The following is a 72,089-nucleotide window of genomic DNA, read 5'->3' on the forward strand; positions in this document are numbered from 1 at the left end:
AAGTTATGGTAGGAGAACCAAGTTAAGCTGATTTGAATGGTGAAGATACAATGGGTGATCAGGATTAGCAAGTTTAAATTCTATGCTCAACTGAGTTGGTTTCTTCAAGTTGCTTTCATCTCCCATGGTTGGATTCTATCGGTCGGGTGCAAAGCCAAAGCAGACAATAGAGAGAGGCCCAAAGCATTGAATCTGTTAAGTGAACCAATAACCCCACTTTTATGAGAAGGAACAATCTCTCTGAAAATCCCATTAGCCTTCCTAGATTCTAACATTTGGGATTCGTGATAGATGTTCCAGCGATAAAGTTGTTTAATGCGGGTCATGTGGTTCTCAAGTGGAAAATGTCGAATCTTACGCTGGAATTGAGGAATGGATCGACATCATTGATTGCAACAGTGTCATCCTCGGAGTCGGAGGCTAGATTACTAGGAAAGAATCGTGATAGCGCCTGTCATGCCTGACCTGAGTTCGTTCCCCGATAATGGCACCATAGTGATTTATGTGTTGGTCGAGATGTTCTCGATGGTATCGTCAAAGAAGTCAAAAGCGGCGACAAGGCCTGCTGCGTAGCCAAAAGTAGCGACGAAGCCTACCATGGAGTCGGAAGCGGCGACGGGGTTTGCCGTGGAGCTAGAAGTGGAGATAGGGCCTACCGTGATGACAGATTTGATGAGCTTCAGAGAAAGGGATCATAGTCCCTCTCGTCAGAGAATGGTGATGCCATGGATCTATCTTCTATGTATGACAAAGGGAGAAGGACGACGATGTCCAAAACCAACTCTGATACCATGAGAAAACAATATTTTTTATATTGATTATGTAACAAGGTTACATATTTATAAAAGATACATATACAATTACTCTTGTAAATCATATCCAAATGAAATCCTACAATCTTTACAAAATAATTTTCCTATTCTACATATTTTCTTTCCAACAATCTCAAAATAATTTTTACTTTCCTATCTTTAACAGAGTGGAATCCATAGGTAGATAGATGCCTCGTTAAAATCGTGTGGTTTCATACCCTCGTAGGATGATCAAAGCTTTTGCAAAGGGAAGAAGAAAATGGTTATTTTGGAAAAAGAAACAAACTCAAGCAAAGATGATGCTTATTGGAATACAAGCTTAGAATAGTCTTGGGAAGAAGGGATTTTGGAAGAAGAAGAGATTAATGAAAGAATGTGGATAAGAGAACGATACCAAAGAAGAAACGATGACTCAACAAGAATAAACGAAAGGGAGGTCAATATTTGGGAAGAAAGAAGAGATAAATGGAAGAGAGTGGCTGAGAGAAACGATACCAAAGCAAAGTCGCAAGAAGAAAGGACGGGTGGAAGAGAGGGGAGAGAGGGAGAATCTCCAGTTTTAAAAAGCTTTTTAAGATTTTGGTTATTAGAATATCGATACAATCCAAATAAACTTGTTTCTATAAAGTGTTTTTTTTTTTTCATTTGATTTTTTCTATAAAGTGCATATTTTTTCAAAAGGTACTTTTTTCTGCCAAAAAAAGGTTTTGCCATACCCGCAGCTTCGAATATTTTCTCAAGTAAAGACGATTGAACGACATATGAGTGTAATGCCGAATCGTGTCAGAGATGGGCCAATATCCTTATCTAATATGTGAAAATAATACAAGATAATATGCTGGGTCATACCCTTGATGTGTATCAGAAATTGAATACGCCCAGTTCTGCTTACAACCCCCTAAGCATATCAAGCATCGTATCTCCAATCAGTAACGGACAATGCCTAAATAGCAACATTAACAATTTTACAAGAAAACTTTTTTTTAAAAAAAAAATTATAAAAAGGTCAAAATAAAATTAAAAAACAACATCATTAATATCTACAGGACAATGTTCTTGAAAGGTGACGATGCATATACTCCCTTTGCAAATGAATGCCTACATATGCATACCATTAAAGGCTCATAATAGTAAAAAAACTAATTTGATAGCATCATTTGAGCTGTGCTCAAAGTAGTTTGATGGTAGCGAGTAAAAACCAATTTCATGAATAGATTCTGTTCATCAAGCCAATATGCTAGCAGCCAGAAAGTTTATATATCACAAACATAGAAAAGGCCACTCCGCTGGCCACTAACAAATCATTCCATAACACATAAATAGAACAGTCATGTAGACCAATAGTGGGTCCCTGTCTAATCTTTTGGTACCTTTGCAAACAATAAACAGCACAAATAACTGATCAATAAGAAGAATCTAGGGAAATTTTCTTGCCCTCACTGAAGACTTTTTGCAGTAATAAATAAACTTTATCTTGCTACAAACACATGAAATTCATTCAAAATTCACAGTTTAACAACCATTAACTTTTTATAAACTTGTATATAAATAATGATTTTCAAGCCCCATTTTTACTAATAATCTCTTTTGTGTTCTTCTGTGGGTGCTTAAGAGATGAATTAAATACAAACAAGAATCTAATAAAACCAGTCAGTCGGGTTTCCAAGGGATTGTCTTTTCTCAGCTATAACATTGTTGCGGCTTCCATCGGAAGAAAAAATATTTCAACTAGTTCTGTTCCGAATGCATATGTTAAAATCACTTGCAAGATCAAAATATTCTAGGTGAACATAGATTGTGTTATGGAGTACAGAGATTTCTAAGGTCCTCCTCTTTAGCAAAAGAGGTTGGTATGAGCCTTGATGCATAAGGATAAAGGTCCTTGTACGAATTCCTTATGGTCCCTTCAGCTACTCCAGTGGCTAGTGAAATATCTGCAACAACAACATGAAAACTCAAAAACCTTCTCAAACAATAAAAACATAACTAGAGCACCAACTCTTTCTCCTATTTCTAGTTAATGATGTAAGCACATTGTGAGTGTCAATCTCCAAATGTACAAAACAAAGTACAACTGCATGCCTGTTATCAAGTAAATACAGAACAAATTTGTAGCAACGAAGCAGCACTACCATCATCGGTAACAGACTTCAAAATCAGATCACTACTAATATTGTTAGAAACACCTTTTGCTGTCCATAGTGAGCCAAGTCAATAGAGGGTCTTTTCCTGTTAGTGCTTTATAGGATGTGTGTATAGGAGAACAGATTAATACCGTTACTACTAAATAATAATAAATTAATAACATAAATAATCATGTAAAAAAGGTATTCTTTTGCTACCTCTAAGAAGCTTCTTCTCTTCTGACAACTGGGTAATCATGTAAATAACTGCTGCTGCTATGGATATAGGGCTCCTCCTGAAAAAAGTAATTAAAAAATTTGTCATGAAAAGAAAGAAAGAAAGTAAAGAAAGAAGACAAAAATCTGAGAATATAACAGTAACAGTATTGATTGAAGTCGATCCTTGTAGAATTGGTAAAATTCAAAAAGAAAGTTGCTCTTGCCTAATCTTAAAAAGGCAGAATATTCAAGTTAGTAACTAAAAGATTGGGCAAATTCAATTTACAGACATCACTCTGTGCAATTCAGAAGAAAAGACTAATAACATGCATTAAGTATCCAGTTAATACACAGAGCACCTGCAAGTAAAAAGCTCATGCCACTTGCTTGGGCATGCCAACTAGTAAATCCATAAATAATAAATAAAAATAATAATAATTAAATAAAAAGTATATATAGCGAGAGAGAGAGAGAGAGAGAGACTCAAAGTCTAGAAAAGGTTGGCAGCAGCAACCTGTTTCCCTCTTTAAAAAATCGCCCTATTAACTAGATGCCAATCACTCCAATATACTTGTAACAATATCATTTTTCCATTTTTTTATTCAAAAAAAAAAAAGTAGTAATACTGAGGACATAGGATAGAAAAAAAAATAGTCAATCAAATCTAGAAGAAACACTTCCATCTTCAAAAATTGATGCAACATGAAATTTTTCTTAAATCATTAATTACAAATTCAATAATTTACATATTTATAAAAAGAATATAGGCATACACAATCTCCTTCAAAAGAAATAACATTAATAAATAGAAATGAACAGTAAAGAGATGCAGTCTTTGTCTCTTTTCAGCAGGGAGAGCCTTAATTCATAGCCCAAAATCTTATATAATTAAGTGCTAAGGCTTGTTTCATTTTGACCAAATCATTGCCAAGTAGCATATGATAACATATAGTGAAAATTAGTATCTGTATTTGTTTCTATTTACAAGAGAAATTAATAAAGAATTAGATAGCTGAAAGTGAACATTAAGCAAAATAAAAGTCAATATCAATCATTTACAAAAAGATAAACTGAAACAAAAAATAACCTTCAAAATTGTATCAAGCAATTTAAAATATGGAAATTCGTATAGAATAAAAGAGAGCGAGATAAATAAAGTTAAAGCAATTAAAAGAATGGACGTAATGAACCCCATCAGGAGCAAATGTGACCTTCAGGTCATGATTTTAGCATGTTCCTCAAAAGAAAGTTAAAACAAAATGGTTGCCCGGACTAAAAGGAACTCAGTGGTACCTTATATCAAGCTCTTCCGACTTCTGAACAGCTTCTTGGGCTGCCTTCACTGCTTGATTTGTCATACCAAGATGGGAACAAAATCTTCGCTGCAACATCGGGTCGAGGACACAACCAGAGAGCCATTAGAAACGCAACTTCCAAAATGGCATGTAAAATTACAAAAAAATGATAATACATACCAGAAAATCACCAGCATGTATGGTTCCCATCTCCATGGATTGACCCATCTCTAGCTCCAACTGTTTCACGATGTACTCTTTTGCCCGGCCAATTTCCTTTTTGGTGGCTCCATTGGCAACAGAGCAAATTTCTATTTGAAAGTCACAAATTCAAGCAGGGAAGCTCATACTATACTGAAAGATAAATGAAAAAGCATCCAGATGTTGATTAAGGCTTAAGCTGTACCCTTTACTGTGCGGGGTTTGTCTTCTTGCCGACAAGCAATATAAATACAAGCAGCCAAGATGGCATCCTGATTTCTACCTCGGATAGACTTTAGATCTTCCACTTTTTTGTAAATCTCATTTGCTCGATCCTGAAAAAGCAATTCCAAATCACTAAAACACTTGGATAAAATATGAAGGAAGCATAATTCCGCTTGTCTTAAATATTTTTATACATTTTCAACGTGTACTTTTATAAAATTTCAAATATTTTCAAAAGTAGATTCAACTGAATGAAAAGAATATTTCAAAACCTTTTTGGAAAAATTTATCATCTTTGGTATCATCTTAGTGGTGACTCAAGCTACGGCCACCGATCCGTTGTCAATAAAGTAAACAACTGGAAAGTGTTCAACTACATTTCTCTCTAAGTTCTATTCAAGAAGCACTTGCATGCAATTCCAAAATTAGAGAAGTATTTTGCGACAATATTCCAAGCTATGTGCAAAATCTAACTCCTGCCGCAACCAACTAACCACAATCTGGGGAAAGTATCATCAACAAATTTTCCAATCATCCACATTTGAAGTACTCAGTATTGACTAGAATTCCTCTTATAGGAAAAGGAAAGCACTTCACCATCAGATTAAAAATATGTAAAAGAGATAAGAAAACCAACTATTTGTTCAAGGAAGAATCCCACTGTACACAAGTCAGCATAGTGAATAATCCAACTTATTTCAGTCAAGGCACTCTAAATAAGTACATCACCCATTAAATCAACCACTATCCTTTAACAAGTCAACTTAAGAATTAGAAGATGACCAGCTGCAAACGATGACAGATATATGGGCTGGAATATTTAGGTCAGTAAATCCTAATGACAAATACATTATAAATTGAATATGAGTATAAGGAGTTTATTCCTTTCTAGGAAAACTGCTGCACACCACTTGACATGCTGATACAGAATACAGAAGAGAATTTTAATAAGAAAAGAGTCGACAAAAATAATATTTCAGTATCCCAGTATTCCAATTGAATGACTTGAGTTCAGTCAGAAGCTGAGACAACCGAAACAAAGATTTACAACTGAAATTTGCCCTTATTTCTCTTTCAAGTGGTGAGAAAACAATTGAAGAAGGTAAACCTCATAATGGAGCTAGCAAATGACAGAGTAGAAAGGAGGATTGTTCAAATAGCAAACCTCAACATAGTTCGAAACAAACTCCGATTATAATAATATATTCTTTGCCATGAAACAAATGAATAAGCAATTGCTCAGAATAACTTAACGGCAAGAAAGTTGTATTCCAGATAGAAATCGTCTGAAAAATGCTAACATGGAATGACTATTTTCTTCGTAAGTTACTATTGGAGAAACAGATGTTGCCTTAGAATGCATATTTATTACACCAGTTGATGCATTTTACCTTTATTGTAGCAACCAGTCCCAACCTGGATAGCAAATGATGTAGTCAATATATTTCCATACTTCAATTTAAAGAACAAAGCAATAGAAACACTTGCAAAGAATATAATGGATCAATATGATCAAACATGCAATGAGAGATATACTAGAAGATCAAAACAAGTATATAAAAGAGCAAACCTATCAGCCATTGTGGCTATCTTGCGAAATGCAACAATCAGAGATCGGTCGGGATTGGAACCACGGTTCTGCCAACGCCCAAGAGAGGACGAAAGAAAATCGCCCTGAGCTCCATTGGGCATGGATATGACAGTAGACAGACCACCATCAGTTAAGAGAGGATTAGAGGGTCCACCAACACGAACAGGATCATTGTCACCTGACTCATTAGCAAAGGTCCTCCACTCAGAAGTCTCATCAATGGAATGGGCCTCTAGGACCAATCCACATTCTGTGCACACTGTGTCACCTGCAGAGTGGTCAAAAGCTACTTCTGTACTCTTCTTGCAGTCAAAGCAATACGCATCTGCCATGGATCACAACAACTGTTCTTCTACTTTCCGTCTCTTGTTCTGTTTTCACGCTTGTTCAATTCTTATAATCTCTTAATGTCTTTCCTATACAACCACCTGATCACAAAGGAATAATGAATGAAAAAGATAAAATCTACCAATCGATGTCTTAGATGAAGTAGGAGAAATTTGTTTTTGTAATCGCAGGGAAATTATGGCATTAAGCCGACTTCTTTATCTACTTTTTCCAAGCCTTGCCCGGCCGGCCACATGAATCCATGGCATCGATCCAGACATTTTGCAATTGAAATACCAACTGATCACACGACATGGTAAATAAACGAGGCAACATCTAGTGATGAAACAAATGAGATAGCAGCAAACTCAGTCAAAAGAGGGTGATAATAGAGAAAGTAATTCAAGAAGAAATGAGCAATCAATGAACTCAAACAGAGATCTGAAAATACCTTCCCATCATTTTGATCAATTCGTGAATCGGAACTTCAACAAGATATGAGGTAGGCATTGAAAGTGATCAAATTCGTAAGAGCAAATAATCGAATTACAGAGTTAGGACCCAAAAAATTGCGAGAAATAAGACATCGATACCCTAATGCGTGGGAATAAAAATAAGATTTAACAAACAGAAAAAAGACAGGAAAAAGAAATGTAAAGGGTGACACTGACCTGATAGTAGACGGAGGCGAAGATTGCTGTGGCAGAGGAACGTTGGCTGAAGTTGGGTTAATAACACTGATCTCCTCACAATCGAAACTCGTAAGGTTTTATGCAATCAAGATAATAAAATAATTTTAAAAAATTACAAAGATCCTCCAAATGCGAGCTTGAAACGAAGGGCACCCGTTAGCAAACACCCTCGACAGCGTTTTATTTTGACGTCGAGTGCAACACCAAATACTTTGATTTTCTATTTAAGGACAGTTTCTGTGAGAGCGAAACGGCAGCATGCAAGAAAACTTTGCCAGGATAGAAAGTGAGAGAGACAGTTGTTGCCGCTTCTCGCTACCGATCTTTTAGCTGTTTGTATCTAGCATCTACATGTAGTCAGGCTGGCAACTTTTGAGCCTTGAGGTGGAGAGTTGGCCTCGGGTTAAGTTTGCCACAGGGAAACCTGCTGATATTTTTAAATGAGCAAAAAGCACTACACTAAAGAGAGGATAACTCCTATAAGTACATAAGATGGCTGTTCAGATGCATCGACAATTGGTTAATCTTTAGATTGATCAAAATTACACAAACATCATGGAACAACATTTTCCCAAACCTGCCCCCCCAAAAAGTTTATGTCCTTGTGGCTCATCCCAATGATAGAAAGTAATATAATAATACCTTGGAAAATACAAGAATTGACCCAATGATGTTTCTAGGTCATATGTTGTGGTGGGGTTTAACAATACTCTTCAAATCATGTATTTCAAAATTTTAACTATAGAAGATATTTTGGCTATACTACAAACCAAATACAACAATTCTTTACACTCTCAATATCAATAACTTATTGGAACCCATAGAAAAGAAAAGAAAAGTTATTTTCGTTTGTTTGGCAAATAGAGAATCGTTGAGAGAAAACTTAGTTAATAATTTTTCTCTCAAAAAATTATGGAATTTGGGGAGAAAAGAAAAGAAGTGGAAACTTGAGAGAAAATCTTAATCATAAAAAGTTAAAAGTATTGTTAATTTTCTTTTCTTTTTCATTTTTCACTTGTATCCAAATAAGAAAAATTATATTTCTCTTCCATTTTCTCTCTCATTTTCCATGGACATCCAAACAATAGGAAAAAAAACTCTTTTATTTTATTTTATTTTCTCTTTCTCTTTCTTTGATCTTCTTTTTCTTTTCTCTCCACTTTCTATGGTCCAAACACAACCTTTATTCGAGCAAAATGTGAAGAAAGTGTCGCACAAGAAAGCATGCACATGACATTACAAATGAACTAGTTTATCATGGTCTTGTGGTATATCCTTTGATAAGAAACCAAAGTCGATACTATTATCAACTCTTTCCCAAAATCTCATAAATACATTGTGAATTTCTAGTCTTTGTCTAAGTCGAAGGGGACAATAGAATAACAAGTCAATATGATTGACCACCAAGTAGATAAGATGGTCCAAAATTCAATATGAATTATGCAAAACCAATGAGTACTCATTTGGCTAGTCACTTTAGGCTATCTAAGGAACAGTCACCTTCTATAGAGCAGGAGCGAGCCAACATGGCCAATGTGCCTTATGTTTCTGCTATTGGCAGTCCCCATGTATGTCATTGTGATCACTAGACCAGACAGAGCTCATGTAGTGGAAGATGTGAGCAGATATATGAGTAATCCAGCTAAGCAACCTTGGGAAGTAATGAAGTGGATTCTCAGGTATTTGAGAGGTACTACAGACTCAACCTTATGTTTCAGAAAGTCAGAACAGGGATTATAGGGTTATGTAGATGCTGACATGGTTGGAGATATTGATGGCAGGAAGAGTACCACTAGATATGTATACACATTGGGTGGTACAATAGTTGGTTGGGTCTCTAAGTTGTAGAAAATAATTGTTTTTTCCACTACTGAGGCAGAATATATTATTGTGACCGAAGCTAGCAAAGAGTTGGTATAGTTGCAGTCTTTCTGAGAAGAATTAGGTCTCAAGCATGGGAAGAATGTGTTGTATTGTGACAGTTAGAGTACTATTCATTTAACAAAGAACCCTGTTTATCATGCCAGAACAAAGCACATACAGGTGCGTTATTGCTTCATTAGATCGGCTCTTGAAAATGAAGTATTAGCACTTGATTCAAGGGAGTCAGAATCCGGCTGATATGTTGACAAAGACTGTTACGACTGAGAAACTGAAGTTGTGTGCAACTTCAATTGGACTTCTCTCTGAGGATTGAGAAGTTGTTACCGTTGCAGAGGAGATAATTATGATGGATTAGTCTCCAAATGGGAGATTGTTAAGTTGCGGAACCTAAGCAACGCCCAATGCTGAGTCGATATGCGGTTTGGGAATTTCACTCTTGTAAAGCAGTTGCCCTAGTTTTCTTTTTATAATTGGGAGGGGGACGCTAATAGGGTTTTATCACTCATCATCCCGAGGAGCATCATCTGTTGCGGCCTAAGAGAGGTTAGAGAAACATACCGGTAAGTGTGTGATTTTTCTTGTAAAGTATTTCATCTTCATAGTGGATTACTGCAGCATCAAAATACAGGACGTAGTCTCACCTTGAGGCAAACCTGTATAAATGTTGTTGTTTTTTCGTGCTTACTTTTACTTCCTTCCACGATTATTATTATTGCTCTCATTAGTTTGGAATTAGGACATCTAATTCCTAACAGTAAAAGAGGCAGAGAAGAAGAAAAAAAAGGACAAGAGAAGGAACTTGGGTAAAGAAGGGAGAAAGAGAGAAAAGGGGACATAACCTTTAGGCTAAGAGAGCTTGGACTAATTTGAAGAAGGGAAGAGAGACTTGATTGAAACCCTTCATCCAAGACCCTTTTTCTATTACATATTTAGTAAAACTCCTCAATCAATTAAGACCCCTAATTACATCAATCAAGGAAGATAAATTACATCAATCAAAGACGATAAATTACATCAATCAGTTACATTAATCAAGGAAGATTAACAAATCTTCCATATCATGTGAGGACACCTCATGAAGATTCTACCTCGTGTGATGACTCATCATGCCACCTCATGTGGGCATGGTGGGTTTGGTCCCACCTTCTAAAAAAATTGAATTGAATGGTTACAAGGCATAGAGGGACTAGAGCTATTTCCTAAAAACCTTTTATATGGGACTAACATAATACATCTTCTTTCTTGCAAGGCAAGCAAGCCTTAGATTATGTTAGTGTTGGCCTAGGTGGCTTCTCAAGAGAAGGGTAAATTGAGAATATAAAATATAACTTAAGTGGTTAAATTACAAAGTCAATGTAAAAAATTTAAGAGAAAAAACAGATACCAAAAGGAGATCAAAATGTTTTTTTGATTTGCCCACAACCATTGTAGGGAAAATTCCACTAATATGCTCTCTTAATTGAAATTTATAGGCAAAGATATTTCAACTCTCTTTAAGCCAAGTGTAATACCCAATTATACATGACAAATCTCTCCTAAGAGATCATCTTATAGTTAGATTCTGGCTCTAGCGGGCACTCCCCTTTTAAATTATGATTCTAGAAAATCTATTTCACAAGAAAATGAGAATACAAAAGAGAAAAGAGAAACTTATACCTTCTTAAAGGAGAGAACCATATCCTAGAGAGATCCAAGCTTCCAATCCTTTGAGTAGAAGAAGAGAGTGTATGGACCTTGATTTAGCTAATGCTAAGAGATCTGAGAGAAAATACGGGATTTGAGCAGCACATTCAACTTTTTCTCTCTAAAAGAGTAGATTTGTAATTTCAAGTGTGAAACCTTTTGTAAATCATTTAGTAGGCCAATAAACGTTAGTTGTTACACCAACCCCCCCCCCCCCCCCCCCCCCCCCCCCAAACGAGTTTGGACACAGTCGTCTTCTAACCATTTTCAAAAAACAAAGTTGTAAAAAGTATTGATCAATCAATGAGAATGAATGATCGATCAATTATATATAACAACTATATTTTTTGAGTTCTCTAAGCCTATTGAACAACCAAATAATCAATCAATTGAGTTTTCAACCCTTTATAAAACGCATTGACCGATCATGCTTTATAGAATTGGCTAGGTAGTATTTTGTATGATCAATTACTACAATGGATGATCAATCAAGCTTTATAAATTCTTAAGTATTGATTGACCAAAGAATCAATCAATGAGTTTTCAACCCTTTACAAAACTCATTGATCAATCATGCTTTATAGAATTGGCTAGGTAGTGTTTTTGTATGATCGATCATACTACAATGGATGATCAATCAAGCTTTATAAATTCTTAAGTATTGATCAATAAATGAAAATGAATGTTCGATCAACTATGTATCACGACTATATTTTTTGAGTTCTCAAAGCCTAATGATTGATCAAAGAATCAATCAATGAGTTTTCAACCCTTTACAAAACTCATAGATCGATCATGCTTTATAGAATTGGTTAGGTAGTGTTTTGTATAATCGATCATACTACAATGGATGATCAATCAAACTTTATAAATTCTCCCTTACTACATTTTTTCTAATCAATCTTACCTATGTAGGATGATCGATCATGTTGTATAGATTCTACTAGATTGCATTTTGGATGATCGATCAAGTCTATATAGGTTGATCGATCATGCCTACTGCCAACTTGCCAATTTGTACTATAAATATGATATAGGCTACTAAGGGAGTAAAATTTTCAAATCATTTGTATGTATCGATAAAACATAGTTTGAAGAATTTTTATGCCCTAAAGCTCCAATGCTCATAAATACCTTAGGATTGAAATTTTGGTTGAATGTCCTCTTATAAAGCTAGAGTTCTTGAAATTTTTCCATGTGAATGGGCTCTTGATCATCAAATCTTCAAGCTTCTTTGTAAATGCTTCTTCAAGATGACTTGACAATGCATTTCTACATGGGGTTTTGTATTGATTTTGCTTATTCTTCTTCATAGATCGTGATTTTTATTTCTTGAAGGAAATCTTAAATGCTTGAATCGCAATTAATTTTTTTATCATCAAAATATGGCATGAGGGTCAACCTATGTCTACAATCTCCCCCTTTTTGATTATGATAAAACCTAACTTGTAGAAATTTAAAACATAATCCCATAAGAGTATTTCATGCATGTCTTTTATTACTCTTACTCCTAAATTTTTGCATTCAAATTTGAATTTCATTTAAAGATAATATCAATGTTCTCTCCCCCTTTTGTCATAGATAAAAAAGAGAAGCTCAAGGAGTACAATGGGTAAAAGGGTAAAAATATATGTATTTCATTTCATAATTTTAAAAATATTACATAGGAGTACAAGAAATACAATTGAACACCAAATTTTAAGTACCAAATAATGTAAAATGATCACAACCTGGGTCAATATTAAACTTGAAACTTAGGATTTCATGATGTATAATCACAATAAAAGAGGATTAAGGGGTGAGAAGAAGAAAAAGAGTTGTGGAGAGAAGGTTTTAGGAGGAGAAGAGGAAGAATGACGAATTTGGAGAAAGTAGGAGGAATAATAGGGTAATAGACTTATCCAAACCCTCCCTCTTAAGTTGCATTTATAGATATCAAAAGTACTAATATTACAGGAATTCCCTTCATCCTAGTAAGAGTGAACAAGAGACATAAATCATAAACTAATTACATCAGTGTCATCTTTAGGAGATGACTTTTTATTTACCATCTTGCCACTATTGTGCGGGCTTGTGGGCCTTCTCCTTGTTATGTGGGTTTGAGCCCATCTTCCACATACTTGGACAAGTGGGTTTGGGCCCATCTTCCAACACCCCCTCAAGCCGGGGGAGAGAGAACATTATTAAATGCTATCAATGGTGTATAAGATATTCCCATATAAAATAGTTGTCCACCATATCTTTGAACCCCATCATAGACTTATCCAAACCCTCCCCCTTAAATTGCATTTATAGATATCAAAAGTACTAATATTACAAGAATTCTCTTCATCCTAGTAAGAATGAATAAGAGACATAAATCATAAACTACTGTGTGGACCTTCTCCTTGGTAAGTGGGTTTGAGCCCATCTTCCACGTACTTGGACGTGTGGGTTTGGGCCCATCATCCAACACTCCCCCTCAAGTTGGGGGAGAGAGAACATCATAAATGTTATAAATGGTGTATAAAATCTTCCCATATAAAATAGATGTCCACCATATCTTTGAAACCCCCCCCCCCCCCCTGGCATAATATAAGAGAGAGTAAAATCACTCTTAGCCATAAGAAATCAGTCCATACTCTATTTCACAGGCGGAAAAGTAGCCCTACTGTGGGACACAAAGTCTACCCACTTTCTTAGGGTAGCTAAAAAATACCTCTTGGATGAATAAACCAAACGATAACGAATTGTCTCAACACTAGTGGGTTCGGTTGGGATACAACCACACAACGAGTTACTGCATATCATTTTGTATGGCAAGACTACATAAAGGTCAGTAAATCATGATATATTGTAAAACATTTTTTATGTTTTAGACATTACTAGAACTTTATTCCAAGTCATCTAAAGGATATTTTATTTCGGTAGGAACATAGAGATGTTAAAAATTATATAAAACAAGGTTGCCCCCTTTACGACAAATTGGTTTGGTAGTGGGAAACTCAATAGCCACGGGGACAACTAGTATAACTCATGTAGATGTAGACGATGAACTCCTCCATGGTGGCACAAGCTGGTGGGACCCACCATGAGGACATGGGCTGGATTTACTCTATTACAATATGGAACCGACCATAGTGGCACAAGTTGGTGGGACCCACCACGAGAACGTGGGACCCCAAGAAGATTCCTCATGTTGTGGACTCAATAGCACACCGAGTCACCCAAAGGAGGAGGCAATGACTCATTGAGTTCATTAGTTTTAAATTTCATATTTTATATTGTTTTAAGTCTAATTTTTCATTAATTATGTAATAACCTAGGACGTAGGGGCAGAATTATCATTTTTTAGCCCTAAAACACTTATGACGTCAAACCCTATTTAGGCCCTGTTAGTGCGCAGCGTAAGTGAAATGTATTTCACTGACGCTGGATAAATGGAGCCAAAATGCATTAGTGCGCAACGTAAGTGCAGGGGGAAAGTGAAATACAGATGTATTTCGCTTCCCCCCATTTTAGGCATAAAGCCATGGTAAGTGAATTCAGAGGGGTCGAACTCTGAATTCACTTACCATCGCTCAATTACATCTCGGGCTCGGGTTGTTGGGAAGGAAGCTCTATCGAACGAGGGTTTCAGACAAAAAAAAATTTCTCTCTCGCTCACTCATGACCTTTGGCGATTTCAATTGTCCTCTGTTGTGCGATCTTCGACTTCTCTTCTCTCTTGACCTCCCTCTCCTCTCCCTCTCGACCTCCGTCGCAGAGCACGGGAGATTGAGCCTCTGTCGCAGAGCCTCTCAGCTTCCCTCTCTACTCTCCCTCGGCGTACCGTCGGAGCGCCGCCTCTGTTGCCGTTGCCCGCTGTCGTAATCTCCTGCCGCTGAGGAAGACGACGTGCGCCGTGAGGAAGACGATGGTTTAATTTTTCTTGACTTAGGAAAAATTAAACCATCGTCGTAAAAATAATAATTTTTATTTTTATTTATAAAATAATTATTTTTATTTATTTAATATATTTATTTTATAATTACTACATTAAATTAGTGATTTAATAGTCATAATTAAAATATTTCATAAATTGTTTTGGTTAAATTATCCTATTGCTATAATTAATTAAACCCATGGTTTTAAATTTTGTGATAATATATTATTAATTAACAATACATAAAAATATATTATGTTATTGATAAATAAATATTTATTTATTATATTCATGTTTTTATTATTGTATTAAACTAGTGGTTTTTAATGTTAAAACATATCTTATGTTATTAAAAAATAATTTATTTATGTATTATATTCACTTATGTTATTTTTTTATTTTTTTATTAATGTATTCTAGTCACACGTAATTAGTGTATTAATTTATAATAAACTATAATCATTAAGTAATATAATATAGTTTTTCATTAATTAGGATATTAACATATTCTAATAACATTTTAAATCACTTATAGGCCCTGTTAGTGCGCAATGTAAGTGAAATGTATTAACTAATATTAATTTAATTTTCTAAAAGTCAGATATATCAAAATATTGTATTTAATAAATAATTTATATACACTTTACACCACACTTTCCATTGTGCACACTAACACAAACAAGTACTTTACACTGTACTTTACATTGTGCACATTAACACAAACAAGTACTTTACACTGCGCTTTCCATTGTGCACACTAACACAAACAAGTACTTTACATTCCTTCTCACTTTCCCCAAGGAAAGTACTTTACATTATAATCCACTTCCCCTCTGCACTTACAAAGTGCACTAACCCTCCCCCCCCCCCTTAAAGGGTAAAGAAATAGAGAAAATGAAGTATTGAATTAGGTTAAATAGGGTTTGGAGTTCTCCTTGACGAGCTCTAGGGTTGGGAGGTATCCTTGACGAGTTCCAAGGTATGGTTCTTTTGATTTGATCTTTATTTCTTTTCTCTTTGAATTATGTTTGTATTGAGATTATTCAAGAGAAAGGGAGAGGTGTTTGAATACTGTTTTTCGAGCTCAAGGAGGGGCTTTAGCCTCCTTCACGTCTACAGCAATAAGAGGGAAGAATTTTTCCTAATTTCGAGCAAGAAAAAAGAGGGTTTGATTCCCTAATCGAGTAACTCATTCAAAGAGGCAGCTTTAGCCTCTAACCGAGTAAGGGAGGGTTAAGAAGTCCTAATCTCTCCTACGTGGGTAGTAGCAATCCTTCTAGAGGGACCCTACCCTTGTTGACGTGAGCATCAAAAAGGGGTTTCACCCTTCCTGGTCAAGAACAGCAAGATAAGTCTTTTATTTAGCTAGAAGACTAAGAAAATGAAACTCATTTTCAAGCATAACGAGAACAGGAAGAGAAAGGGAATTCTTTGTTTCATTACTGTGATCAAGAACCCTAATATAGTTCTGGATTCGCAATTACCTCGCCGAGTTACTAGATCCATGGCTAGGGACTATATCAACTTGGTATCAGAGCGGGTGACACGGCGGAGAACATCATGAATGAATTAAGGAAGTTGGTGCTCAGAGGTCAGGCAGAGAATGACAGAAAAATTGCTCAAATCATGGAGGTATTTCCTAATATAAATCTTGAGATTGAGAGACTTAATGGGATGATGAGAAATATGACCACTGGAAGGAACAGAGGGGAAGATGAGTTTGTTGGGCGCACTAGTTATCCTGGCCAGCTTGGAAACTTCAACCAGGGAAGAGGCACTGTACGCAGGTATACAAAACTTAATTTTCCTACTTTTAATGGGTTAGAAGGCCCTTTGATTTGGTTGCATAGGTGTGAAATAAATTGTATCCATCAAAGAACAGCAGCTAATGATATGGTAGGGTTGGCGGCTTTCCACTTGCTTGGGGAACCACAGCTTTGGTATCATCAAGTTGAGTCGGATAGATTATTGATAGATTGGGAAGAGTTTAAAGAATTAGGCACTATACGCTTTGGTCCTCCAGCCTACAACAACCCCTTGGGGGATTTGGTATTGTTACAACAAACTAGTCTAGTGGAGCTCTATCAAAAACAATTCCAGGAAAAATTAACAAGAGTTGGCCGGATAGTTCGCGTAGACCAGCAGATCAATTTATTTACAGTGGGCCTTAATGAGTCATTATGACTAGAGGTGGAGCTACATGCACCTGCTGACTTAGCTCGAGCAATGTAACTTTGACAAAAAGTTCAAAACACGAGGCCAGCATGCAAGGGGACTATAACACTTCCTCCACTTGGCAAGGGCGACGAAATACTTCTCCTCAGGTGCCACATCCAACATTACCTCGTCCGAGAAACAATCCGAGTACTACTCTAGCATCCGACACCCAATCTAGTACTCATCCACCTCATTATATAAAAAAAATCGACAAGTGCTGAGATGGCGGAACGGAGGTCCAAGAATTTGTGCTACAACTGTGATGAACTGTACCAGGCAGGTCACCAATGTAAAAGGTTGTTTTGGCTCAAAGTGGATGAAACATAGGATACAAATGATACTGATGATATTATTGAGGAGGAACAACCAGAAATCTCTTCGCATGCTATTACTGGGCAAAAATCTACCAAAACTATGCTAGTCAAAGCTTAGGTCCTCGACCAGGAACTTGTGGGAGTAGTGGATTCGGGAAGTACACACAATTTTCTTAGCTTAACTGCTGCTCAGCATCTGCAGTTATAGATCCTTCCACATCCTACAACCACAGTTTTAGTGGCCAATGGAGAGAAAGTCCTTAGCTACAAGATCAACAAAACGACAAATTTTTTCATTGGTACAACTTTATTTCATGTAGAATTTTTTGTCATACCCTTGGCCGGCTTTGATATGTTGTTAGGCATTAAATGGTTACAAACATTGGGCCCCATTCTGTGGGACTTCTCTGCTTTAACGATAAGCTTTGTATTGCGCGGTAGTCAAATGTTTTTACAGGGGAGTCAGGTGGACAAACCCAGACAACACTATTGAAAATCTTATTGATGAGTTCTCCAACCTCTTCCATGAGCCTTCCGGATTGCCTCCTTTGAGGCACTACGATCATCGGATCTGTTTAAAACTAGGTTCTGAAGTGGTGGTAGCTCGACCGTACTGGTATCCACACCTACAGAAAGATGAAATTGAGAGATAGTGTCAGACTATGTTACAACAGGGCCTTATTTGTAGCAGCCGGTCCCCGTTCTCTTCACTTGTGTTGCTCGTGAAGAAACATGATGGCACATGGAGGTCTTGTATTGATTATTGGGAGTTAAATGCTCAGACAGTGAAGGATAAGTTTCCTATCCCGGTAGTGGAGGAGCTCTTGGATGAATTACATGGGTCGAGGATCTTTACTAAACTGGACTTACACTCTGGATATCATCAGCTCCGTATGCACCCCTCCGACATTAAGAAGATAGCCTTCCGTACACATCACGGCCATTTTGAATTTGTGGTCATGTCGTTCGGCTTATCAAATACACCCTCCACTTTTCAAGTACTGATGAATGATGTATTTAGCAACTATCTTCGAAAATTCGTACTTATTTTTTTTATGATATACTCATATATAGCAAGTCTGGCGAAGAGCATTTAGCGCATTTACAGATTGTTTTTGAATTATTACGAGCACATCAACTCTATTTGAATAAATCCAAATGGACTTTTGCGGCTTCACATGTCGCTTATCTCAGCCATATTATATCACATGAGGGGGTTAATGTTGATCCCTGAGAAGATTCAGGTCATTCATGATTGGCCACAGCCTCAATCTTGCTCAGCTTTGCGAGGATTTTTGGGTCTAGCAGGATACTACCGCAAATTCATTCAGAATTATGGTCCGTTGGCAGCACCTTTGACTAGTCTCCTCAAGAAGAAGTCCTTTATTTGGAAAGAGGAGGCCACACAGTCCTTTGAGGCCCTCAAAACAGCTCTTGCCTCCACACCTGTCTTACAACTTCCCAATTTTAAAGACTTATTTTTGGTTGAGTGCGACGCTTCTGGTGGGGGCATTGGGGCCGTCTTACAGCAGCAATGACATCCCATTGCATATTTCAGCCGCCAGTTGGCAGTTCGTCACAAATTGGCAGCGTATGAACAGAAATTAATAGGGATGGTCAAGGCGGTCCAACACTGGCGCCCTTACTTATGGGATCGTGCATTTCTCATTCGTATTGATCACTATAACCTTAAATTCTTATTGGAACAACGTCTCACAACTTCGCTACGGCAACATTGGATCAGTAAGTTGATGGGATTCGACTTTTCGGTGGAGTACCGTTCCGAAAGATTAAACAAGGCAGCAAATGCCTTGTCACGGCGTTTTGAAAATTAGCAGCTCATATATGCGACCAGCCAGCCTCGTTTCCTCGTCCTAGACTTGGTGAGAGAAGCCCATGCCTCTCTTCCGGACCTATAAGAGCTACACAGAAAAATTTCAGAGGCGACAATGGAGTCTAAGTGGTCCATCCAGGATTCACTTATTTGCTACAAACAACGGATTTTTCTTCCCTGCACTTTCGAGTTGATTCGGGCCATTCTCTCTGCATACCATGATAACACACATGAAGGCCTTCAAAAAACTTTGCAACGCATTCACGTAGATTTTTATTGGCAAGCCATGAAGACCTCCATTGCGACATATGTCTTAGAATGTCAGGTATGTCAACACAACAAAGCCAACCACTTTAGTCCAGCAGGTCTTCTACAGCTTCTCGCCGTCCCTACACAGGTATGGGTCGATATTTCGATGGACTTTGTTGAGGGTTTTCCATAGTCTATTAGAAAATCAGTACTATTTGTGGTGGTCAATTTGTTCTCCAAGTATGCACATTTTATTCCTCTGGCTCATCCATATACAGCATCATGGGTAACACAGACTTTCCTTGAGCATATTGTCCGATTACATGGCATTCTAGAATCTATTATCAGTGATCGGAACGGGGTATTTATAGCACTTTCTAGCGGGAAATTTTTTGTCTAAGCGGCACGAAATTGAAATTCTCATCCGGATATCATCCTCAAACAGATGGCCAAACTGAGGTGGTTAATCGCACTGTCGAAATGTATCTACGGTGCTTTGTTGGAGATCGTCCAAAGCAATGGGTTCAATGGCTACCGTGGGCTGAATATTGTTACAATACTTCGTTCCACTCTGCTTTTCAATCCTCTCCTTTCAGGGATCTTTATGGCAGGGATGCCCCTCTCCTTCTCTCTTATACTCCAGGGTCCACCCGCATGGACGCCATTGATCAGGCACTCATGGATCGCGACCAGGTATTACAGACTATTGCAGAACGCCTACGGCGAGCTCAAGTTCGCATTAAAGATGTCTATGACAAGGGACACTGAGATGTCTCATACGAGGTAGGGGACTATGTTTGGTTACACCTACAACCGTACCGCCAGTAGTCTATTGCGGGACCATCGCGCCATAAGCTCTCCCCCAAGTATTTTGGGTTTTTCTCCATTATTAGGCGCATGGGGCCGATGGCCTATCAACTACAACTCCTAGCCACGGCCAAGCTGCATGATGTGTTTCATTTCTCCCTCCTGAAACCGTATACGAAGTCACTGCCTACATCCACTCCGGTCCTTCCTCCAGTGGACAAGGGATACGTCATTCTTACACCCTCCACGGTGTTACGTGCCCATTTGGTCAATGACCAGTGGGAGATTCTAGTCCAGTGGACAGCTATAGAACCTGAAGCAGCTACTTGGGAGTGGTTAGACACCTTCAAACAGGTATACCCAGCTTACGAGCTTGAGGACAAGCTCTTTCTCCAAGGGGAGGCAGATGTTGTGGACTCAATAGCACATTGAGTCACCCAAAGGAGGAGGCAATGACCCACTGAGTTCATTAATTTTAAATTTCATATTTTATATTGATTTAAGTCTAATTTTTCATTAATTATGTAATGAGCAAGGACGTAGGAGCAGAATTGTCATTTTTTAGCCCTCAAACAGTTATGACGACAAACCCTATTTAAAGGGTAAAGAAATAGAAAAAATGAAGTATTGAATTAGGTTAAACAGGGTTTGGAGTTCTCCTTGATGAGCTCTAGGGTTGGGAGGTCTCCTTGACGAGCTCCAAGGTATGGTTCTTTTGATTTGATATTTATTTCTTCTCTCTTTGAACTCTGTTTGCATGGAGATTATTCAAGTGAAAGGTAGAGGTGTTTGAATACTGTTTACCGAGCTCAAGGAGGGGCTTTAGCCTCCACGTCTACAGCACTAAGAGGGAAGAATTTGTCCTAATTTCGAGCAAGAAAAGAGAGGGTTTGATTCCCTAATCGAGTAATTCATTCAAAGAGGCAGCTTTAGCCTCTAACCGAGTAAGGGAGGGTTAGGAAGTCCTAATCTCTCCTATGTGGGCAATTGTAATCCTTCTAGAGGGACCCTATCCTCATTGATCAAAAAGGGGTTTCACCCTTCCTGGCCAAGAACAGCAAGATAAGTCTTTTATTTATCTAAAAGACTAAGAAAAGGAAACTCCTTTTCAAGCATAACGAGATCAGGAAGAGAAATGGAGTTGTTTACTGTATTACCGTGATCAAGAACCCTAATATAGTGCTGGATTCACAATTACCTCACCAAGTTACTAGACCCATGCTAGGAACAATATCATCTCATGAGTTAGAATTTTAGTTATATTAAATCTCTAGTAGATTATGTTATCTTTTCAAGATATATTTATCTTAGAGACAAAGAGTTTGAATAATGTTAGAATTCTAGTTTGCATCGAGTTATCTTATTATGATAGGTTTATCTTTAAGAGTTAGAATTTGAATGTAATTAGGACTCTACCATGTCCTCGACTATAAATAGAGGACTTGGTACATAGATTGAAAAAAGGTTTTTGATGATTATTGATATGGTGAGTGATTCACTTTTCCAAACTTATCAAGGTTTCCTTGTGGCGTTCTATTAAGCACCTAGCCAATACTATCCAAAAGACCGGCATGTTAGGAGCGAAAGACATAGGTACTTAACCTCAGGATCATAACATCACACCCCACCTTCACGAACTGACGACCAAGGCGGCACAACGACACTGGACCAACCGACACTCGCAACGGCTGCGCGACCTACCAGTAATTTTAATCCAGCCTCTACGTGCCTCGGGAAGCGAACTCACGATGTGGAAGCTCACTCTGATACCAAATGTTAAGCACCTAGCTAATACTACCCAAAGACCGGCCTGTTAGGAGCGGAAGACATAGGTACTTAACCCAAGGACCATAACACGTTCAATATCGACTAATCAAACGGATTTTCCATCCCCGTTTATGGCATCTTCACTATACCAAGGTTCTTGTTTTACTAATCAACGGATCACGGTTTCCATCAAACTTGAAAAATCTTGGGGACGATTTCCAGATTTGGTATCGGGTTTCATCACGAGTTGACGTGGTTCGTATCCGTTAGTATCAGAGCTTTGGTTCATGAAGTTTGCCTATCCTTTTTTTTGTTTATTTTTCTTTGTTGTCAAAGCCATTTTTTTTCTTTTTTTGACCAACAAAAAACAAATCCAAAAAATAAAAAGAGAAGACGAACGACTGATTTAGCCGTTGCCGAGAAGGAGGAGAAAAAAAACTCTCGTTCGGCTGCTTCTATATTCGTGCCATCGCCGAAGAAGGAGGTTGTTTTGCGCCGTTGCCGAAGACAAAAAAAGAGAGAGAAACGCTGTTGTTGAGGCTCGCGAAAGAGGAGGAGTTTTTTTTTTTGCTTCTCTGTTCGTGTCGTTGCCGAAGAAGGAGAAGCCTTCTCGATGCCGTCGCCGGAGAAGGAGAAGCTCTGTTCGGCGTCGTTGCCGAAGAAGCCAAAAAAAAAATTTGCGCCAGCGAAGACGACGGACACTGAGCCCGTCGAATTATCACCGAACTCTCGGTTGGTTCTTCCGAGCAAGTCTGACGTTCCTTTATCCTCAGAAAACCACTGGGATGCCGTCTCTGGTCTCGGTGCCGTGAGGAAAAAAAATAAAGACCGTCGCCCGCCCTGCTCGATGCCGTGTGGAAAACGAATTGAAGCATCAGTTCTCGACAAGGTTCCGAACTTACCGACGCCCGCACTGTTCGGGATCGGCAGAAGGCAGAAGATGACCCCGATTAAATTTTTCCTTCCTTAGGAAAAATTTAATCAGTGTTGGAACCGGGAACTTAGTGAGCTGAGTTTCACGCCAGACCGAGGCCACTGAACCGAGTCAACCCAGGCCTACTCGGACCGGGTCAACTCAATGAGTCAACTCGGGTTAAAAAAAAGGGTATTCCGAGGCCAACTCGGATCGGGTCAACTTGGATCAAAGCAAAAAAAAAAAAAAAAAAAGTACTGGACCCATTCTCTTTTGCATGTTATTATAACCTTGTTTGCAGATTTTTAATCATGTCATATGATCAAGAGATTCCATCATCCGGTGTTCAGAATCTATAAATGCAAACATTAATGGGAGAGATGAGATAGATGATGAGGGCGGAGTTAAAAGACATACATGGGAGGTTGGATAGGGCAGAAAAGGGAACACAATGGGGGCAACCTGCATTTGTTGCCAACAACCCAAGGAGGAACAGGATGTACCGAATGGAAGTTGAGGATATGAGTGAATTTGATGATTAGATGAGGAGTCTGATAGGATGTCAATGGGCAGTCATAGGAGGTATGACTGGAATAGAAAAGCTAGGAACCGGGTAGATAACAACTTGGGAAATATTAAGATGAAAATTCCCGCGTTTCAAGGCAAAAATGATCCTAACGCATACATCGAATTGGAAAAGAAGATGGAGTTGGTTTTCGATTGTCACGACTACTCGGAGAACAAGAAGGTAAAACTCGCTGCAATTGAATTTACTAATAATGCTATTGTGTGGTGGACCAGTTGTGCATCAATAGGAGGTGGAATGGAGAACGTCCTATTGAAAATTGGGATGAGATGAAGAAAGTGATGAGACGACAATTTGTACTAAGTCATTACTACCGGGATCTATACCTCAAGCTGCAAGGTTTTTATCAAGGTAACCGAAGTGTTGATGATTATTATAAATAGATGGAGATGACTATGATTAGAGTCAATGTGGAGGAGGATCGATAGGCGACAATGGCCATATTTTTGAATGGTTTAAACCAAGAGATTTCTAACACAATCGAGATACACCATTATGTGGAATTGGAGGATTTGGTGCATATGGCAATCAAAGTTGAGAGGTAACTCAAGAGGGGTGGTACACGGCCAAGACCAGAGAATTCGAGTATAGCACTTGGAAGTCAAACTACCCAACAACAGAAGAAAATCCGTCCACCTTCAAAGCCAAATACAAGCCAAAAACAGTCACCACTACCATGGATTCTCAATGTAAATCAGCCCCTATTTCGACTCATTCTAGTGAGAATAAATGTTTAAACTGTCAGGGGAGAGGACACGCAGCTTGCCAATGTCCAAACAAGTGAGTTATGGTGATCCGGGAAAACGATGAAATTGATTTCGAAGACAAAGCTTATCTATATGACATGCCACCATAGGAGGACGACCCCATCGGAGATGAGGAGTTCTGGGCAGATAATGGTGAAATGCTTGGACTAGTCGCATGACGTGCCTTAAGTTTGCCAGCTAAAGAAGAGGAAGTAAGGGTTATGAAGCAAGTTGTGGTACCATTTCGAATTGGTAAATATGAGGATGAGGTATTGTATGATGTGGTAGCGATGCAAGTTGGACATCTCCTCTTAGGCAAAACGTGGCAATTTTACAGACTTGTGCAGTATGACGGCTTCACCAACAAGTACTCATTCGCCTACAATCAGGGGACAATCACTCTAGTTCCGATGACACCAAAACAAGTATATGAAGATCGAGTGAGGTTGCAACAGTTGAGTAAGGTCGACCCTGGTGAGGATTTGAGGACAAATCCTTCTCAAGAGGGGGGGAATGATGTGAACAAAGGTTGGTTTTACTCTGTTATATTATGAGATCCACAATGGTGGCACAAGCTGGTGGGACACCATGAGGATGTGGGCTGGATTTACTCTATTACAATATGGGTCCAACCATGGTGGCACAAGTTGGTGGGACCCACCATGAGGGGACCCCAAGAAGAGTCCTCATGAGTTAGAATTTTAGTTATATTAGATCTCTAGTCGATTATGTTATCTTTTCAAGATATGATTATCTTAAAAGAAAAGAGTTTGAGTTATGTTAGAATTCTAATTTACATTATCTTATTATGATAGGTTTATCTTTAAGAGTTAGCATTTGAATGTAATTAGGACTCCACCACATCCTCCACTATAAATAGAGGACCTAGTACATAGATTGAAAAAAGGTTTTTGATGATTATGGATATGGTGAGTAGTTCACTTTTTCGAACTTATCAAGGTTTCCTTGTGGCGTTCAATATCGACTTATCAAACGGATTTTCCATCCCCATTTGTGGCATCTACACTATACTAAGGTTCTTGCTTTGCTAAGCAACGGGTCGTGATTTCCATTAAAGTTGAAAGATCTTGGAGACAATTTCCAGATTTGGTATCGGGTTTTGTCACGGGTTGACGTGGTTCGTATCAGTAACGGCTAGTTTTTTTTATCAATGGATGATCAATCAATTGAGATTCATGCTGGCTATGCAATGCAGGTATGATCGATTAGTGTATTTTCTTATGATCAACCATGCATGTTTTATGTCATTTACTGACAAAGTTCTAACTGATCGATCAATCAAGAGGGATGATCGATCATTCCATGAAAATTTTGTTTGCCTGAACAGTAATAATCGATTCATCCCAGTGGGATAATCGATTATGTGTTATAGCATTAAATGGCCATGTCCTAGATGATCAATCAATCGACTATGGTTGATCGATCATACTTTATATTTTTGGCCTGCACAGTTTTGGATGATCAATCATTACCACTGGTTGATCGATCATTCCAGTGTCAGTTTAACAATGTAGAATTTTTAAAGCATGAAAATTTCTCCCTATGTATATGTTTATAAATGATGTTTATGATGATCCTAAACATGTCTATATACAATTTATAAGCACAAATGTACTTAAGGAATAGGAAGTTTGGAATTGCTTTCTTATAATGCATGAACTCTAGCTTGTTATTACCTAAAAATATTTGGAGCTTTTATTCATCATCATATATAAGGGCATTCTAATCCCTGGTGCTTGCTTAAACCCTAATATTTTATATAAGATGAAGAGGTAAGGACTCAGATACAGGAGCTGTCTTTGAGACCCTAACCGTCTCTTAAACTCTGGTTTTCTTCTTGTAAGTTTTTCTCTTCTTTTTCTCTTACCTTCCCGCAACGTGCTGTTGCCATGTCATAGTGGGTTTTTTTCTTTTACTTCAGCATTCACAGCTAGTGCACATCACTGCACCGGACGCTTTGACAAAGATTATATTTGATAGTGTTGTTCATACCCACTTGCTAGAAAGGTACCCATCAGAAATTATCGTTTGCTAGTTTATCGACCAATTTCATGTTGGAAATCAGGTCATAGATAACTTTGGAAAGACCTCTCTCTCTAAACACGCTAAAGCATACTACCCTAATCCTGACTGTTTTGTTAATCGGGTGTAGACGCATTACATGACCATACATTAAAAACATCAAAGAGTTAAAAAAGATAATAAAATAAAGAAGAAAAGACGTTCGCAGTTTAGATGATTTTAACGAGTACTTGCTGACTATAATCTACTCGTGTCAAACATGAAACCAAAACTCTTTGTTTGTCATTTTTTAATGAGTCAAAACTTAGGGGATCGGGTCAGGTCCCTTTTGGCCATCCCTAGATTGAGATGAACGATAAAGATATAGGCTGCCCATTTGTGTGGGTCATCGACAGTCCTGTGCTTAAAAAAAAAAATCATTTACTTTTTGTATAGGAGGAGAACTAACTGGAATTGTACTTTCACTTCCCTTCCTTCTCCCTCTCTCTACTCTCCACATTCGATGGGCTTCGCCATAGAATGCAAATTTTAATGGCCAATTTGGAAATGTATTGGCTTAAATATGTGAATTTAGCATTTAACCAGATCCAAAACCAATAAACCATTCTGACATTTAAGGAAGCAGCAAATACAAGTATAGAACTACTGAAATGGAATATACATTCCAAGAATGGCTGCTTGCCTAGGAAAAAACCAAGATGCTATTAACCCTGTCCGAATCGAAAAGAATGTAAAGATCACTGTGGTTGACACGAACTTGAAGAAATAACAGATCGTTCAAACAACAGTGAAGCTCCATAGATATTCACAAGCTTTCATCAGGTCATACTAGAGCAGTTAAAAGAACAAAAGGATAAAAAATACATGGGCCGGACACCATTTTCTTCCCTCTTGCAGGACAGATTCCAACTAACAAGACCATCTAGAAGTAAGGAAACAGCAACAGGCAAGACAGACAAGAACCTAAAGCCCAAAATCAAAAGCCAGTAAAAGCTAGAGACAAGCTCCGTCTCCTGTAATTCATGCTTCACCATACAGAACAAACAAAAAAGAAAGACAAAGTAAAAGGCAAACAGATGGTGGACTGATTTCTGAAATTAGAAAAAAATAAACTAATACCCTGAATTTCTGAAGCTATGTTACCCGGTTCTGGTGGATGATTAAACAACGTCAGCAACTGCACTCCAGGTCAACAAGTGCTGAATTAGCAAAGACTTCTTCCAGAAAGCTGCTGGCTTTCATTTCCCATATGAGAAACAGGCAACTGGAAAACATTGGAATCTTATCATTTCATGAAGCAGAACACTGCAGCCGTTCGCCCTGTGAATTGTTTTGTGTGGTTCCGTTGCTTCTTTCTAAGATCAGCTCCAATCATCCAAAGCTTTCGTGTAGACATCTGCAAGACCAAGGGGAAATTAGAACCAAGGAACAGTAAGAATATATCACACACATGACTATAAGGTTTTAAGTGAATAGACAATGCAAAAAAGCCCAATAAATGAGATGAAAGAGCTAGGCCATCAAAACATCCATTTAGCTATCTCTTCACCCCTCTGGATCAAGCCAAAACATACAAACAAGCTTCCAACAAGTCCCACATACAGCATCCAAGACCGATGCGATGAATCTCATTATCTATACTATGTGAATACAACCATACAAATTCTAGTCACAATGAGGTAAATAAACAATCAAATGATGCACATGTAAACTAAATGAAGTCTCACGCGAAGATGGTAAAAGTGATCAAAGGAGGAAATGCTGAGGAACTAAGAAAAAATTGAAGCAAGAAATGCCACCTAAGCATGAAGTATAATCTACAAGCTACGAAAAAGTCAAAAGGAAATTTGACATGATAACCAGGAGTAGCTCCAATAACTGACAACAATGAAGGATAAAAAGTTGCCTTCGTGAAAGCAAGTGGTAAGATGTTTATTCATCCTCAGATTTAGAACAAAGCATCCCCAAATGAATTAATCAAGTTTAAAGCATGCATGTATCATGTTAGCCACATGCTTGATTTCACCACTAACACACATCACATAGTTCCCAGGTGTCCTCATACTTGATGATTTTATTTACAGATTGTAGAAGCATAGCCATGGTCACTAAAAATATGCAAGGGCTATTCTATTAGAAAGTAATTTGGAAGTCATGTTATAATTTTGCTCCAAAAGAGCCATAGAGAATTTAGCCAGTTTTCATTCTCAGTGATCTTCATTTCACATGTAGTTATGACCCAAGGCAAGGGTTTGGAAAGAACAAATTCAAGGGTATAGGAATGACACGTACTTAGAAGAAGTTAGATGAAGCCATACTAATTCATGACAAAAAAAGGTGCATCGATGTTGTTTGTATTCAAAACAGAACATCTTTCACTAAATTACTCAATTCTTCAAACATTTTCTCAATAAGTAAATCCAAATAGGAAATTCTTAGCAAACCATCTTTTTACCCCATTTTTGTGAATTATCACTGAATCCTTAGTTTCCAATGAAAGATTCCAGTGCTTCTATTAGGATGAACGGCTTCAAGTTATGCAACATTTTCTATTCAGAGAAAGAAAAAAGAAATAGTAAAAAATTCTTTCTGATTTCTCCGACTATTATCTTTAATAAAGACTTACAGAAATACTTTTTGAGGTCTAATAGTTTTGACTCTTTAAGAACAGACAACTAAGCAAGAAAGAAAACATAATAGAATGCAAGCATTAATGACGAAGGAAAAAATGGGCCTGGTCATAATAGAGAATTAACTCAATCACGTTAAGTTTCATTAAGGAGACTAGAGCAGGCTACCATGGGAAATAATAATTATAAATAAAATAATGCGAATCTATTATGTTATATGGGCCTGTATAAATATGAACCAGCATTTATATGATATATCATATACAGAAAAGAACATAGTTTTTTGGTGTGATGAAATGAAAGCATTAAATATGAATAAAAAGGGCCTGCTCTTACAGGCTGGGCCTGGTCTCACAGGTTACGACTGTTGAGAAAGGCTACATAGGCAATCCTTGTAAATATAAAGAAATCCCCCGAGTAAATGAATCATTTATAAACTGTGAGGCAAGGATCTGGTCAAAGGACAGGCCTATACTCCTCAAAATATCAATTATTTTATTGAAAGAATGAAGTTTAAATATGTATGATTATTTTATTTGTTGAAGGACTAAAAACTACCTGAGATTAAATTCAGAACGGAGCCTCAAGTGATTCATCCCAAACTTCTGCACTCCCATTGGAGGCATCTTCACCATCTTCTTCCATAGAAAGCCTAATATATTCTCTATGAGCAAAGCGGTCCCACTCCGTCAATGTAGGATCTTCTCGCTCCTGTTCAAACCATTTGAACCAAAAGGTTAACAATAACGTTTTTTATGAGCATCATGTACAAAGTGTAAATGCTGAACATACCTGACGAATAAGGAAGGGATCACGAGTTTCAAATGCCATGAATTTATTCAAATTGAAAAGAATGTTGAAAACATTTCCTGAAAGCTTGCATCCCTTTAAGTCCGGTAGAGTAAAATAGCTCTCTCTCTGCAAGCAAAGGAGCAAGTTGTCACCAACAAGATTAAATACCAAGAATTTTCTGAGAGTGGTTGCAAGAAACTTACTGCTGGCCCAATCATGTCAACCATCTGGCATAAAATATCCTCAAAGAGCACCGGTTCCTGGGCCATGCACTCCATGCGATGCAATTGCTCCTCATAAAAGAATTGCATTTCATTGGGAGTGAGCACTCCGTTGCCATCTAAATCTATACATTTGAACCTGAAACAAAAAAAAAAAATGCAACTTCTCAAATGCCAATACTAAGAAAAATGACAAAACAGCACTTCCCTGAATGTCCTTATTAATGCCTAATCCTGACAGCTACTTCATGTTTAAGGCAATCAATCCAAGGTGGTTGCACCAGAACAAACAAATAGTATGTTATCTCAACACCATTTCTACCATCAGTTTTAACAAGAATCATTTACTTGTTTCCAAAAACTATATCCCTGTGACAACTATTTATAAATGTTTACAACTTTCTGTTTCATATGGTAGTGCTTGTATCATCAAGCAGGAATTTTTATTATATATCTAGCATAATTCCTTAATGACTATGTGTAGATAAAATCAAACTTTATTTGGTGTTCTGTCTTTGTACCTGTAGAGTTTTGCAACCTTGAACCACATGGCGTTTTTTATACCCGATGGTACATTGAAGGCAAGAAGCCATCAATTTTAAGTGTTTTAGCACATTGCAGTACCACTCAAATGAAATGGATCCGCAGACATAATTCTACACATTCAGTAATGACCGAATGGATAAAATTCTAAGCTCTTGAGGATCCGGGCATGTAGCTTACATGCAGTTTAACAACAAAATTTTCATGAGGGATCCTATCTTCAATGTGTTTCCACAAGAAAATAAACAAGCTCAGAAAACAAGTTCAAATGATCAACAGCAGAATCAAAACACACAGCAGAGTAACATTGATCACACTACTCAGAAAATGAAACATAAATAGAATACCAGTATTCAAGACTAGGCTCAGATGATTTATCCTCCTCTGACAACATGAAGTAAACAAAATCCTCATATCCCATCTTCCCCTCAACTTTGCTTGTAAACTTTCTTGGAATCTAAAAGTGAACAAAACAAAAGCATAATGGGAGGATAAATTTGAAATAGATCTCATTTTACAAAGAGATGGAAGGTGATGGTCAGTTTGAGGTAAATACAAACCTGCGAAAAAATTCTATCCACAATCCTGTATGTTAGAGCATGGTTTCCATATCTAATTAGATTTTCTTTGTCAATAAAGAAATCATGATCCGTATCCAATTCCCAGAACTTGCAGTATATCACATAAAAGTGTTCATAAGAGAAATACCTGCACAACACCAAAATTGATTAAGATTATGCTACACATAAAGCATTTGCATCACATGCAACAGCCTTACTAACTACATCTTGAACCAGGGATTAAACCCTCCAAGAATTATTCATGTTGCCTGACAGATTAAAAAAAAAAAAATCTAACATACTCCACAAAGGTAGACATTTAAATCTTCTGCATTTTCTTTTTTCTGAAAAGCAAACATCCATTTCAAAGCCCTAAGGCAAGGAGCATAAAATGGAAGAGGGAGACCTCGTAAATGAAGGATTGGAGGGTAACCTCCTCCTTAGCAAAAGATCGGCATAACCATTTGTTGATCTAGGAACGCAATACTAATTACAAACACAGTCCAAACAGAAATCCAGGATTTGAAAAAGGGCTGACCAATGGTGCCAAGAAGGGTCCTTTTTCCAGAACACCATCTAATGACACAACTAGTCCCCTTCAACATGAACCTTCCATTGAAAGTTATCAAGAACGATCTGCAACGCATGAAGCAGGGCGAGAAGCATAACAGAACTTGAGTCAAAGAATCCCATAGGGCCAGCAAACAAAGCCAGGATATCAACATTTAATTTTCTAAAGATACCCCCAAAACCTGGAGTTACGGGGTTACAAATATAAGACCCATCAAATTTGAGCTTATGGACACCATCCTCAGGAGGCATTGTGTGCAGACTTCGTAGGCGCAGATAAACCAGTAACAAATCTTCAATTATACCTGAGAAGGCCACCTTTGATCTCCTCAAAAGCTTCTAGAGTCCAAAGCCGAAAGGCAATGCGAGACAATTTTTTTAGCGACAGTAATCCAGGAAGAAGAAATCCGCCTAAAACACCTCTTGTTTCTTCCCAGCAGCCCCACAGAATGCAGGCTAGGAAGGCCTTAAGCATTATCTTTCCCAACGAAGAAAGATAAATACCAGAAGACATGGAGATAACGTTGTAAAAGAATTGCGAGAGGCAAAAAAGTAAATCGAACAGATTGAGGTAGTGGGTCCAAATTTTCCAAAAGAAACTACAATTAATAACCATGTGATCAATGCTCTCATCCACCCGACCATAGAAAAAGCAGGTCTTACTTCGAAGGGCTGAACTAGCACTAACCAAATTATCCCTGGTTAAGATTTTCCCATGTCGAGGACTTCAGATAAAGAATTTGATTTTGGGAGGTCAGAGAGAGATGACACGGAAGATGAAGCATGATGATGATCAAGCGAGACCACCACCAACATCTCATAGCAAGAAGCCACAGTGAATTTTCTGCATGGCTCTCAGCTTGTACATTTGATGTCTCAAGAAACATTTCTCTTTAAGTTGGATCCAGGTCCATCCCAAAATATTTTTTTTTGTAACAATGAGAAAATAGATTTCATCAACTTGTTTACATAAAATTATAGCATCACTGTCCCCAAAACAATTTCATACATGTCTGTCACGTCTGTCCAAATAAGCAGATAACAACATTTCCCACTACCCTTAGTAACTAGTAAAAAGTAGCCTGGAAATGATAAAAGTAGTATCCCCTTAATGATGCTCATACTCTCTAAGAAAATGGAGCTCAATATGCCAGAACACAAATTCAGGAAGCATAAGCTTTCATCAACTTCAAGAAAGAACAGAAATTAACAAAAAAGTCAAAATCACAGAATGTAGAAGAACATCAGGTAAGAATGCTACCTATTGTAATAACCAGAAAATAATTGGAGAGCCTCTTGACAAGGCGCTTAGAATGGAATATCAGACATAAGCCACAAGGCATTTAAATATCAATGTGGGCCATATAAGCCCCAAGAACAACCCATAGTCGTCTTTAATATTTCTTTTATTTATTTTGGTTTCGTTTTTATAGTGAGGCTACCGCAATATGAACTTGCTCTTCAAATTTTCAGTTCTCATTTCCTCCAAAAGCTGGTAGAAGATTTGCTTTCTTGAAGCAAGTTTGTCTTCTCATTATAGAAACAAGGTTCAGAAAGCCATATGGCATTAAACCACTGCAATCTAGGAAGATGACACTTCTAGAGCTGCATATTAACTACAACCTGAAACAAGGAGAACAAAACCTGCATTTACATATTGTTTCTCTAAATATTTACTCATCCCTATAGGTCAAGTGGCATCACACTCTTTGGTAGCTAATGGTGTGTCAGATAGGCTAGATAAGAATGGTACATCAAAGCAATCTGTCATTGAGGTAAAGGCACTTGTCCCCAAAGAGACCAGAGGCCTTGCCTCTCGCTCTTTCTTATATTTCATTATTCTTTCTTAAATAAAATTTGATATTCAGTGTAAAGAAAATATCATTTTTTAATTTTCAAAAAAAAAAATAATTACGTTTCATAATGACACTTTTACATACTGATATTACCCACTAAAATATCTATCTTGGTCTCTCTTTTTCTTACCATCCCTCTTAAATATCTATAAAGCTTCATCCTTGAGAATTCGAAGGGCAGTCGACCTCATGTAAAAGAGATTTACTCTCTCTAACTATGCACGCACTAATTAAATTTAACCTGACAGGACACCAAGCTTTTTTTTTTTGTAACAGAGAAAAATACATAAGCTATAGGAGCAAATCCCTAACAACAAGAGATTGTAGATTTGCTCTAGTCTTGGCAAGCACTTCTGCTGCCAAATTGGCAGATCTCGGAATGTGAGACCAAATACAAGAAAATTGATAAGCAATTTCTACAATCTCCCTAAAAGAGTCCCAATGGTGCCACGGGGGAGAGAAAGCATACTCGCACCAACAAATTACTACCTTTGAGTCTCCTTTAATATGTAGAGGGCCACTGCAATTGTCTCTGAAAACGCAAAGCCCATCAAGAAGACCTAGAAGCTCAACCGACGTGGAATCAACAATGCCTAACGGGCCAGCATACGAGAAAAGCTGGTTGCCAGAGGGGTCTAAGATAATTCCCCAAAACCTGCGATCCTGGGATTGCCCAGCGAGAACCGTCAAAATTCAACTTTAGGAAACCGTGCTTTGGGGGGGATCTATTCCTGCATGACTAGGGCCTTGAAAGCAAACCTCATTCTTGCCATTGTGATCCAGTTGTCACAGATAGAGGTGCCCACATAAGAGGAGAAAGGTCACTTGGTAAGAAGCCATATTGAGATTTGACCCAAGACACGTTCAGCTACTCTCTTCGTGGAATCACATTTAGCCTCAAAACGCTTGTGGTTGTGCTCATTCCAAATCCCTTAGGGAGTGAAAACAGTGCAGGCAGAGACCATAAGTTTTCCAAGCCCGGGGAAGGAGGTACCAATGAGCGACTTACTAAAAGATAGCAGATCAGCCGACATACAGAATTGAAGCCCCTTCTTACTTAGGATTGAGGTCCACACTTTCCATGAGTAAGAGCATTGAAGTAGGGTGTGATTGGCTGTCTCATTATTTGAGTTGTAGAAGGGGCAGAGAGGATCAATAGCAAGGTGGCCTCGTCTTCTGAGTACATCAACTGTGAGTATTTTCCCTTGCAAGGCGCTCCATATGAAAAAAATTATCTTTGGCGGAACACAAAGACGCCACGCAAAGAAGATCTCATGAACACTTTGGTTTAGATGCCAACCATTGATAAATTTGTAAGCGGAGGGTACTGAGATGATGCCACTTTTGTCTGGCCACCAAATCAGATTGTCGACTTCTGAAGGCCTCAATCTTAAAGACTGAAGAGATTCCATTAAACTACAAGCCTCTAATGCCTTAGTATCCGAAAGACGTTGCCTAGGGTGCAGGTTCAAACCATCTCCCTCAAAAGCCTTAGCAATTGATATCTCCTTTCGAGAAGATAGGAGAAAAAAATTCCTGGACAAAGATTGAAAGGGTTCCTGTCCTATCCACCAATCCTCCCAGAAATTCAAAGATCTGCAATTTTCAACATAAAATCTGATAGCAGAGGCGAAAGCGGGGATAAGAGAATATATCGATCTCCAAATTGGGGATAAACCCCTACGATTACCTCCCGAAATCCACTATGGAGAAGGACAACCAAGTTTGGCTTTTACCATTTCCTTCCAAAGATTGGAAGAAATAGTGTTAAACTTCCAAATCCATTTTAAAAGCATAGCTTGATTCATTTCCTTTGATTTCCGAATCCCCAAACCACCCATCTATTTTGGTAAGTAGACCTCCTCCCATTTGACCAAATGGTATTTAAAGGCATTACTAGATCCTCTCCAAAGAAATCTTCTTTTTAACTTGTCCATGTCTTTGTATATGGAAGCAGGACAGGGCATAAAAGATAGAGCATAATTCGGAATGCCTGCAATACAGACTTTAAGAGAGTGAGTCTTCTTGCTTTGCTAAGAAAATGGCCATTCTAGGATGCCAGAGGGGTCTCAATCTTTTCCATCACAGGGTTCCACAGACTTTGGTTTATTCAACCATTGAAGAGGGGAAGGCCAACATAAGTGGACGGGATGCTAGATGTCTTACATCCAAAGAGATTTGCCATCTCATCAACAAGATCGGGACTTACATTGAAACCCATGAGGGAAGTTTTCCCCCAGTTAGCTTTCTGCCCCGAGGCTAGTTCAAACAGTCCAACAACTGCTTTCAACCTTCTAGCGCCATCCATGTTACCAATCCCAAAAATGATAGTATCATCCGCATATTGTAATATGGGGATATTAAAAGCCTTCTGGTTGCTAGTTGAAGGCAGCCACCCAAGATTCACCGCCAAGTAAAGCATCGAGTAGAGAAATTCTGCTATAATATTGAAGAGAAGCAGAGAGAGCGGGTCTCCTTGCTTGATGCACCTGAACCCTTTGAAATACCCGCAGACCGTGCCGTTGAGAATAAGAGAATACGACACCAAGCTCACACAACACCTGATCCAGAACCTCCACTTTGCACCGAAGCCCATTTTCTTTATTAACTCATCAAGGAGTACCCAATTTACACAATCGAAAACCTTTTCTAGGTCAAGCTTGAGGGCGATTCTTGGATCCTTGCTACGACTGAAATGATCGATGAGCTCATGAGCTGCCATAGTGGAGTCTAGGTTTTCTCTCCCCTTCAGGAAAGTGCATTGCCCACAGTGAATGACGATAGGGAGCATGACCTTTAGCCTGTGCGCCAAAATTCTTGCAATGATCATATATGCACTTGTTACGAGACTGATAGGCCAGAAGTCTTCTGTGTAATAAAAGTTGCGCCGATGCTACGAAAAGTGATACCATTCGTGAAAAAACCATGAATCATATAAGAGATGTCCTCCTTGAGCCTTGGCCAAAACCTTTTAAGAAAATCTCCATTGAAACCATCTAGTCCTGGAGCCTTGTCACAGTCCATACCAAGGACAGCCCTCTCAATGTCTCTAGCTGAGAAAGGGGACTATAATAGGGAGGCTGCTGCATGGGAGAGTCGGGAGAAACATATGTGCTGGACTTTTGGCCTATTAGTACATTCCTCTGAATATAGATCTGAGAAAAACTAAACCAACACATTAGTGATTGAGGTTCAACACGAAGTTACCTCATTATTAATACATAATGAGGTAATTCAGTTGGATCTCCTTCTTGTCGATGCGACGGCATGGAAAAACTTGGTGTTAGCATCACCTTCTTTCAGCCACTTAAATCTGGCTCTTTGCTTCCATCGAATTTTCTCTTAATGAAGTATAGTATTAAGTTCAAATTTCAGAAAATTTTGGGAAGTGAACTCAGCAGGAGATAAATACCTTTGTTCCTCCACCAAGTCAAGATCTGCAATCCGAGAGAGGAGAGATGCCTTCTCGGCACCCAAAGAGGCACGACATCTTGAAGCCCATTCCTTAATTTTTCCTTTTAAAAATAGCATTTTGAGAGGGAAAGCCCACTCTCTCCTACCGTAGCTTGGACCTTCACCTCACCATCCATTTATAAGAGAATCAAAAATTTTCTCAGATAGCCAAGAGTTTTCAAATCGAAAAGGTGCAAGCCCCCATTTTTCAAAAGAGGTGGAGAGCATTATAGGCTAGTGATCAGATCCCACCTTGTTGAGCACCGGTCCAGTAACATTGCCAAAAAGCTACAACCAGTCAGGGCAGGCCAAAAACCGGTCCAGTTTTGAGAGAATGGGTTACTGCTGACCGTTTGACCAAGTATAACCTTTTTCTAAAGAGAGATATCTCATCAAGACAGCAACCACTAATGAAATCCAAGAAACCCCGCATTGAAGGAGATATGGAGTTTGTCGGAGGCTTCTTCTCATTATAGAAACGGAGAGCGTTAAAATCCCCCGCAAATAGCTAGGGTAATCTCCACAACTTCTATAGCTCGAAGAGCTCTTCTCAAAAAAGAACCTTCTCTCTCTATATCTTGTAGGGGCATAAACTCCTGCCACACACCATACTCAACCAGAGGGTTGGTTACGAAACTGGATTGCCAAAGAGAAGCGGCCTTCAGTAATATTGAGAGCATCAAAATTTGCGGAGTCCCAGGCAACGAAAATGCCGCTGGAGTGACCAATGACGTTGACTACCACCCACTTTATTGAAGGGCATGTCCATAGATCCTTGGCAATGGCATCAGTCATCTCCTGACATTTCGTCTCTTTAAGAATCACAATAGAGGGCTTATACTGGGAAAGGAAACTAGAAATCGTACCGTGTTTGCGGACTGCACCAATTCCTCTGACATTCCATGATAGCATAATAATTTGTTACCTTTCTTTTGGGCTCCCGGAGTGGTGTTGTCCCCCGGCAACAAACCCTTATAAACAACTCCCATTAGGCACGCCAAGTTCATCATTTACTGCCACGTCTCATCATCATATTTGTGGCGTTCAACTTGAAGTTCCTCCACCAGCGAAACGACCTTTCATTTGAGGAAGGGAAGGAGGTCTCAAGAGGCAAAAGTTTGGTCGAACGAGATTCACCATGATGAAAAGTGGTTTCTTGGCGATGCCTTCTTCTTTGGTAGGTTGCTAGGACTGGGGGAGAGGTCGAGTGCATGGAAGCAGTGGCTTCAGATGTTGATGCAGTGTCAGGTTGAAGAAAGTGAGAGGGGAAGTGGGAGGCGACGCCATAGGAAGGGTATCTTGTCCGGCCAAATTGTTTTGGTGGCTGAGTTCTGTGTGAGTGTTGTCTAAATACCAAGCTAGTACTCCTCAGCTAGCCCTGCTAGTCATGCCAACCAGATGGAGGCTATTAAGAGAAAATTCCTTGGGAGGAGATAATTTCAAACATCTTGTCAGCATACTAACACAAAATCAGATCTTGGCATTAGGCTAATTGGGCCACAGAATCATGCCCAACTGTCAAAATGGTTATAGAGACTTTTCCATGCTAAGGACACAAATAGGAACAATCTAGTGATTAATACATATAGATACAATGATCAGACTAAACATCTTTTGGGCCCATCCACTCATTTGCACCTAGCCTTTGAAAATCAATTGGTAAGATTTTCCCCAGCTGTCCCTGGAACTTATATCCGTGTCTGGAGGGTAACTCATACTATGTTATGGTTTAATGAGTGGACATGGCAGTGTTCTTTCCCTAATATTTTTGGGATTGCTAAAGACCCTCAAATTCTATTCAAAGATCCCTCCTTAAAAGGGAAACTGTAGATCTTGGGACCTGAATTTGAGGCTTGGTCCATCCAGTCATGAACCCTTTAAAGTATGCAATTCATGTTTCCTTTCTTCATTTGCACTCATGGTAGAGGAGCAGGAGATGACCATATGGTGTGAAGAAGCTCTTCTGGATCTTGCCTTAAAAGTGTCAAGAATATTTTGGTTCCTCCAAACGCTTTCCCACATGCTACTAAAGGTAAAATTCTCTGTATTAACTAATTAAAAGGCAGAAATCAATTGAGAACCAAATTTACAAACTACATGGTGACTTTCTCTCTCATTTTTGCCTCTTCTGCCCCTCACTTTTCAAGCTCCTTATGATCCTCCTCTGAAAGTTTGCACCCAATTTTGATTCCCCTCGGCTGTGGTCATCTGTGGGTTTCAGTAGAAAATTGCCCCTCCCACCATAGACACTTCCTTACAGTTGGTTTATGAGATTAGGCCATCTGTAACACCTTTCCATCAAGTGGACACAAACCCCTTAGCAGTACTAACTGTGTTGCTGATTTATTGATTAGAAGTAGTGCCTCCACACAAGAGTTCTTTGAGGAGAATACATTTTTGATAAAGTAGCCGTCAGTTGTATTTTGTTGGCTCTTTTGCATGTGGTGGTTTCTTTGCTCCAGTGTCCCTCAATGGAGATCTTCTGTAATTTTTTGCGCTTTTTAATGAATTTCTTTACACATTGTGCACCCTCAGAAAAATTAAGTTCTTTTATATGATATCAAAAATCAGGCAATACTTGAAAGTCAGTAATCCAGAAAGCTTAAGACGACAGCCAGATCCAACAGACCACTGTGGGCTGCTCCACTAGCAGTTTAGGAAGATAGATGTGATGGAAAGAGCTTTAACAATCTGCAAGAACAACCATTTCAAAAGCATTCTCAATTCTAGCAGTTTGCATCTTATAATTGAACCGGACATAGGCTGCTTAATAACTATTGTAAGTTAGGTTTGGATGAAATTGGTGATGACAATGATTATGATGAACATTGGAGCAAGGTTTTCAGGTTTGATTTTCCCAAAATTAGATGCATCTAGTTTTGAAAGTCTGCTGGCTGGACGTTGCTAAAGTAAGAAGAAGATGACCTGAGTTTTACGATTCTTTGCAAAATGGCAACGGAGGTTCTCATCTGAATAGCAAGCACTATGAAGGAGACTTATAGCAACTAAATACCTGTCATGCAGCCAGTGGTCTCCCATAGCATCCCCAATAGCAGTTCTTCAGCCTTGTGGAATCCATCAGTAACCAAAAGGCATGTTGAGAAATGATATGAAAAGCCATGCTTGGGAGGGAAGACTTCAAATTCTGATCTATGGATTGAGAGTACAAAACTCAACTCAGCATTTCCAAGGCTATTCAGATTAGCTCAATATCAAAGCATTGCACTCCAGAATCCCGAGACAACAGAGGGCTACCTAAATCTGAGAAGACCCTAAATGATGCTGAAATGGAGTTGTCAAGTCTACTCTCAATGCTGGATTCTACCTTTCTCTTAAAAGCTGGTGAAGATACTCCATTTGGAGTCCATGCTCCGGTCTTTTCTCAGTACCAAGCAACTAGGACTTGCCAAGTTCCCCTCTCATTGCAGAAGTATCAAGCATCAGCTCTATCTAAAAATTGCAAGTGCAACCCACACCCTCCCAAGGTGCTGCATTTCTTGTGGACTACAGCACATTGAAAAATCCCAAAAAATCCCAACTTGTGAGGAATTATCAGAAGGAATGGGGATGCAGATGAGTCAGTCACATATTATTCCTTTGTTTCTTCAGCTCTGCCATTTGGAGAGCTATCCTCAGTAGATTTAAATTTGGCAAAAGCACTTGCCTTCCTAGCAGCTTCTCCACCTATATCCAACATTTTCATAAGAGCTCAATTCCTTAGATTTGGAACTCACTGTGGAGACTAGCTCTTGCTGTACTTGGCAGCATACTCCTAGGCCTGCCAATAGTGCAGCCAGCTCTCTAGTGAGAGATGGATCAGCTCCACAGCAGCTCACTATCTAGAGGTCATTTCCTTTATGATCTTTGTACTCATGGTGTAGGTATTTCTTTTTGCGGTGGGCTGTCTTACCCCCTCTTGTATTATTTCTCATACCTTTTGCTCTTTGAGCCTTATTGAATTTTAATTCTTATTGTCTTCAAACAAACAAACAAACAAACAAACAAACAAAAGATTAGCTCTTGCTGTAATCTCTTAGTGTTCGATAGAAGTGCAAAAAAGAACATTCCAATTGGTTTCATAGCTCATTGGCAAAAGTTAAATTTTGATGGCATAATCTCTAGTAATCTGGACCCTACTGGGGTTGGATGGGCAAATGCTCTTTAAGTGAATTGGCTAAAGTTAAATTTTGATGGCAGACCCTTTTGTAATCAGGGCCCTATTGGGGTTGGAAGCATGATCAGGAATTATGAGGGTCTAGTATTGCTCTCATTCTCAGGCCCATCTAGTTCATGCAGCTCCTCAAAGACAGAACTCAGTTCTTAAAATTTCATAGACTCAATGATCACGTTGGATTGAACCCAATTCCATCTCAAATGACTAGCCACTTAAGAGGCATATTTCTCAATCTTATAACTCATTAACTTTTCTTCTCATTTCTCAAAGTCCCACTCAACAACCCCTCACGTCCAGGCTTACGAGCCTTAGACACAGGTATAGACTCCCACATCATGGAGCCCACAACATGCAAATAACCTAGTGAACACAAACTAGCCTTGGCCCATGCACACATCCTACTCTGATACCACTGAGGAGATACCAAGACATTTTGTACTGAAGAAGGAATGTTACAAGATCAGGACAATGTAAACTTTTTACACTGTCTAGAAAGATAATAAAAAGAGACAAAATTACAAATAGGATCTCTCGTTGGCTTGCAGATACCTTTTCTAACAACAACAGGAAGATGCAAATTACTTACCTGAGGATGCTTTGGGGCCTTCTTTTGAAATTGGGGCTTGCTGGGCTGCGTTCAGCCGGAGAACCAACTTTCGCTGACAACACAATCATTCATACAATTTTGACACCAAGCTATTTTATCAAAAGATGAAGAGGGTTTTGGGAAGGTGGGAGAGAGAGCTTTTGCTCATTTCTTAACCCACTTCCGTCTCTGATATACCTATAGTGGCTTTTGTGTTGCAATATTAGGCATGGAGTTAGGAACATCCTCCACAGGACTGGGAGCAACAATAGATGTTCTGGACTCCTTGTCTAACTCAGAGAAGAATGGAATATCTTTAAAGAATGTTATATCAGCAAATATAAACGTGTTTGGTTATATACGAGAATAGACAAGAAACACACATTTAATAGCTCAAAAAGACCTTATCAATAGAGAAACCAAACACGTGTACAAAACACACACATCCAAATTTATGGGCACAGTGAGAAAATAATGCAGTTTTAAAATTTAGTATTTAGAGAGGAACCTTTCTTCCAAGTACAAAAGAAGGCATCCTATAGATGAGAAAGCATGTAGTAAGCACTACATCACAGTAATAAGATTTTGGGAGATGCATATGAAGTAACATAGTACGAGCAAATTTCAGAAGAAGACGATTTTCTCTCTGCTACGCCATTTTGTTGTGGAGTAAGCACACATGAAAAACAATAAATTATCCCATGAATCCGACAGAAGATATCAAATTTTTATTACTAAATTTTAGCCTACTATTAGTATCGAACATTCAAAGAGATGCATCAAATTAAGTTTTATTTCATATAAAAAGTCTGAAATACATTGAACACCTGAGACTTCTCATGTAAAAGCTACACCCAAGTAGAACAATTGAAATCATCAATAAAGAATTCAAAATACTTTTTTTATAAAGATGTATTTATATTAAAAAGAGAAATTTTACCAAGGAAGAGGGAGTAAATCCCTAACAACAAGAGATTGCAAGGTCGCGCCCTGCTTGGCTAGCACATCTGCTGCCAAATTTGCGGATCTCGGAATGTGAAACCAAATACAAGAGAGTAGTGAGGTAATATCTAAAATCTCCCGAAAGATGTCCCAATGGTGCCACGGTGGAGGGGAAGCACACTCGCACCATCCAATAACCACCTTTGAGTCCCCTTCAATGTGAAGGGGACCACTGCAATTGTCTCTGAAAACGCGAAGCCCATTGAGGAGGCCATAGAACTCAGCCAACGTTGAATCGGAAATACCTAACGGGCCGGCATAAGAGAAACACTAATTGCTAGATGGATCCGAAATAACTCCCCCAAAACCAGTGATCCCAGGATTGTCGAAAGAAGATTCATCAAAATTCAACTTCAGGTAACCAACTTCCGGGGTAGTCCACTCCTGCATGACTAGAACCTTGGTCCCAAAGTACATCTTTGCCAAATTGCTCCAGTTATCATGGATAGAGGTACCCTTGAAGTAAGAAAAGGATTTCTTAGTCAGAAGCCAAGTGGAAATTTGCCCCGACACCCTGTCCGCTACCCTTACCGTTGATTCACTTCTAGTATTAAAACGCCTTCGATTACGGTCATTCCAAAGCCCCCACGGAACGAAACTAGCACAAGCGGAGATCATCACTTCATCGAGACAAGGAAGGAGATAGCCGATGAGCGACTTACTGAAGGAGATCAGATCAGCAGACATACAGAATTGCAGCCCTAACTTACAGAGGACAAAGGTCCACACATTCCATGAAAAGGAGTATAACAAAGAAAACAAGGAACTAGACATGGTCCCCATACATTAGAGTGTACTATTTCAAACAGACTACTACTTTTTGTCTGACTCAAAAGGAAATAAAGTCTAATGATACTTGTCGAGTTGACACGACTCAAACTGAAAAGATAAACTGGAAGGTAATTCTGGAAATAACTGAGTCAATTTTGTTGGAGAAGGATGTCTTAACTGCAAAGCCATTGAAATGGTGAGACAGTAGCATGGAATGTGGAGGAGTCTTTTGTGGTGAGCCTTCTAAATGATAAAGTCCATCTCTCTCATGCCCTAAACCAATCATCCTTCTCGTCGTGAGATACTAAAATACATAATGAGTAGGATAAAACGTAATTGAGCAATTTATAAATTTTGTGAGTTGACTAACTAATAGGAGATTAATAGGAAACTTTGGAACAAATAATACTAAGTGTAATGACAACGAAGACTTAGGCTGAATTTCGCCCACTCCATGGACAGGAGGTATTGACCCATCAACGTAAGTGACATGTTTAAAAGAATATGATGGACTAAGATTTTTGAAGAGATATGACAAACTTGACATGTGTGATGATGCTCTTGAGTCAATAACCTAGGAAGAAACACGATTCACATACAAGGCAAATGTACCTCAACTTGTAAGAGTGGCAATAGGAAGTGTAGGCTAAGCTATAAATGCAGAGGAGGAGGATACTCATGCCAACTAAGCAAATTCTTTGTGCTAGTTGCAAGAGCTCATCATGAGAACTAGGGACAATACCAACTGTTCTACTGGAAGAGGTCTCATTGCCATCATGAACAATAAAGTTGGCTCATGCTAGTTTACCAAACTTATCCCAACACTTATCTGAAAATTGGTTTGTCTACAATGTACACACCTTTTTTCAACTTTGCCATCACCACAACATTGACCTCTACGAGAACCATCACGGTCTTTACCCCTACCATTTGCACCACAACCTCTCACAGTCTAATCATCCTTGAGTATGAAGATTAGCTGCATCAACCCCTTTAGCTACTTTGCTATCTTTTGATGTTATTGTTGTCTCTACACACATTAACTTGTTGAATACTTTAGAGAGTGATGGAATGTCATTTGAGGTAAGTAAGTAGGCTCGAATTGCATCAAATCTGGTCCCAAGCCAGCCAGGAACTTTGCTACATGAATCTATCTCCATTGTTTTCTAAGCTCTATTCCTTTGTGTTGAAGCCATGAAAAATGTTAATTTCTCGCCAAATGCTCTACAACTCACAATAATAATCAATCACTTTCCTTTCACCTCTTTCCAAACTGAACAATTTAACATAAAATTCATACACTCAAGAGAGATTACTCTCCTATGCATATAAAGCTTCAAGAGACATTCATATTTCCTTAGCTATTTTGCAATTCAGAATCTAACTTCTCAACTTAGAGCCCATATCGTTGAATAACCAAGGCATAATCTAGCTATTATCCGCTTCCCAATCATCAGTACTAGGAATCGATAGATCATCTCTAATATATTTAGGTTTTCTTTTAGCGTTTAAATAAATGCCCACAGACTAGGATCAACTCAGATAGTTTTGACCATTCAACTTCTTTATAGCGATAATAATAATGTCTTTCCCTTTAGAACTCCCAAACTCTCTCGTAGAGTTATTATCTCACCAGAATCAGCCATAGATGATGAATACAATCAACATAGGAAAGATATATATCAAGCATAAAGTAGTGTTTGTGTAAGCAATGTGGACCCCACTACAATAATTACAGTTTTGAATAAGAAATCCAATCCGAACACAACCATACAAATTCACACCCAATAATACCAATTGACACCTTAAACAAGTCAAATCTCTCAAAAAAATATGTTGACATCAGCCTTATTGTGGGTGAGTAGACACTAGACATAGGATTCAAACCCTCAGCACACTTCAATCAGGAAAAATCCTAAGTAACAACCCTCTTGGAGCACAATCAAGCATATAACTACTCAATTGGCATTGCAAGCCATGAACCCTAGGGTTATGGCACAAAAAAGATGGAAAAAATCTAACCATGGCATCTAATCAACAACAAATTCTGAAACCCCTTTCCTAGAAATTGAAACGTTAAGAGAAGAAGAAACAGAAGTATTTACAAGCTCTAAATCAAGACCCTATTACTCTGATACCATGGAAAAAAATGCAAAAAAAAGGCTGAGGAAGAAAGGAGAAAGAGAGTTAGAGAGAAGAGGAGTTTGTTGATAGAGGCACTCAATGGGGATGAAAATCAACCCCTTTTTCCCTTTAATTAATGACTTAAAGTGACTTAATGTCTATTTACACAATTACCCATCTTAACTAGAACCCATATAACTCTCTAACTACACACCAAAATAACACGTAATCTAGACTGTAGACTTCTAACAAACACCTAATTTTGCTAACATTCCTACAAACTAATATAGAGAATATAAAAAGACCAAAATAACCTTGATATTTAACACTCCTCCTTAAGATAGAGCATATATGTCTAGAAGCCTTAGGTTGTAACAAAATATCCCAAATTCATGCTTACTCAAAATTTTAGTAAAAATATCACTAAGTTGGTTTCCTAGCTGAACTTGTTGGAGTAACAACTTCCTTCCCCATCACTACATCTTGAATGAAGTGATAGTCGATTTCTATATGTTTAATTTGCTCACGGAACACTAGATTTTTTGCAATGAATGGCACATGGTTATCACACTATGTACATAATCATTGGTTCTATAGCATGTGAGTTCAACTCCTAGAGGACAGATTTGACCACATTGGCTCACTTACCATGTGGATAATTGTTTTGTGCTTTGCTTCTACACTTAAGCAAACCACTACATTTTGCTTCTTGCTCTTCCAACTAATTAAATTCCCACCTACAAACATACAATACACACTTGTAGACTTTTGATCCATCTTAGACCCTGCATAATTTGCGTCCAAAAAAAGCCTCTATCTGTGAATGAATATGGGGCTCAAAAAACAACCCTTTCCCAAGCGATCCTTATAAATACTTCAAAATTCTCTGAGTAGCTTCCAAATGTACTTTATGTGGATGCTCTATGAACTGACTCACCACACTTATTACAGCAAATGATATCTGAATGTGTAACTATAGCATAAATCAATTTACCGACCAACATCCAATACATTATTTTATCTCAAAGTTCATAACTGCTCTCATGGGCCTACAAAGTGTCCACAACACACAAACAACGTGACTCTCACCTCATGGAGCCCATACAACAGGGGAGCACACACTAGGCCTCAACCCACACAGACAACCTGCTTTGATACCATTGTTGGATTGAGCCAAGTTCCATTCCAAAATGACTAGCCACTAAGGGGGGCTAAAGCTAATCTTACTAATTAACTTTTTTTTCTCATTTCTCCATGTAAGATATTTACCCACTCAACAAATCATTGTAAGATGACTCTACTCCAGTCATCTTATCATTCTCCAAAAGCTTGTTGACCCTCCCTCAAAGTTGAGATTCAAATTTGATGAAATATCATTCTCTTGGAAGCATATTCTTTGTTTGCAAATGGTTTTTGTAATCCATTAGCTAAAAGGTGTTTCTAGGCAACTCCTTGTTTTTAGGAACTTCTGCACTCCCCATGCTTGTAATTTTGTTTGTAATCATGAAAAATCAAACAACATTTCAAAAGAATTAAAAAAAAAAATGACATCTACCTATAGTTTTCTTTTGAATGTAAACACATTGCCTACCACGGAGATTATGAATTAAAAAATAGAACTCTAACAGTTCCTGCCAGGTTGGTATCTCACCCTCCTATAATAATTTCAACTTTATGATGGAGGGAATGGTATCAGAAGAATTGAGTTCATTGTTTTAGAACCATGAAACTTAAAGTGAGAGAGTAGAAATCAATTACTAAGATTTTTTTCCTCCTTGCCTTTGGGTTTTTGGAATAAAATCTCCTAGCTCAGAAAGATTTCACACATTTCTATTTGTGGGTGTTTTGAGGGGAATATTCTAAAAGCGCAATATGGTTCGCATTTTGGAAGTGACATTGATAACAGCATGCTAAATGAACACCATTTATATAAGTCATTGTCAAGTGACAAAATAATATCCAGGTGTCTCCTAATGCATCTTATATAATGTTGCAACTATGTCTCAATAATGTATCTTTTCAATTTAAATTGAAAAGCTGAAGGTAATACCTCAACTTTTGGAGGCAAAGCAGAACATAGTGGTTCTCAAATGTCTTCATTATATTCTCTTTCATTAGTGTAGAAAAATATCAATTTAAGCAAACTTACCGCAAGACTTTGTTAATGTCTTCCTCTTCATCAGCATGCTGCATTGCAGCAATTAGATTTCCACGTTTGAGCTCTCTGAGTGTAAGATGACCATTTCCTGATCTATTTATGTAATAGAATATTCTGTATATAACAGTTTCAGCTGGTCCAAAGATCAACGAATCAGTTCAATGAAGTTGCAACAGACAATCTTGAGGAATATCATAGATGATGCAAATGGAATAGGTTGCAAGCACCAAGAACATTGCGAGCAGACGGACATGGAACAAAAAAAATCACCACAGAATTAACACAAACAATAGTGCTTAACACTAAACATTACAGTATCCCATATTATAATAACCTGGAAAAAAATTGAAGACAGGTTTTACATGTAGCAATTAAGTCAAGTTTCAAAGGCCTGCCAAATAGAATTTTGTCCCTGAGAGATATATTCCCAAAACAAACTGAAATATATCAACACAATACTGAAGCAGCCATGTTGTGATAATTTGAAGAAGCTTTAGCATCTCATAGCTTAAACATCTTTTTTCTTCAGACCAAAAATGTAATCTTTTTTTTTTTTTTGAAAGTTTAACCATTATCCTTCTAAAAAACAAAACTATATTTCATTAGGATAAAAATTTTAAATTTTATCTGAAGAGAACATATCCTTCACGGGAAATCTCAAATGGCCATTCCTTCAAAATCAGTCTCACTGAAACAATGAAAATAAAGGGTTTGCCTGTATAGCTGACAAACAAAGAATGAACATAAAATGCTTAACCTAAGAAAGCTGCCATTTGGCATTTTCCAATTGATGGAAATATTTCTTAACTAGTTGCATTTTTTTACTGTCTACTGTTCCAGAATGGCTGAAAAGGAAATGTCTGTCATTTGTCTAGGAGGATTTTCTTTTTAACCAGTGGCATGAGTTTTTTAACTCCATTTCGCATTGCTGTAAAATGCTTCTTTTTCAACTAGTTGCATGAATTTTTTAACTTAACTTCATATCATTCTAAAAAAGCTTCTCAGCAACACATCATTGGATCCAACAAGCACTGTGGTCATTGCCTATGAATCTACAGATAATCTTGAATCGAACCCATGGTCAATGTCAGCTAATCTACTATGGTATACATATCAGCCTGCTGTCTCACATTGGCTGTGTCTCAGGAAACTCAACAACAAGAACATCAACCTTGATGATTTATTAATAATAAGACCATGAAGTCTAGCTGATGCATGTCCATCTTTAGATCTATCATTCATTTTCTATTTAAATCCATATCCAAATGCACCTAACCCAATTGAAACAGCAAGCAAAACAAAGAGCACCATATAAGCCCATTCATATCTCCTAAATATCAGGTGAAATATAACACAAATAATTCTACAAAATGAATCCAAAGTTTCTCAAAAAATTAAAAATAAATAAATATAGTGAACAGAAAATTAAAAAAAATGGAAGTTCCTTCCAGTATTCTCAATTGCTTCCAGTTATAGCACATGCTTGATCAGAACAACATACCGTATCTTTCCTGAAACTCAGGTGTACTCTGTAAGAACTCCAACCCAGGGTGTGTAGCCAAAAGCTCTCGTAGAACAGGTTTAAAGTCCTCCTGGATCCATTCTACTAATTAGCACGTGAAGGAAATATAGAACAAATGCAATCTAAAGCACCAGGAGAGAAAGAATAACAGGAAATAAATAGGATCTGGAATGGAAATTGAGATGAAAGAAAATTAACTGGAAGCCTTAGAAACTTACAAGAAGGGATCACATAACAAACATTAAATATATAAGCTACAAAAGTGATCTCAAGGAATAGTTACTTACAAAATATTATTTACAGCAACTCTAACATATACTAGATGACTTGATTAAACAACTTATTAGATCCAAACAAGTTTTAAATTCTTAACTTTTTCATTTCAACCAAACATATAAACTATCTAATTTCAAGCTAAGTTTCAATTATGTTCACAATGAATTTCACTAAGAGTTTCATTCAATTTTCACAAATATTTACACAAATTTTCTCAAATGTTTCTCATGGAAATCGTGAAAGCTCTCCTTTCAGGTTTCAAAAACAGATTTCCAGGTAGACAAGTTTCCAAGCTCTAACCCTAGGAAAGAGCTTATGGTAAATTTGATTTGAAGTCTATATTTGTAAGCTTTACAGCTTTTTGTTCTCAAAGGGACTCCCATCCCGGTGCAGCAACAGACCAATTTTCAGGCCCATTTATCAAAGTTCACATCTAAAATCTGAACCTTATCCTACTTTCCTCTGACAAAATACCACGTGTAAAATGATAACTTAAATGTTCCATTCACGATATAATTTATAACAGCTGTTTCATCTAATTTTTTTTAATGATTTCGTTTTTAAAAACAGGTAAGTGGTACTTTTATCTGATTGGAAATCATATTCTGGCTCACTCATGTTTTAAAAGAAATCTATATCAAATCAGCATCATTTCCAAAAAAAAAAAAAAAAAAAAAAAAAAAAACCTATATCATTAATCAGTTTTTAACTACATCTTGAAGTTTCCCATTCTTTTTGTTTGATAGATATATTAGATCATATTTCCTTGTTCTACCTGTTGAAATTGGTTTTTTGCCAGACAGATATATACTAGAACACATTTCCTTGTTCTACTTGTTGAAATTGGGTTTTTGCCAGACAGATGTATTGGATCATATTTCCTTGTTCTACCCGTTGAAAATGGTTTTGGGCCAAGATTTATAATTTTTTGAACTTGTACATATAAAAAAATAAAAAATAAAAAAGATACTTTAGCAACGAGTGAAAGATAAAATTGATAGTTAGAAAAAAAAAAAAGATAAACTTTAGCAATGAGGGAAGAAAAATTTGATAGTTAGAGATGTATGAAAGCTCTGGTGCATTTGAGAATAAAAACAAGGTCATCTATCATGCGCCGTGAACAAAAAAGTAAGATGCATATATGCGAGAAAGAATGGTAGATTTCAACATAAAAAAATTGAACCTAAAAGACAATAACATGCGCATAACTAGGTTTTTAACCACAACAAAACTATTATTAAAAGATTTTTTTAATGATATCTGAGCTTTAGAAATAATTTTACTAAAATAAGATTAGCTAAAAAACTTTGCATTACATTATCTTCTCTTATAACTTTTTTCATTTTTAAACAGGTCTTATATATCTTATTGTCAAATGGATTTCATGCAGCCATTGGTTCATCTAATTTAGATTGGACCAACTTTCAGCTCAACATACAAGCAGTACTTGATCAAGTCAAATCTCCCTGAGAGTGGGATCGTGCCCAAGTATATATTTGTAACCAGTTCCCTTTTTAGTTGAGAAGGATTTACTGAAAAGAGACCTGACTCATTCTAAGTGACAAAAACCATCTTCAGACCCGGCGAATAAAATATGAACCAGCTTAAGCCATAAGCTCAGCGCAGTCCTGACAAAACCAGGTTTCCAATCTGTCAAAAAGACCCATCTATAGCTTTAACGGAAGCTTTTGAAGATCCAGTACACAGACCTGTGTAAGATAATTGCGATTTGGTTGTTTTAATATCAGGAATATTGGAGTCGCCGTATCCATCATCAACATGTTGCTGTTGATCCAATAATCAACAAATGCATCCCTGCAACAACAGTTAGAAGTCGTGTTCTCATAAGAAGAAGCAAGAGACAGTAACAAAATACAAGAATTGGACTTGTCATAATTACATCACAAGCACCACTGATTATACTGGGGATTTACCATGCAAGTGCATCCTTTTTTTTTTTGAATGTTCATGCTAGAGCATCTTGATTTCCTTAAATAGAAAACATAAGGTGTATTGAACAACCTACCTGCACAAATTGATTTCCTTACATAAAAAACTTAAAGGATTGAGACTAAAGCCTAGTAGCGCCATTCAGGGCTAGAAATTGAAGAGATTCATGATATGATAATGGCAATTGGCTGGAAAATATCATCAAGACACTTTCCAAGAGATCATTTCATATGTATTTAAATATCTTTGCCTTTCCTGCAAATTACTTAATCCCTTTCCTGCCTTCACTCTTGAATTTCTTATGGAAGATTCAATAAGCCACGCATGCAATTGTCCCCTTTAGCAAAATTTTCAGGAAATTTACATCCAATCTCCACTGGTTAAAATTTGACATAGGTAAAGCAGGCATAATTTTCAGGTCAATCTTCCACATCAGAAATCTTTTTTAAGCAATAAAGGGAACCAGAGCAGAAAAAAAGTCATCAAGAAGAAACTGATTCCACAGATTCCCAAAGGGTCCTAGTAGGGCTTGAGGTTTCAAACTTCAAACAATCCCTATCCAAGATAGATTTCAATATATCAGTATATAGTTCTGTAAGTCGTAATAGCCCCACATAGATAAATGTCAAAAAAAACGTTGGTTTATAAAGTTAAGAAATACACCTCCTAAATACCTAGTCATTTTGGGTTGAAACAGGGTCCAGTCTTAACATGGTAGCAGAGCAAAACGTCTGCCTAGACATTGGCCCAGATTATGCCCCGTTGAGTTATCCATGTTTGAGGTCTGTTATGTGTATACGTGTCCTAGAAATGAGAGGTAGTCTCAGTGGGAATAGTTCCACATAGATAAATATTAAGAAAATTTGTTGGTTTATAAGGTTGAGCAATAGGCCTCCTTAATGACTAGTCATTTTGGGAAAGAACCTGGATCAATCTTAACAAGCCCTAAGGAAAGGACCAAAGATTCAAACCATTTAGCCTAAAATCAATCGACTGCCAAGGTGGTTTTAGACCAGCACAAAAGAAACAATCTCGTTGAACAAAGAGAGTTTGCTGAATCATTGGCAAATTCAGCAGGCCCAAAAACATGTCAAGGTAAAAAAACTCATGCCAAGCCGAATATAGCAAAAAAAACTAAGGCAAAAAAAACATGATACCTTTATTAATCAAACTGAGCACTAGTGTTACAACATAGGGTAAAACATAAAGTATTACAACATAGGGTACAAAAAGTATAAACAACTCAAGGATCTAAAGCTCAAGCAAGGTCCCTAAAGCCTTCTATAGGTTATTAGTAGCTATAGATGCCCTCTATGGATGGCTGCAGGTTTCTTAGTATTTATCATAAACATTTTAGGTGGTGCCTCCCTGCACAACTGTTTGGAGTTAATACAAAGGTACAGGTGCAACTAAAAATAATAAATACACACACATACACACAAGTACAGCAATAAACTAAACAATATTCAATGTTCAAATAATTCCAAGAAAGTGTACATGCGCCCAAATCCATTAATGCTGGGAAATTTTTCTTTGGTCTCTGTCATATGTATTAGAAAACCATGAAGAATTCAACAAAAACTTATCAGTAAAATATTCCACTAGCTCACTATACACTATATACAGGATAGCTGCAGAAATCAGGAAAGAAACACAATCAAAGCTTTTTAAAGTACATTAGGAAATGGTCAGAGAGAAGGTAGATATAGACAGCTACAGAACCATCAGATTCAGATTAAAAACTGGATCAGGTAAGAGAATAGACCAAGAAATCCAATTACTTTCAACTAAGGAGCTAGCACACTACTCAGTCTTACAACTTAAGTTCAAAAACCGTTGCCCAAGGTTACCAAGGCAGTATAAGCCATAAATACCCACTCAATTAAGGATTACAGGACCTCAAGCACAAATTGAAAAAAATTTAGGAGAAAAGACCACAAGCACACTTTAGGCCTGGTAATAACCTGAAGAAACAGAAACAAAAAACAGGACAGAGAAAGAAATCACCAAGGATAACTGAATGTGCAAACCTTGTCACAAGCCCGGTGCAGTCAACGTCTATCTTTCTGAAGAGTGTGCTGGAGAAAAACGATGGTAGCTTGCAAACATCCTTCGTAAGTGTTTTAAATTCTGATGCTGTTGAGAGAATGGATTTAGCAGCTCAACTAAGAAACTCTAAGAAATATGAGGCAGTATAGATGAATTTCTCACCATGGGCCTGTAATCCATCCAAATGACCAAAGAAAAGATGATGAATTCTTGACAGGCAATGCTCTTTCAGTTCATTTGGAGGTGGGCGCCCATTCTGAAAGTAGAACTGCAAGCATCACAAGCATTCCATTATACTCTAATGTCAACATAAAACCTCACTGCAGAACAATTGAAGAAAAAGAAGAGCAGTAGTTGCAAGGGCAATAGCATCTTTTAACTTAATTTTCAATTTATTTTCATACATTACTAGTAGATCTTTATATTAGTTAATTAATTCATACCTGAGGTATCATTTCTCTCACTGGCTCACTCACTACTTTCAGAGGAGAGCCTAAAAAGGATGGACCAATACGTTTTGATACTCGAGGAGAACCAGAAGTACTTCTTGGTGAAAGTGGAGGTGCACTGCCAGCAGGAAACATGGAAGGCAAATTGTTACTAGCAGAAGCATTTGGACCGCTAGAGTTGGCAGGGGCATTGAGGGGGGTTCCTGCCTTGGCATCATCAAGCAAGGTTCTCACCTGCATGCACATTGCAATAATTAAACATTTCTTCCAAAATAGAAATGGATACCCAAGTCAGTTCATAAACCATTGAAACCACATATATTATGATAATTGGGGGAGAGTGAAATAACTAATAGCACATTGCTGTAGAATACAATACTTTTTAATAACAGCTGCAGTATATAACTAGTACAAGAGTGTCCGAAGTCCTAGAATTAAGAAACAATCATGGAAATAATTGAAAAAGATTAACAACCTTAAAAATAAAATAAAATAAAAAACTCATAATGTTGGTAGATACAAATATCGATACAGCTACCTGAAGCAACTCAATAGGAATAATACAATAAAGTGCATTGTCAAATACAATTACTATAGGAGATTTGACACTACAATACTACAATACTAAAAAACATTACAATACTTAATATGCCTCATAAAGACACTACAGTACTAAAAAACCCACTACTGCTCAAACTGTACACTAGAAAAAATACAGAATGCAGCAAAACGATTAGATCTTTCCTGTATGAAGTCCAGTTCAGGAAACAAGACTATTATTTTCTGAGACAAAATATAAATATAGAGGGTAATAATCACCACTTTTCTAAGTATCAACTCCATCAACCTTTCTTGTCTATGGACCTTTCTATCCAGGCCTTAAAAAGCATCATTCATTTATTCCAATTTACCTTTTAAATAAATGCTTATTTGTATACTTGAAATGGATAATATCTAGAGGTTCTAACCAAAAGCAGCAATAATGATAGGCTTCAGAGTTTTCGGTTTCTCTTTTTTAACTAGTCAGAGATCCCACCTACGGCTGTTTGGTCTAGTGGTATTCTCTTTACATCAGGGGCGTCAGGTCACGAGTTCGAATCGTGCCACGCCCCTCTAAAAAACTAGTCAGAGATCCCTCATATCAAGTCATAATGGAACATTAACTGACTTAGCATCCTTGAGCCTTCACTGAAATTTGACTATTACATAATCATTAAATGAGTAATATCCGAACTAATCCACAAAAGTGTTTCATTTGTATTTAACAATTATGGACATATGTCATCGTCTAACATACTTGCAAAATTATATGTTCTCATTGTCAGCAAATGAAAAATTCTAGGTGTCACTCAACTGACGGAATTTGCTCATCAACAAGAAATTATTACAGAGGGCACAAAGGTATAGCATGAATTCTTTGACATGCATCAGTAGGTTAATTCGATGGAGAAAACTGACTAGAACTGACCCAGGATTGCTTCATAACTTCAATTTGGCACTGGAAGTCCGATGCTGTTTCATTAACTTTTTTCCTAAGCACATCTTCACAACAGTCAACGATCAAACTTACAAATAGTGCCAGAAACATCACTCTCCACAACTATATGACAACCGACCTATTCCAATAGACTATTCTTAATACAAGCTGAATAAGGCCGAGGTGGTAGACAGAATAGAGTATGCTCGTGAGCTTAAACAGGAAACATGTTAACGAAATATGGAAACCTAGACTATCCTCACAGAATTACAAGTAAGAGAACATTAAAAAGGAATATAATAAAAAACTAAACAAGAAATACACATACCAGCCGACTGGTTTCAGGAATTGAAAGCCACTGCGAGAATAGCTCATCGGCGAGGTAGGGATTTGCTTTAAGCGACACCGAAGAAACCTCTGGAAGCTGTAACAATTCAGGATCAAGGGACGCCAGGTCCGCAACGAGTTCCACGTCCATCACAGCAAGTAACTCCAGTCGTTCATAAAATCAAGAATTAATTCAAAAAAAGAAACGGAAGGGGCCCAGATCTCAACACCTCGTCCTTTCTGAAACCAAAGAGTGCTGCAATCGAAAATCAAAACCCAACCCTAGTTCTAAGTCCCGACATCTAGACAGAACGGAACCCAGATCTCTACAATCCTTTCAAGCAATTCAGTCCATTTTCGCTCCCCGCCATTGACATCCCATCACCCACTCTTCCCATGCCTGCACCAACAAACAACGAAACCTGGATGTGCTCAGCGACTTTAAAAGGCCCAGATCTTCACGGATTTCTGATGATGATCATCTATTTTTTTGGTTCCGAGGCTTCATAAATTATGAATAAAGAGAGCAGAAATCTGGTGGAGCCGGTAAGCGACGATGCAAACAAAAATTAATACAGAAACGGAAATGGATTCCTCCAGAGCCTGAAGGCAATTCACGAGTTATACGCGATTTACGCTGATGGTCGAGAACCAGGAAACCCTTCGCAAAGAGCCAGGCAGAGGGAAAGAGAGCAGAAACCACAAACCCAAATGTCCACACTCTTATAACAACTGAAACTGCGTCAAAAGTCGACTCGGACAAAAAGCCTTCGTGTATCTACGTATAACATTCCGTATTTATGTGTCAGTATGTTCTTGTGGGATCTACTCCAAATCAAGGATCGAGGGCTGAGATGATAGATTAATGTCGGTGGGCCCGAAGGTGTATGTATGAGTCCCACAATGGATCCATTAACATGAACAAATAAGAGGTATCTCTTTTAAAGAGTTTTTTGTTTCAGTAAATTCGGCATCTAGTATCAAACTAAGTAAATGTTATAAAATTATATTAATATTTATATTTATAAAAATATAAATTTTGATAAAATAGAAATTCACCCTAAGAAAAACAATACAATAAGGAATAAATTTATTTCACTACCCACTTTATGGCACTTTCCAATTTATGGGCGAACGTACGAAAACTCTAAAAAGAAAATAAATTACCTTAAGTGTCCCTGGTTGGAAATTTATATCCTAGGAAAAGTTAAAAATATTTTTCTTACGATACACATTTTCAAGAAAACCTTATGATAAAATCCAGTGCCTTACTAAGGAAATTACATGAAAAGTTTTTAAAATTTCCAAAGAAAATCAAACGGATCTATTAGTGCCTTTTTCTAGGAAAATAAATAAAAATTAATAATCAATCTCATACATTACCATACTTATTCGATAATTTAATAGTAAAATAAAATTTTAAATACAAAATTGTTATAAAAATTTGTCTTGTGTTGAAAGTATTATAACATCAATTGTTAAATACTTATTCAAAATTTTCCATATGGTTTTCCGACCCATCTGGGTTGAGAAATCTCACCTGGAAAATTATATGAAATTTTTGGTAAAAAATTCTAACTAAAAAAGTATTTCTAGGAAACATAAGGCACTAATGGGTTCTTGTAAATGTAGTTTTACTATAAATATTTTCCCAATGTTTCCTAAAAAATGCACTAATTAACAAGGCTTCAATGAACTTCAATTTTCTCTTCTTTGGTAATTTATTTCTTTATTCACTAATTCCCTCTCTAAACCTAGTTGTAGCACATTTAATGGAACATGTTCAATATTAATTATGACTTATATGATAATTTAAAATACTTTTTCTAATACACAAAAAATTCTACAATGATGACTTTTTATTTTATTTTATGTTAATCTGCTTTTATTTTGTCATTATATAACGAGAACAAGCCCTCTAGATTAGGGTCACAATGATTTTTTCAAAACCTAAACCTACTTTGTAAACCTAATCTACAAATTTGTTTATGTAAAAATTTGTGACGAGATTGAAAACCCTAACTTCATCCCCAGTCCATCCTTCTACTCTCCAACCTCACACCCACCCTCATCCCAATAGTAGGCCAATCAATCATTATCATAACCGTATGGAAAAATATAAATAAATAAAAGGTAATAAAATCATAAAATTAACCAAAACACACAAAATTTATGTTTCCATGAATGTCTTTTTTTTAACTAAAAAATCTCTTTTGTTTCAATAATATCGATACTTTTTTTAAAATTAATAAAAGGCAACTATGTAGTAAACCACTACAAGTAAAGTTTTCATAGGTTAGGGTTGGCGCAACGAGCCCTACTTATGTGGGGGTTTTTCTCACACCCTATCTCATCCACAGGTTTTTTTCTACTACTAGAACATATTCTTGTTTATAACCCACATTGCGTGATAGAACAATCATTTCCCAGCTAATTAGTACATGAAGAATGTCTTGCACGACTTAATTACAAAAAAAGTTGTAATCCGTTGGATCTTAACTGTACAGTTATTTGCAAAATATGATCCAAGTGGTTGTAGTTAAAAATATGACATTTAAGAAGGACATATTTAAAAATTACCTTTAGAAATATTAGTTAAGTAAGTGTTCACTAAAGAAAATCTGTATTATGGCTCAATCATAACCTCATATATTATAATTTAAAAAGGATATATTAAAAAGGACCCAAGTGGATGAATCGAAACCATGGGAGGAGGATTTAGCTCATCCACCCTTTTTATATTAACTGAGTTGGTGATACATAAATGGATTGTGTGAACTATCAAGATAGTAAAAGATATTAATGAATAAATTATCTATACACCCCTAAAATATGACAAGAGCCGCACAATTTCGAAATGCCTCAATTTCCATGTGGAACGATAAATGATGGTTGTATCCTATTACTTTTGAACATGCGTCGTTTATATGTACTAAACTTGTAACTTGATGATTTTAATATTAAAGGCATGAACTCGTTATTAGAATAATCTTTTTTTAGGTTATTAATAAAGTTGTATATGTATTTATTTATTATTTTTGTTCAATTTTATTACTATATTAAACTTCATATTTAAGTCTCTGGTAAATAAAATATAATTAAAGTATGCATTTGATTAATTAATTACTTTTAATTTTGTCAAAATATATTATTAATTAATACCATGTAAAAATTCTATCTTATGTTATTAATATAATACTTTTTTATTCATCGTATTTATTTTTTATTTGCTCTATTGTATTAGTGATTTAATAGTGGTAATTAAAATATTGTTAACTCAAACACTTGGTTTAAATAACTTATTTTTATAATTAATAAAATCAATAGTTTTAAATTTCGAAAATGAAGATGAAGATGAACTTGTCCACACTAACAGCCTATTTTGAAGATTTCGAAGATAAACTTGTCCACACTAACACCCATTTTGAAGATGAAGATCATGTAGATGCATAAGATGAAGATGAAGATGAAGATCAAATTTCTAGTTTGTTGACTAACCCACCCCCCTTAAGCAACCCTGATGGTAGGTTCATAGCTACACATCCTTATAATAGGTCAAAATTACTTATACACTCCTCCAAATAACTTATGTTAATTTTAGCTAGACAAAATATATAATCATGATTGAGGAAAAAAAAAAGATTCATGTTATAGTAGATCAAACATATGCCTCTATCCTGTAATTATAGATGATATTATCAGGGGCTTACGTAATGGGTCTCATAGGTAGGATTTATTCTTTTCTCATTGGTAGTTGATGTTCAACTGTTCAAATTTAATAAAAGTAAAAAATGGGTATGTAAATATTTTTATTATATTGAGGAAAAATATAGGCATTAATATGTTCTTGTGACAATTAAAATTTATTAAAAGTAAAAAATGGGTTTGTCTGTAAATTTCATTATATTAATAAAAAATCTAGGCACTAATTTGATTACTAGAATATGTCATATTGAAAAGGCCTATAAAATATTATCCATTAATTATTTATCTTAAAAAGCTAATGCAATATAATATAGAAACCCAACCCTTAATGGAATTAAAGGCCCCATTAGTGTCAATTTTTAAATGGTGAGAAATATTTTTCTATGTTCTCAATTATTAGACCTCCACTTTTTTAAAAGCATGTTCAAGTACTACATTATAACATGAAAATGAATCATTTGTAGATAAAAAGAAAGAAAGATAGATGACATTTTTATTACCATCAATAAATTTATTAATAATTTTTTCAAAGCAACATTAATTGGTGCAATTTGCATAGTTATCGCCAACTTATATTTGATTAGCAAGAAAGCCAAGCTCCAAAATTGACATGATCCATTATCAATGGACAAAAAATGTTCATTTGTGGACTACAAAGAATGTGTAGGTTATGTTTATGCACAAGTATAATATTGAAAAAAATGTGATCATAAATTTTAAAATGATCTATAATTGATTGTCTTAATAACAATAAAGTGGAAGATAATCTACTACATCAAATTTTATTAAAAAATAACCAACTCCTTGTGCATCCATGAGGGCCAAAAAGTTGGAATATTTAGACAAAAAAGGACTATTTTGTCTTCAAAAGTCATTCAAACGATCAAACATTTTGAAAATTCTAGAGCAGCAAAAAGAATTGAATTGCATCACACAAAACCAATGGACCCACAATTAATCATTACATAAGAGTCATAATTATCATTTACTGATTTACTCATATCCATTTAACAATTTTTTTTTTTTAAAAAAAACTAATCAAACATTCTTCCTTGCTTTAGAACCTACCTATCTTTTGATAGTATCCTAAGCCTAAGCTGGTTGTAATCCTCAAGACATTGTTTCAACTAATTTTTCTCATCAACAAAAAGATATAATTAGACTCCTTTTGGGTTAGGGTTAAGGATAAGGTGGAAGATGATGAACGTTGATTCAACTAATTATTCTTATCAACTAAAGGAAGTAGTTAGGTTCCACTGGGTTTAGAATTTAGGTTTAAGTGGAAGACAATATAATTCTTTTCGTCAACTAAAAGAGGTAGCTACACCTCTTTTGGGTATACGGTTTAAAGTTTAGGTTTAAGGGGAAGATGATATAATGACTAAACTTACAACTAAATGTTTTTATTTTATCATTTATATTATCAATTGAGAATAAATAGGTGGATTCTTTTCTTTTTTTTTACAGAAAATATCGTTTAGTTCACGCCCAACCAAACAATGTTACCCCTGCATATTATTTGTAAAACTAGATACTTAATAATAATGAGTGGACCTATTTGTGATACTACTCTTATAGATTTTATATGTTTTAAATTTCAAAAGTGCTAGCATAATATATGATATATATATATTTTTATTTTAATAATCATTTAGATAAAGACAACTAGGCGTGGAGCCATCAATTGATATGTTTATTATATAAGATAATATGCATCAATGGAAGGCAGGAGGCTCTGAGACATCCTGGATGGAAGACAATGATGGAGGAAAACATATATGCTTCATATTAGAATCAAACATGGACCTTGGTTCCGCTTCCTTCCATGAAGAAACTCATGGGCGGTAAATGGGTTTTTACCATCAAGCACAATCTCAATGGTTTTGTAGCTGGTCTTAAAGCCCATTTCGTCGCCAAAGGCTACACTTAGTACAATGGAGTTGATTATGAGGAAACCTTCTTTCTACTGGCCAAGTTAAATCCGGTACGAATCCAACTATCACTTGCTACAAATTCTTCTTTGCTGGTATATCAACTCGATGTGAAAATTACCTTTTCAAAAGGTGATATCAAGGAGTAGATATCCAACTATATGCAACAACTACCAGGTTTTGTGGTTGAGGGGGAGTTGGTATGCAAATTTAAGAAATCATTATATGGCTTAATAGAGTCTCCTCGGATTTGGTTCAACAAATTTAGCCAAACAATGTTGCAACTTGGGTTCCATTGAAGCTTCATTGATCATTCTGTATTTGTCAAGAACACCTTGAAGGGAAGTGTATTACTGGCAGTTTATGTAGATGATATTATTGTAACTGACAGTGATGCAAAATGAATACAAGAAATCTAAGCGAATATATGCAAGAATTTCAAAACAAAAGACCTTCGACTTTTGAAATATTTTTTGGGTATTGAAGTCTTCTAGCCAAAACATGAGATTATCTTATCTTAGAGGAAGTATGTTCTTTATTTGCTATAAGACACATGGATGATGGGATGTCGACCGGAAGATAATCCTTTGAATGCTAACACCAAGTTGTGTGTAAGCTTTGATGAAAATGTGGATGTAGGAAAATATCAGAGGTTTTTTTGGGAAAATCATTTATCTTACAATAACCAGACCAAATTTAGCATATGTCATAATTGTGGTTAATCAATACATGCATAAATTACAAGTTATTCAAGCTCTGGAAAGAATCCTCTGATATTTAAAAGGAGCTCTTGGCAAGGGACTTCTACATAAATGTCACGGTCACCTCAACATTGAAGGATTTGCAGATGCATATTCGGCTGGATCACCTGATGACAGGAAATCCACTTCAGGGTATTGTAACTTGGTTGGAGGGAACTTGGTTACATGAAAATCAGAATGTGGTTACTAGATCCAATGTTGAAGCAGAATACAAGACTATGGGGCATGCAGTGAGTGAGCTTCTATGGATCAAATCTCTCTTCACTGAATTAGGGTTCCACAAAAACACCCCTAAAAAACTCTATTATGACAACCAAACAACCATCCACATTACTTCAAATCTAGTCTTCTACGAGAGAACAAAACATATTGAGGTAGATTATCACTTTATACCAAAAAAATTTCAAGCTGGCATTATTTCTCTCAAACATGTTTCATCTAAAGGACAAACAACATATATAAACTCACGAAGCATATCTCATCCAAGAAATAAACTACTATATGCAACAAGTTGGGTATCTACGACGTTTTCTTTTCCCCTACTTGAGGAGGGTGTTGGAAGACATCTCAAAGGGGCATTACGGTAAATACCTTCCCCACGTCAAAGAGATGGCAAATGGTATAAATGAATGTCCTTCTCATAATGATGGACAAGGGTGTAAATAGAGAAGATGATTGTTGATTTTCAGGACTCAATGGATTTAGCTCATGGAGAAAAAGGGAGAGAGACCTAATGGGAGAAAACAGGAAGAAAAAAAGGTTATGGAGTTTATGCCCTAACCCTCCCCTGAAGCTCTATTTATAGATTAAAAAAATTATTGTATTACAATAATACCCCTAAACTTAGGATTTAGGGTTTAAGGTTTTAACCCTAGAACTTTAACCTAATTACATCAATGTCATCTCTATGAGATGGACCTTTATTTACCATCCTGCCATCATTGTATGTAGGCCTATGGGCCTTCTCCTTGATTTGTGGGCCTTGAGACCGTTTTCTATATCTTTTGGATGTATGGACCTTCCTTGGTCATATGGGCTTGAACCCATCTTCCAATACACTTGGATATGTGGGCCTTCTTTGGTCGTGTGGGCTTGGGCCTTATCTTCCAACACTCCCCCTCAAGTTGGGGGTGAGAGAACAACATGAACTTCCAGTTTGTTGCAAATGATGTATAAAATGACACATATTCCAATATGCCTTTATCTTTCAGCACTCCCTCTCAAGCTGGTGCATCCTTCCATGAGGGTCTGCTGGCATAATATAAGTGAGAGTAAAAATCACTCCTAGCCGTTGGGACGTTGCTTCATACTCTAATCTTAACCCATGCTGGATGTAGGGCACACTCCATCTTCTGTAGGTAGTGTGTCTATCGGCATTGCTATGAAGTGTCCACCTCCACCACCTTTTCCCTCCACAGGACAACAACTCTCAAGTGGTAGAATAATAAAATCCATTATAGGGGGGGGGGGGGGGGGGGGGTGGGGGGAAGCGGGCTTATTTATCATGGTGTCCCAATCCAGACACCGACTCTCATGGTGTTCCAACCGTGATATTTTTTAGAGTTAAATAAATGATGGTGTCCCAATTCGGGCACCAACTGTCATGGTGTCCCAACCATGACACTTTTGACAGTCAAATAAATTATGGTATGAGAAAAGGTATTGATGCCACCTTTTCTTTAATAATAATGTCTTATCCAAAGAGACACAATAGCAACAACTGACATGGCTTTGGGCCCATATAACACGAACCAAAAATCCTTGTAAAATTGACCCATGAAATAATCTAATGCAAGTATCTGTACCAAATAATATCCTGACCAAGGAATAATTTTACAATACTTCAAAATAATAATTCATCCATAGAAAAAATATCGAGTCGCGCTGAAATATGTAGGGTCAACAAATTCCATTGTTACTGATGACCCATCTAAATGCAAAAGATCTCGAAGAACATGCACAAGATACCAACATGCCAAAAAAAAAAAACATTGTCTCATAGAGAAATAAAAAGAAAAGAATTTATCTTTTTTGAATCGACATATGGTGGTCTTCTTCAAACCGAGCAACAATGAAGTAAAATGGAATCCTTAAATCACTACTTTGATATCATGTTGAACTCAAGATTCCATAATATTAAAGTCTTCAATGTAGATTGTAGAAGAGAAGAGAGAAAGGAACGAGCGTGAGAGGAATGAAGAGAGAGAGAGAGAGGAGGAAAGGGAAGAGAGGGGATAAGGGTTGTGAAAGATACCCAAACCTTCTCCCTTAACCTTTATTTATAGATATCAAGAATACATAAATTTCAAGTATACCCTTCACTCTAGTGAGAGGGAGGTGGTAATGCTTATATAGGCAGATTCCAACGGTTGGTTGGAAAACCGATCTATTTCATAGTTATATGACTATACATCTCTTATTCTGTAAGTGTCATAAGCCAATATGTGCATCAACTTCAACAGTCTCATTGGATGACTTTGGAGAGAATTCTTCAGTATTTGAAGAAAAATACAAGTCAAGGATTGTTATGAAAATGACATGAGTGTATTATTATCGAAGGTTTTGTAGATACAGATTGAATTAGTTCTACTAATAGTAGAAAATTTACCTTTGGTTATTGTCCAACTATAGGAGGAAATATGGTCACTTGAAGAACTGAAAAACAAAATGTTGTAGAGAGAACAAGTGCTGAGGTAGAATATAGGATCATTGCACATGTAATAAGTTAATTGTTATGTCTGAAACCACTAATGGCAAAACTTAATTTTCCAATAACCAAGCCCATGCAACTCCATTGTGGCATTAAAACTACCATTCACACTACAGCCAACCTAGTCTTCTATGAAAGATTAAAGCAAATTGAAATAGATAGTCATTTATTCGGGAAAAAATACAAGTTGTTGTCATATCTATGCAGTACATTCCATCAAAAAATCAATTGGAATTTTTTTTATAAAGGCTATATCAATAGGACCTCTCTCTGTGACGTGCTCCAAGTTGGAATTATTTGATTTTTTTGCACAAACTTGAAGGAGAGTGTTGAAGAAATATTTGCGGCATACCTTATAATTAGGTTGATGAGTGGTAAAACTTGTAATTATAAGGTACTTTACATTTTCTTTCCTTCATGTGCGAGGATTTTCTGATCCTCACCTATAAATAAGAAGAAAGAGGGTGGTGGAGATGTGCTGATTCCAACTAGCTTTGCTAATCGAGCAAACTTTACTCTCCTACTCTAGATTCTTTTAGATAGGAAAAATTAGAATGTAATAGGATTTGAGTGGGTGTTCACTATTAAACATAACTCATATAGCATAATTGAAAGGCTTAAAGCTCGACTGGTTGTTGAAGAATATACTCAATGTTATGAAGTTGATTATGAGGAGATATTCTCTCATGGCCAAATTAAATTCGATACAAATTCCTTTATCACTTGTTGTAAATTTTCAACGGTCCTTATATCAACTTGATATGAAAAATGTATTCATTAATAGAGATAATAAAAAAAGAGATTGACATGGATCAACCACCTGGATTTTTAGTTGGGGGGGGGGGGGGGGGGGGGGGGGGGCGGGGGGAGTCCATGTGCGAATTACAAAAATCTTTGTATGGGCTAAAATAATCACTGAGAGCATGACTTGATATGTTTAGTAGAGGAATGTTTCAGTTTGATTTTAAAAGATGTGTGGTAGATCACTCAACATTTGTCAAACATGTTAAAGGAGTTATTCTCCGAGTTGTATATATAGATGATATTATTATAATGGCTAATGGTTTAGAAAGTATTAGGCAGGTGAAAGAGAAGTTGTGTAATGAATTTGAAACAAAAGACTTGATACTCCTCAAATATTTCATTAGGATTGAGGTGATGTGATCTAGGTATGACATTGTTTTGTTAGAAAGGACATATGTGCTTTATTTGCTTAGTGAGATAGGGATGTTGGGCTATCCTCTTGGAGACACTCCGGTGGACACTAGTGTGACACTGTTCTGGAGAAGATTTATGTATGGGAAGTACCAAAGACTAGTAGAAAAATTGATATATCTCACTGTAACCAGACCTGACATTTTTTTTGTAGTAAGTGTTGTAAGCTAGTATGTGCATAGGTTTTAGAATTCTCACGGGAAAGCTCTAGAATGAATCCTTTAATAGTTGAAAAAATCTCCTAGACGAGGACTTCTATAAAAATACTATGGTCATATTAATGTTGAAAGCTTTGCAGATACTAATTGGGTAGGCTCTTTGGTGACAAGAAATCTACCTTTGGATATTGCAAATTCTTTAGAGAAAATCTGGTAACTTGGAAGAGCAAAAAAAAATGTGGTTACTCGATTTAGTATAGTGACAAAATATAGAATCACGACACATGCAGTGAGTGAATTGGGGTGGATTAAGTCTCTCCTTTCAGAATTGGAATTCAATAGAGACATTCAAATGAAACTCCATTATCATAATCAAACAACCAACTTCCATGAAAGGATAGAGAAAATTGCAAGATGGTATCATAAGCCTTGAATATATTCCTTGTCGAGGGCAAGTTCATGATATACTCACAAAGCCTATTGTGACAAAGAAACTAAACACTACACGTTCAAAGTTGGGACTTTATGATGTTTATACTCCATCTTGAGGGGGAGGATTAATAGACAAGAATGTCCAAGAGCAAGTATAGAAGAGTCTTACATGACTCTGACAACAAGAAGTCTCAGAAGCAACAATCCATATAGCGGAATTTTATAGGAGTCTAATGGGAGGAAGTCTCACAAAAATACACCAGTTAAAAGATTATTTTAGTATGTTTAGTTGTTTAATTACTTTATGACTTATCTTTAAGAGTTAAACTTTGGGTACAATTGGGATATGGGTAATTTATTTATAGTCTTATTCTACTTTTTTCTTCTATTATAAATAAAGACTAATTGTACTTAGTAGTTATAATCAGGTTAGTTGATATATTTATCTTCTCTGGAAATTCAACATGGTATCAAAACGGGTTAGTTGACTCGATTAACAAATAAAGACAATGAAGCACTATTACGGTGTAATCTTAACCTTTAATATTCATTGCTTAGTCTTTATTTTATCCTATTAGTGTCTCTCCTAGTTTATTTTTTTTCTACTTTCTCCCCTATTTGTTTTAGCACAGTTTATTCTTCTTCCTGTAACCCTTGCATATCGGCAAACCCTTGTTTTTCTCTAGCTCTCTGTTCGTGCCCTCTCTTCCACGTACTCTCTTCTTCTACTGCTGCAACACGTCATGATTATTTATATTCATGATCTTTTCTGTTAGATAGTATAAGTTTGGAAACCAACGCATTTGTGAGGTGAAGGTTCTTCTTAGCATAACATAGACAGAGAGAGACAAAGAGATTGACTTGATGCTGCCTGCGCATCGTGTAAGCACGTGAGAAAGAAGTACAGCAAGGATCGACACACTTCTCATGGTGTTGAGGAATACCTGCACATAGACAGTGCTAGATTTGTCGATGCTGTTGGTGGATTTTCTGATACATGGTTGATATGCTGAGAAATGATTTGAGTTTCTGGTTTGCTAATTGTTGTTGCCACTACAACAACATAAAGTTGCTGAGACTTAATTGGAAGATGCTCATGTCAGAAAGAGAAAGTGTCGACAGTGGAAATCTGATGGAGGAAGATGCAGTGCTTGATGGTCTATTATGTCTTCCACAAGTGGATGGATTGGACGCTAAAAGGTACAATAGCAAAGGCAAAAGCAGACAGAATCATTGTGTTTGAGAATGCATGCCGTCGGTTAGTTCTCTCAAGTTTTTGAATTTTGCTGCTATCTCAATATTATCCGAAGGTGCTGGAATTCTTATTTGAGCAAATAAATCAACATCAATTGCCAAGGGGGAGAATGCTTTATTTGGGGTCTTGGTCCGGGTCAATTTTATATGGTTCAGACAAATCGGACCGATCTGGTCTTAAATTGTTATACAAATTCAATAAAATTATTATTTTTGGTTATAAGGGGAGATCACACGAGGTGATTTAGCTTGAGGTGTCTTTTCTACTGTTGGCTTGCTCGTGCTTTGGTTGCATATTCTCTGCATTATGTCTACAAAAATTTTGCTCTTCCTAGAAATTTCTTTGTTTGAGCTCATACTTGGTCTAACTTAGTTGCTATTTTTACAACACTATTATAGTCTCATTCTTATTTTATTAACATGGTGCTTCTTTTATCTATCTTTTGTTCCCCCTCCAACCTTTTTATTCGGTCTACCTTTCTCCTACCATCGCTTTTTGGACTCTTATGTATCCTTTAGGCCAACCATTTGTTAAGTTGCTTGGGTTAGTTCGTGTTTTTTAAGTCCATTTATTATTTTTTACTAGTACTTTTAAGTGGGTTCTTTTATCGCTGTCCTTTGAGTGATAGACATTACCTTATTTAATTATAATCATTATTTTGTGTTTAAAATCCTTAGGTTGGTTTTGACTCCTTTTTATCACCCATATTTTATTGTTTGAGAGTCTGCATCTGATTGAGTATTTATCCTTGGGACATTTTAATGGAGGAGATAATTCATACAATAAATTTTTGTTTCAAGTTAGGATAACTACTGTTACCTCCCATCTTGATAGGAGAATAAGTGACAAAATCTACCATGAAGAATTCCACATGTTGTGGTAATAAAATTTTCTCTCACTCGAATATCTAAATCAGAGGAAGTATAATATAAAGAATTTTTTTCTTGAAGACCAATATATTTTTCTTTGCAAGTTGAAGTTTTAAACTCCAGTTTAAGGGAGAGTGTCGAAGAGTAGGTATGGAAACATTGCTGTCACAACAAGAAGTCTCACAGAGCAACAATCCATATGGCATAATCTTATAAGAGTCTCACGGGAGGAAGTCTCATAGAAATGTATCAATTAAAAGTTTTATTTTATTTTATTATTCTATCCATTTTCAATTAATTAATTACTCTAGGACTTATCTTTAAGAGTTAGACTTTGGGTGTAATGGGGACATGGGGAGTTTATTCGTAAACTAATTCTATTTTTTTCCTCTATTATAAATAGAGGCTCATTGTATTATGTTATAAACAAGCCAGTGATCTATTTTTCTTCTCTAGAAATTACGGCTTATATAAAGCCTAAGGGGGAGGATTAGGGCTTCACTTTGAAACCATAATCCATTCTTGCCCTCTCCTCCTACATGAGCTTCTCATCATCTCTTCTCTCCTTTGAACCCACATCTTCTCCTCACAAATCACTCCCTTTTCTCTTCGTCTCTCCTCTACTTACTCAAAGACTTTTTAAGGCTGTGATAATGGAATTTAAGATTTTAACACTTTTTGATAATAACAAAATGAGTAACTTGAAAGTGTGCTATTAATGGTGTTAGTAGTTTATTGTAAGCACATGCTTTCCAACTCAAATTTATGTGATCTATGGCGCAAGCTCAAGATAAGACAATGATCAATCATGTTGACAAGTTAAGACCCAAAGGAAAAAATCATTGAATAAATGTTGTTGTGAAGAAGTACTTACATTAAAAAGAATTTTAATGATTCTCAAGTGTCATAGAGAATCTCAAGAACTCTAACTATGTAAAAGGATAATCTGCCAACTTTCGATTCTTAAGCACAAGCTTGCATTGGAGCATTAGGACATGCAATATTTTTTTAAACCCATGTTTTTACAATGCATATAAATGTTTTAGAAACTTTGGTTCCCTTAGAAATGGCTGGAATCATGCTTAGGACTTAGTTTTGTATACTAGCAATAGGTATGATCAATGACAATCGATCATTCATATGGAAGCCATGCAGAATTTGCAAAGCATGATCGATCATCGTGTATAGGTATGATCAATCATCCCAAAAGCATGATTGATCATCCTGATTTGCTTGCTCGATCATACAAAACACTGCCAAACCAATTTTATAAAGTATGATCGATCAATAGATGAGGCATGATCTGTCAACCTATTTTACGAAGGGCTACAAAATGGTTAATTGGTGAATTGATTGGTCATTAGGTTTAGGAAACTTAAAAATATAGCCATTATAGTCGCACGATCGATCAATGAAAAGGCATGATTGAGCATCCTTTTTTCTAGCTTTTGGGAAATGGTAAAAACCAACTATTTGGGCTAGGAATCTTATAAATCCACCCAAAAAATCTTTTCCCCCATGAGGTTGTGTGCATCTCCTCCTATTTTACCTATTTATTTACTTTAGATTGCATTCAAGAGCTTAAATTTTTATTTTAGGTTCAACTCACCCCCCTTTGAGATGCCACCTTGGCCAACAATTGGTTTGAGAGTAGACCTGAACCATTTGAAATCCAAAATTTGACTTGATTTCATTCAATCAATTTTTATGAAATCTAAAGAAGATATTATGTTCCAAGAGGGTCATGATCCCTATTTCACACCTATGCTTTATAGTTTCATTGGTGGAAAATTAGAATGATCTTTTCCTTACAATCTATTGGATTTGAATTATGGGAAACAATCATTGATGGAATCTTTTCCCCATCCAAAAACTTAAAAAGAAGACCTATTTCAGAATTGGTATGTGATTGGGATGACTTGGACATTGTAACAGTTGATGGCAATATTATGGCTATGAAACTCATACTTAGATCCTTGACTGATGAATTGCTAGATTCTTTCTCTTGTAAATTAGCCAAAGATTTATGTGATAAACTAGAATCTAATTTGTATAGGAATATTGGAGTGTGACTTTTCACACTCCAAGTGCACTACACAGAGACATTGTAGGTATCGAAGATTGAATGTTCTCATGCTTAGTTGAAACATCATCTCATATAGAGATGAGACGTTAGGGAATTATAATTATAAGGAAGTAGACAAGGAAGAAATTATGAGACAATTAGGTAAATTCATGTCCTCACTTAGAGGAAAAGAAAAAGTAAATAAAAAATTAATTGATTAACTCTGACAACTTTAAAAAGAAATTGAATCCTTGAAATCTGGTTTTCCCTCCACGCTAGAAGAGCTTAGAGAAGAAATTGAAAGCCTCATCTCAAAATGCAAAACACTTGAATTCCATTCTTAAATTATTCATAAGTTGAGAATTAAAAATGACAAACTTTGCACTAGCATTTTAGATCTTCATGAAGAAAACAAAATGCTATAACCCACAAAAAGGTAGCTAAAAGAAAAGCCTCAGACTTATCCTGTGCTTTATAGATTAACTTTAGGAAAAGTCACTCATTTGGATAAATTAGAGCATTAAACAAAGAATGCGAAAAAAGTGGAGACTCGAAAGGAAATAAAATCCAAAAGTTCTCATAGGAGGAGGGTGACAAGGTCACAACATTACCTATGCATAATGATGCATGTTACAAATGTAGAACCATTGGCCATTATGCATTTGATTGCTTAGCTAAAAGATAAAAACTAAATGGGTGAAGAAAATTTAGATTCCCATGGGAAGGCTAACTTTATCTTCAAATGTGAAGCAAATTTATGCTAATTTAAATGTCAAATATTTGAGACCTTCGAAGCTAAGTGTCTCTAAACTCAAACTAAATGCAAAAATCCAAATCCTTGTAGTTTTAGAAATTTGTGCAAAATTTACGATTCAATTGATTTACGGAGACTAATCATTGTAAGTTGGTTGTGAATTATCCTTACCTCATTAACTAAGCTTAAAACTGGTTCTTATGGAATTAAGCTGACTTAGAAAATTAAACGTTCAACATTAACTAAATTTTGTATAGCACTTGGTTTTATTGCAGTCGAGGATTGAGAGATTAGATGAATCTGAAACCTTAA

General features: G+C 36.8%; 2 protein-coding genes across 3 annotated transcripts; both read right to left on the minus strand.

The window, feature by feature from the left end:
* Positions 1–2,519: 2,519 nt before the first annotated feature.
* Positions 2,520–7,894, minus strand: LOC137962351 (transcription initiation factor IIB-like). Of its 2 annotated transcripts, XM_068809164.1 has the most exons (9): positions 7,465–7,893; positions 6,735–6,894; positions 6,446–6,644; positions 6,267–6,291; positions 4,856–4,985; positions 4,630–4,760; positions 4,448–4,536; positions 3,155–3,231; positions 2,520–2,746 (listed from the first exon to the last, which is right to left on the minus strand). In XM_068809164.1, the coding sequence occupies exons 2-9, from the start codon at positions 6,796–6,798 to the stop codon at positions 2,613–2,615; spliced, it is 849 nt and encodes a 282-aa protein (XP_068665265.1). In that variant the 5' UTR covers positions 6,799–6,894; positions 7,465–7,893; the 3' UTR covers positions 2,520–2,612. The 2 variants fall into 2 exon arrangements, with proteins under 2 accessions (XP_068665265.1, XP_068665264.1); XM_068809163.1 differs by having other exon boundaries at positions 6,446–6,894; positions 7,465–7,894.
* A 19,314-nt stretch (positions 7,895–27,208) lies between these two features.
* On the minus strand, positions 27,209–56,603 carry LOC137962451 (serine/threonine protein phosphatase 2A regulatory subunit B''beta-like). The gene is made up of 13 exons (XM_068809321.1): positions 55,924–56,603; positions 54,113–54,352; positions 53,832–53,937; positions 53,651–53,756; positions 51,380–51,485; positions 49,374–49,464; positions 47,864–48,005; positions 31,179–31,326; positions 30,966–31,075; positions 30,058–30,214; positions 29,855–29,980; positions 29,621–29,773; positions 27,209–27,828 (listed from the first exon to the last, which is right to left on the minus strand). The coding sequence occupies exons 1-12, from the start codon at positions 56,071–56,073 to the stop codon at positions 29,633–29,635; spliced, it is 1,623 nt and encodes a 540-aa protein (XP_068665422.1). The 5' UTR covers positions 56,074–56,603; the 3' UTR covers positions 27,209–27,828; positions 29,621–29,632.
* Between the last annotated feature and the right edge of the window lie 15,486 nt (positions 56,604–72,089).

The sequence above is a fragment of the Aristolochia californica genome, unplaced genomic scaffold (assembly GCF_029961685.1).
Source record: "Aristolochia californica isolate CCGP_79_NKW_82.1479 unplaced genomic scaffold, dmAriCali1.0.hap1 SCAF_4, whole genome shotgun sequence".
NCBI classification, from domain to species: domain Eukaryota; kingdom Viridiplantae; phylum Streptophyta; class Magnoliopsida; order Piperales; family Aristolochiaceae; genus Aristolochia; species Aristolochia californica.

What these genes read in the sequence shown, in the direction of transcription:
- LOC137962451 (XM_068809321.1), bottom strand. Translation starts at nt 56,073, where the DNA reads ATGGACGTGGAACTCGTTGCGGACCTGGCGTCCCTTGATCCTGAATTG. An exon ending in TTCCTGAAACCAGTCGGCTG is followed by an intron (nt 54,353 to 55,923) that starts GTATGTGTATTT and finishes ATGTGCATGCAG; the next exon opens with GTGAGAACCTTGCTTGATGA. An exon ending in TTGACATGATTGGGCCAGCA is followed by an intron (nt 29,981 to 30,057) that starts GTAAGTTTCTTG and finishes CTTTGCTTGCAG; the next exon opens with AGAGAGAGCTATTTTACTCT.
- LOC137962351 (XM_068809163.1), bottom strand. Translation starts at nt 6,798, where the DNA reads ATGGCAGATGCGTATTGCTTTGACTGCAAGAAGAGTACAGAAGTAGCT. An exon ending in GACTGGTTGCTACAATAAAG is followed by an intron (nt 4,986 to 6,266) that starts GTAAAATGCATC and finishes TTGCTTTTTCAG; the next exon opens with GATCGAGCAAATGAGATTTA. An exon ending in TACATGCTGGTGATTTTCTG is followed by an intron (nt 4,537 to 4,629) that starts GTATGTATTATC and finishes CCGATGTTGCAG; the next exon opens with CGAAGATTTTGTTCCCATCT.